The 72089-nt window shown below is 35.6% G+C and overlaps 3 protein-coding genes and 1 long non-coding RNA gene across 6 annotated transcripts in view; 1 reads left to right on the top strand and 3 right to left on the bottom strand.

The window, feature by feature from the left end:
- The window catches only part of LOC129270116 (nose resistant to fluoxetine protein 6-like), a 19637-nt gene extending 12045 nt beyond the window's left edge, over positions 1-7592 (bottom strand). Inside the window, exons 1-9 of the mRNA XM_054907522.2 lie at positions 7229-7592; positions 6505-6578; positions 5936-6011; positions 5509-5669; positions 4617-4689; positions 2863-2953; positions 2274-2466; positions 1196-1349; positions 360-533 (exon numbers count right to left, since the gene is read on the bottom strand). Of these exons, the coding sequence (XP_054763497.2) occupies positions 360-533; positions 1196-1349; positions 2274-2466; positions 2863-2953; positions 4617-4689; positions 5509-5669; positions 5936-6011; positions 6505-6578; positions 7229-7295 (1063 nt within the window). The 5' untranslated portion in view covers positions 7296-7592. The remainder of the gene's footprint in view (positions 1-359; positions 534-1195; positions 1350-2273; positions 2467-2862; positions 2954-4616; positions 4690-5508; positions 5670-5935; positions 6012-6504; positions 6579-7228) is intronic.
- An 18712-nt stretch (positions 7593-26304) lies between these two features.
- On the bottom strand, positions 26305-32920 carry LOC129270845 (uncharacterized). 2 transcript variants are annotated; one of them, XR_010294927.1, is made up of 3 exons: positions 32809-32920; positions 26940-32354; positions 26307-26485 (listed from the first exon to the last, which is right to left on the bottom strand). XR_010294927.1 is itself a non-coding variant. In XM_054908185.2 (2 exons), the coding sequence occupies exon 2, from the start codon at positions 31888-31890 to the stop codon at positions 28696-28698; it is 3195 nt and encodes a 1064-aa protein (XP_054764160.2). In that variant the 5' UTR covers positions 31891-32354; positions 32809-32920; the 3' UTR covers positions 26305-28695. The 2 variants fall into 2 exon arrangements, 1 of the variants encoding a protein (XP_054764160.2); XM_054908185.2 differs by having other exon boundaries at positions 26305-32354.
- A 6665-nt stretch (positions 32921-39585) lies between these two features.
- LOC129270518 (battenin-like) lies at positions 39586-64736 on the top strand. 2 transcript variants are annotated; one of them, XM_064105886.1, is made up of 13 exons: positions 39586-39749; positions 40127-40226; positions 43755-43847; positions 45386-45465; positions 46786-46871; positions 49212-49284; positions 51209-51352; positions 52097-52277; positions 53134-53202; positions 54770-54825; positions 55497-55590; positions 57443-57583; positions 58753-64736. In XM_064105886.1, exons 1-13 carry the CDS (start codon positions 39643-39645, stop codon positions 58879-58881), a joined length of 1353 nt encoding a protein of 450 aa, XP_063961956.1. In that variant the 5' UTR covers positions 39586-39642; the 3' UTR covers positions 58882-64736. The 2 variants fall into 2 exon arrangements, with proteins under 2 accessions (XP_063961956.1, XP_063961957.1); XM_064105887.1 differs by lacking the exons at positions 39586-39749; positions 40127-40226 and adding an exon at positions 41267-41353.
- Positions 64737-65394: 658 nt separating this feature from the next.
- Positions 65395-68550, bottom strand: LOC135155754 (uncharacterized). The gene is made up of 3 exons (XR_010294926.1): positions 68418-68550; positions 66602-66656; positions 65395-65478 (listed from the first exon to the last, which is right to left on the bottom strand). It is a non-coding gene; the product is annotated as an uncharacterized LOC135155754 (long non-coding RNA).
- Between the last annotated feature and the right edge of the window lie 3539 nt (positions 68551-72089).

Below are 72089 nucleotides of genomic sequence, written 5' to 3'. Positions count from 1 at the left end.
CATTTGTGGTATTGTGATCCCAGGGGCGGCGCAAGGGGGGAGGGGGTGGCAGGGGGTCAGTGCGACCACACTTATGACTTTTCAAATTGTGAAAACGGGATGGAAAACGAAAAGAAAAGAGAAGAATCGTGTAATTCTATATTCTATCACTGCTATTCAAGTATGGCATCTTGCACCCGCTATCAAGACATCATGGGTCCACCCTTCTATAAAAGTGATGGTGGTCATTTTTACCTGCCATGTAACCAAACAACCAGAGTACCAAAAAGCTTAAGGTCACGTTCCGAGTGACCTGGTTATGATGTTAAACCCATCAAGTATGAATACTTTCTGTAACCATGGGTGAATTAAAGATTTACCTAATTTCTTTGAGCCATAGAGGAAGAGGTTACAATGTAGGAGGATAATCCAGAACATGCTGATGACACGCAATCCATTAAGAACGCCAAGATTAGATCGAGATGGTTTGGCGCTCAGTATGAGTCGGAGATTGGTAGCAGCGGAATAAGACATTAATACTCCATCTAATTTGCCTGCAAAATCAGGATGTGAAATTTAAAAAGAAGTGAAGATATGTTATAAAGGGAGCTGCGAAAACTGTAGCAATGATTCAGATTCTGATGAACTCTGATCTGCCGATTTTGAGGGTGTTTTTTCATCATGAAGCTTTTCATAAGTTACGTTTGACATTGATCGACTTTAAGAACGCCTGGTAACGACGGGATGGTTTAAAATGCATACGAACCAGCAATCGCAATCATATATATCCCCACCTCTAGTCCTCAACTACATATCTGGCCAGGTTGAATACCCATAATGCAACACCCTGAGAGGTGTAGTCCTGTAATATAGACCTACTTGAATGAAAACACTCTGCTTCACAACTCAATACATTAGTATTGAGTATTCCAATGATTATCAACAAGTGGCGAAACATGTAATCTTCCTCTCAAAAACATTTTGCTTTCTCCACACAAATAAAATTACAGGTTATTTTCATTTTCTGTATTACTAATTGTTATATCTAAATATATTTAAAGACTATTTTACAAGACACAGACAATAAGAGATCACATGATCATTTCGCTCCCCGTTTTAAAGGAAATGAAATGTCAGCACTGACGAGTCAGGGGCCACGGAACAGAGTTTGTGGGCTCGCGGGCTTCTACATCAAGAAGAGTAGAATGGGACTTACCGGCTTTCTTTTCTGTCTCCTGCTCAGTCGATTCTCTACGTGGTTCATGTGATTGCTGAAGTGATGCCATCGACATACTTTGGATAGCAGTGCCTTCCGGAGCTGCAGGCATACTTGGATAAGCTTCTTTGGGAGGAATCTCACTTTCCAAGTCCTGAAAACATCGGTAATCATATTTTTTCTCCATACAATGTATATAAAACTCATTAGCACGGCGCGGTGCCAAGACATTAAGGAGTTTTCGCTTCAATGATGCACGGCGGATTCAAGAACATAGAAAATGTATTGTCAAATGCATGCCCTTCATGACATAGAACAGTCAAGAAGTTTTTATGGAAATTTTGTGAATCACAACAGCAGTTTTGTCCTGGACTCTGGAAAAACGACATTATTTGTAATTTTCGGCAGCTCCAAAACTTAGGACGAAACTGGTGCCCCGGTTCACCTCACAACATATATATCTGTTTCTTTCTTTTTTAATGCCATGCTTCTTTTGTTATTGATTGTAATTCATACAATGCTATTTATCTATTTTAAAGTTTAAGGATTGTGCAATCTAGTTTATTGCATTGTATCAATTTATTTGGCCAAAATGTATTATCGTGATTTGTATTTTGCTGAGAATGAAATAAATGGAAATGAAAAAAAAAAATGAAATGAGCTCAAACCGAACTCTGACCCTAACCATTGCCTCTCACACGGTAAGAACATCGATTATCTTCAGATTACAATATATTTTTTTAGTTGTTGTTATTGAAAGAGGAAATATCTTCATCTAACAGATTCCATAAAATAAAAAAAGGGAAGGCGAAACATCGATTCATCAGTGAATAAATTCAACATCAATAGTTTTCCGATATGCGGAAAGTACAAGAAGTGTCATTTATCTGTTTTTACAAGGCACTTATAGGACTCCATCACTTATCGGATTGAAAATCAGTCTAGCCTGTATAAATGCATATCTGTGTCCTACCAGATACATACAGCGACAGATCCCGAGGACTACTTCCCCGATCCATATTGTGAAGAAAAAGACGATAAAAAAAACTGTATAACTCCTCCGCTCACCAATACTCACATTCTTTGATGAGGAATTTTCTTCATCCGTGGGAGTGTATTTTTCATTCACAAAACCATTAACTACAGTTTTCGTGGTCATTGAGTTCGTTTGGTCTTTCGAAAGCCCCGAAGCCGAGATGCAATGTTTTCGTATGTAGAGGTCGTATATAGTTCCTATCAAAACCAGAGAAGCAACGACGCAAAAGAACGTGCTGTGACGGAATATATTGAGAAAAATGATGAATATCATATTTTCTGGATAAATAAGATAACAAACGTCCAATTCCGATGTTTTCAACAAATACGGCTCATATTTTCATCACCAAAATCCTGAATCATAATGTCCAGTGTCATTCATATGAATTTAGCGTATACTTGCACAACGTTACCCGGCCACCCTATAGGTATCAGAAATATGATTGAAATACTTTTATTACCTATAAAGTATGAAAGTTACCAATCTTTTGGATTTGATTCATTAGAATCTGAAATGTTATAAACAAAACAAAAAAATCTCTCATTTTATGGTATTTTTATGCTATTATTCAAACGTCCTCTTTATACTATGGCTGACTGAAAATGATGAAGAAAACTGGGCCTTAACTTACAGGACTGCGATAGCATCTTGGTCCCATGCTGGTCGAGCAAGGCATACGAAGTTTAGTCCAGGATCAGTACTGTTTAAAAGGAGCAATGACACTATACAGGGCAAACAAACAGAAAGATGCGAGGAGAGAGAGAGAGACAGACAGACATACAGAGAGGAAGAGAGAGAGAGAGGGGGGGTTGGAGCAAGAAAAGATTAGAATAAATATGAAATATTCAAATTGATTACTCTTCCACATTTTTTTTATTATTATCAACGTGATGGAGTGAGCCACCTATAAAACTATAAACGTCTGAATGACTAAAACTGTTTACAGTTTCATTTATTATCTAAATGTCAGCTTGTGTAGCTGGAAATGAAAATTGTAAAAAAAAAACTAAAAAAAACCAGAGATCCATATAATTTATTTTTTCTCAATTTTTTTCTTCATTCAAAATATTAATCTTTATCGAGATAAGGCATTATGATAAAATGCGCTTCCTGCACTAAGCACACCTCGTGATTCGGGTATTAAAATGATTTAAAAAAAAGTTATACTCAATCCGATGGACCGGATAAGATACCAGCCATCCGGATATCCGGTATGAAAATGATAATCCAGATATAAATTAGCGAGAAGGGTAACGATCATGATGATGGTCAGCAATGCATTTTCATTTCGATTATATTATTATCATATAGGTACACTCTTAAAAATGTTGGGCAACATACTGTCCACACAACAATTGGTTAAAACTTTATCCAATTCTGGGTAGTTTTAAACCAATAATGTGTGCTTTGGGTTAAAACTACACAGTATTGGTTGAAAACTACCCAGAGTTGGATAAGTTTTTTTAACCAGTTGTTGTGTGGACAGTATGTTGCCCAGCATGGTCCATGGTAGAAGCAATATAAAGTATCAGCAGTAACAGCGGCAACAAAGCAGTAGCTGTACAAATCATCTCGTGGTAAAGTCTTTAGTGTTTGTAGTAGTAGTAGCAGCAGCAGTATTATTATTATTATTAGTAGTAGTAGTAGTAGAATTATTACTATTACAATTATTATTATCATTATTATTATTATTGTTATTATTATTTTATTATTATTATTATTATTATTATCATTATTATTATTATTATTAGTAGTAGTAGAAGTAGCAGCAGCAGTAGCAGCAGCAGCAGCAGCAGCAGCAGTAGTAGTAGTATTAGTAGTATTAGTAGTAGTAGAAGTAGTAGTAGTAGTATACTACTACTACTTCTACTACTACTACTACTACTATAGTAGTAATAGTAGTGGTATCATTACTATCATTATTATTAGTAGTAGTATCAATATCATTATTATTATTATTATCATTAGTAGTAGTAGTAGTAGTAGTAGTAGTAGTAGTAGTAGTAGTAGTAGTAGTAGTAGTAGTAGTAGTAGTAGTAGTATAGTAGTAGTAGTAGTAGTAGTAGTAGTAGCAGTAGTAGTAGTAGTAGTAGTAGTATAGTAGTAGTAGTAGTATAGTAGTAGTAGTATAGTAGTAGAAGACAACTATCCATTCAGCAGTAGTTGTTACAGCCAAACTGCGATGTGTGTGTTGGTGTAAGGGTGAGGGTGGGTGTGTGTGGGTGTGTTTGGGTATCGGGTGTACGGGGTATACTGCGATCTAATTAAGTGAATACCCCCACCCAGAATAAGAAGTAGAAGAAGAAGTAGAAGAAGAATGAGGAGGAGGAGAGAAGGAGAAGGAGAAGGAGGAGGAGGAGAAGGAGATGAAGGAGAATAACTTACATTGCGTTGATATGACTTGTGCATCTTGATTTTCGCATGAAGAAGGCCAGCACGTCCCGATATGTACCTCCAACTATTAGAATCGATCAGTTTAACAGAAATCAAATGAAAGATGAAAAATATCACCATCATTGCCACAACTACCTTGCCCACACCAAAATGTTGGCAACAAGCACGTTGATTTTCATACTTTATTAAATCGGTAATTATTTGTGAATTCATAATAAAAAGTCGTTCTCAATTATTCTGGGGACATACGGGTATGCACTAAATGAAAATAACTTAAAATGACGACTACCGTAGTGATAGTCATACACTAAATTAGTAAATTAATGATTGTGTCAGTGATAAAATTACTATGGTCAATTACTAGTCATACAAGTCTTTGTCATTGTCATACACTATGAGCATTTTATTAATAAATCAATCGTACCGTGAATATAATCGTTCTTCTGACCACGTAACTGTCATGATGTCGAGTCATTCTTGACTATGCTCATATAGTCACTGTCATACAGAAATTAGTCGCTTAGAGAGTGGCAAGTCATTTCAACAATAGATGTCATTGTCATTGCCAGATAATCAGAAACAGGCATAATAGTATTAGTCATGTTAGTCTATGGAGAAAATAACTCTTGCGCTTTTTTACCATGGAAATTGTCGTCATTGCCAGAATGGCGAGTCATAATAATAATTGTTCTTAGTCTTCACCATGATTGATATCATTTTCTTATACTCGTGTACATCATGGACTCATACGTATCTTCTGGCGAGGCATTTATATTCTCACCGTTAATATTTATTGTTAAAGTCATGGCGAGTCATTTTATATTATGTTCACAGTCACTTATATACAAAGAATATTAGTCGTATAGTGGCGAGTCATTCTTACCGTAGATATCATAGTCATAGCCATACAGTAATGGGCATCGAAAGTCGAGTTATCTTCATCATCTTTGTTCACGTCCAAACATTGCTCCATGACTCCATAGTCATATGCAGTCCAGGTAAACTCAACACTCTCGTCTGGAAATTCACCAAACGAAGATGCCACTGAAAGGATGCATGAGACGTTAATGTGGATTTCAGTGACGATTGCTGTCTTCGAATTATTAAACATATGCATAATTTATGAAGCAATAAGGGAAAATAAGTATTAAAAAAACATTATTCGAAAGAGCGTGTTTTCTGTAGATAACATGTTGCTTCACTCTTTTACATAAATATGTCATCGAAACCAAATAAAAAAAATCTTTATTCTATTTTTTTTTACGATTTAATGATCATCCATATATTGAAAAAAAGTTTCCACAGCTTACATTTTCTCGCATATCTTGACCCGATGGACAGATCCGATAGATAAGTTTGTAGATCATTCAAACACTGACTAGACACCTGAAAAAACAAATTATATATTTAGATTATGGTATTGTATTTTACGTCTAATCATGATTATTAGCCTATGTGATAAAATATATCGTATATGTTAGTGAATAAGAAGGAAGCTAAGCTCATGACTGCTTCACCCCCTCCCCTGTTCTGAGCAGACGTAACATGAAAACCAAAGACCAAATGTTATGATTGTTATTATTATAGCAGGGACCGATATGCGTCGGGGCTGAAGGACTGAGACCCAACCTTTTCAGTAAACGACTACAAAAAAGTGAGAATGACCATCTGATTGCGATTTTTGCATGATCACATCCCCCCGCACACACTTTTGGCTCAGCAAATCATTATTTTCCCTTATGTCCCTACATAATTAGTCTCGATCTGGACGTTAGTAGTTATTTGTATTTCTATAGAAGGAGAAGGTGAAAAGGGAGAGGACTGAACAAATAACTACCAACGTCCAGATCTAGACTACTACATAATCAATGAAACCTACCTCATTGGGTGAATTCTCAATCAGATATTCAATAGCAGGTAATCCACTAGCCTTCGTCAATACTTCCAACACACCTAGAAGGGATTTAAACAATAACTCGAATTCGATTGTAAATAATCGTAAAAAAATACAATGTAAGACATTCAATGCAATATGCGATTCCAGGGAGGGGGCAGCCAGGGGTTCTGGGATGTCCGCCAATGAGTTTTAAACTTGATACACTAGCCAGTAGAAATAGGGTCACCCCATCGATCGACTTGGCATAATCCTCAATGATTTTATCATATATCCGAATTGTTGTGTTTCCTTATCAGGCCCAATCGTCACTATTATTTTTATTCTTGGTATTCTTAATTTTATTCGTATTAATAGTATTGGTACAATTTATGTTGTTAGTATTTATATAATAATTGTTATGTTAACCAATATGATGATGAACATCATCATTATCATTATAATAATCGTCCTAATAAAAAAATATATCATCAGGCAGGCGCATATTGGTGATTAAACTTGATAATGGTAATATGATTGATAGCTATCAAATATGTATAAATAACAATTACAGTTAATAACGACAATGACAACGACGACGTTTGTTGCTGCTGATGACGATGACGGTGATATATCGGTACATTTGAGGAATATAAATGCAGCGACATAATTTACCAATAATCAAACCAACAACGCAACACATGAACCTAATTGTAATGACAATACTTACTCGCAAATTCCAATTGTGCATTGCAACAGGTTAAAAAGAATCCCAATAAAATTGCTGTTTTAATCATTTTGAAATCATCTGTACGTACGACGTAGTCCACGGCGGCAATAATTTGAACTCAAAACATAACGTTCGAAGAGATATCGAGCTGTAACACCAGTGCAATGATGTTGTCCTGGAGTGATATGAGTTTATATCACAGTGACCTTTTGCGGAAAAAAGGACAGATAACCGCTAAGAAATAAAGTCCAAGACAAAACGGGCACCAAAATAAAAATGATTCCGCTGGGAGAAGATTTTACTGACTGATTGTTATTTCAACCTTAGGGTGGTGTTATACACAAAACTGTTCGTAAAGTTACGCTCGACTATACGAACGCGTTGCTATGTTCCTAAGGTGCGCCAGCAGCTAGGATAGCACAGTAGAGAGGGTAAATCAGACGGGCACAAAGACATGTCACTAGTAAATTATTAAACGGTTTTATGAAACAGACCCCCGCCTCCATTTACATTCTAAATTAGGATATAGCACGTGAGGTATTTCAAGAAACGTGCGTTTAGACACCGCAACCTACTGAACTAACCAAATGGTGTTTATCTAGCTGAATAAGAGGAAAAAAACAACAACAGTGGGTCGAAGGTCTTGAAAAAAATTACGTTTTTATAAATTTAGAAAAAAATGGGATCGGATGATATTTTTGGAATACCTAAATCAATAATGGAGACCGCTCTTCGGAATATTTATTCTGGAAGTACTTTGAACAATAGATCTGCACTCGTGACTCTTAATATATTTATGAAGCAAATAAAACCATATTTGAGAATAATAATAGTCAGCTCTTGTATAGCGCATTATAATGTGAATAACATCTCTATGCGCTTAACTTCCAAAGGACTTGGATATTATTACCCCGGCTGTACTGGCTCAAGCAGCCTTCAAGCGCTCTGTGCATTTCAAGGAATAAATTCCTGCCAGGTACCCATTCACCTCACCTGGGTTGAGTGCAGCACAACTTGCATAAATTTCTTGCTGAAGGAAATTACACCATGGCTGGGATTTGAACCCACGACCCTCTTTTTCAAAGTCTAGAAACTAATCCACTGGGCAACAACACTCCACATAGAATATAAGAATAAGACTAGAGACTGCGGAATAGGTGGATAAAAGGAAGCGTGCATTGTAGCATAGCAACTCAATATTGATTAGAATAATATTAATAATAATGAAAACATAATCGAGATTTATTAAGGTTTTAGCACTACTTAGCCACAATTGTTATCATGATTGAAATATGGCACATGTAGAGCTTATATCCTCTTCTTTTATTTGAGGGAATTCATATCTTTTATTCTTGTATTCATTTATGATTTCTTCTAGTATTGAGCATGTAATGTATTTTTATTTATTATTGAGCATTTTCTGCCAATTTCAGTTTATGTACACACTAAGAAATCCCGGTGCAAATAGGGTGTAGATACGTGTGTACACCTCGCAAAACCATCGAGGTGCAAGTTAGCTCTTATGCGAGAGTACGTGTCTGTTGTACACCTATGTACTCTTTTCGTGCACCCCACCAGTCTTGCTGATAGACGTATGGTATAGATAAAGTTAATTTGTGATCGAAGATTACCCGAAATAACAAGGCATTAACCCCACACTTTACCTACGCGAAATGATTTGTTAAATATATAATATTTATGTGATTATAATTGTTTCAAAAACACATTTGATTACGCATACATTTGGGGAAACAGTAAATAGAGCTAATTAAATCATAACCATCAGCACAAGTAAAAAAAGAATTGGATCATGTCGCTAGAGTCCTCATGTCTCAGTGCTTCTCGCTTACATAGCGGGAAGAATCTTGACTACAGATAAAACGAGGTGAGTTCGAGTCCAAACTAAGGTAAACTAAAAAATCGATACAGAAAGTGAATGGACCGGAAGTCTCGACAATCTTTTTGTCATTTTAGGTGGGGGTACCCTATGGGTTAAACGTGTACACCCTCTAAGGTGCAGAAGGACACCTCAAATAGGGGTGCACACTGTACACCCCTATTCGAGGTGTACGTGTGCACCGCTAGGGGTACTCGTATAGGGACAAGCCTGTACACCCCTAGTCCTTTGCCAGGACTGTTCTACTTTTCAGTTGATCAATAACACAATCCTCGACCTCTACGCCCGAAATGAAAACAGCCACACGATTTCCTACCCTCATCATGGTGAGGGGCGTGAAAGAGGGGATAGCGCGATCACTGGAGATGGCGCGCATGGGAGAATAAAGCAAGGGGAGAGAAATAACAAGTACACCGACGTCTAGAATCTAGACTAGTACACCCCTAGCATGCCTAGGGGTGTAAAATTGAACCCGAATTTCTTAGTGTGTATGTAGGCTTTCATTCGACAAGGCTCCCTTGCAAAGCTGGCCAATTGGCTTGAACAGAACGACCCCTGTCTTTTTTTAAGAAAACGAAACAGTCTTTTATCATAAATGATTTTGTATGGATTATATTGAAAATTGATATTTTGTGAAAATGGAAGAAAATAAATGTTTATTTCAATAGAAAAAAAAAAGGAATTGAAAACTCCATTTCATTGACGAATAAACGTGCGACTCCGTCGTTGTTCTCTCATTGATCTTTTTTTAAGTCTGGTGAAAAGGGCAGAAAAATCAAATGTAATTTTCTCATCAATATTCACAAACTTTTCGTCAAATGAGTTACTGCCCGGAGTTACTGGTATACTCTTTAGGTCTTGTTCGATATGTTTTTACCCATTGGGGCTGAAAGAGTTTAAGAAACTAGGTCACTGCTGATTAGTGTCTATTAGTGATTTTGATTGGATTCAATAATATTTGTCGGTTGAGAATTTATGATACCGATAAAAGTTGCAAAATATTATCCTGTCAGATATTGGCACTAAAGTTGTAGGCCTACATAATTACATAATGACGTGCAGCCTGGTAGGGAGCAAACATGCGTTAAAAAAGGTTGACCACCAAATGGGGGGGGGGGGGGGTGGAAGGAATGTTAAAAAGAAGAAAGTAAAAGAGATCAATATACAAGTTAAAGGGGAACTAGTGAGAAGAGAGCGTGTCGGAGAGAGAGGAGAAATTGAGAGGTATGAAGACTAGCTGGGAGAGAGGATTGAGGGGGAGAGAGAGGGAGGGAGAGAGAGAGAGGGGGTTGGGAGGAGAGGATGGTGGTCTTGCATTATTTTCAACAGTTAAAATGTGCGTAAGCCAACGAATTGCGATAAAAAGAATCCAAAATAGAAACTCTCTAATATAAAATAACTACCAAAAAAAACTATATATATATATATATAGAAATCATACAGGGGTGGCGCCAACGATGGGGTGTTAAAGGGATGGTCCGGGCTGAAAGTATTTATAGCTAAATAAATAGAGTAGAATTAACTAAGCAAAATGCCGAAAATTTCATAAAAATCGGATAACAAAATAATAACAAAGTTATTGAATTTTAAAATTTAGCAATATTTTGTGAAAACAGTCGTCATGAATATTCATTAGGTGGACTGATGATGTCACATCCCCATTTGTTCTTTTGTATTTTATTATATGAAATTAGGATTTTTCAAATTTTTTCATCCAAGATCTAGAAAAATTGCTTTGACAACTGATTTAGTGCATTAGATATTCATTGCTGCAACTTATTTCATTATAAGGGAGACATATTATTCACACAAGTATGAAATAATGAAAAAAATTTGATTTTATGTAATAACAGAAAACGGAAAGTGGAGATGTGACATCATCAGCCCACCTAATGAATATTCATGACGACTGTTTTCACAACATATTGTAGAACTTTAAACTTCAATAATTTTATTATTTGTTATCCGATTTGGATGAAATCTTTGGCATTTTGCTCAGTGAATTCTACTTTATGTATTAAGATATAAATATTTTCAGCCCGGACCATCCCTTTAACGATTTTTCAATGAAACGTGAAAAACAAATCCAATATTATCGTACCCCTATTTTTAGCTTGAGAAAAAATGTCTCCTCTTAAGTCGTCTTGCCCTATATCTATTACCATGGACCTATGCTATTACCCACAGTTTTCGCTATTCTGTCCATGAGAACATTTATATTGTCAATGAATTTATTGAGTCCCTTTTTATAGAAATTGAAATATCTGGTGCCAGGAATGTAATTGTAGGTGTCGTTTATCGACCTCCAAATTCCAATGCAAATGATTTTATCTGACTTGTTAAATTGTTCCACTTTTACCAATAAAGATTGTTTTATTATGGGGGACTTCAATATAAATATACTGAAATTTGCAAACAATAACATTGCACACGAGCTTGTTGAAACTTTTTTAGCGGCCTCTTTCCTACCACTTGTCTCCAAACCAACTCGTGTCGCAAACTTATCTGCTACGCTAATTGACAACATCTTCTCTAATATTATACCTCATCCTGATTCATGCATAACTTTATCCGATATTACCGATCATTATCCTAATATGACTTCTTACAAACTAGCACAACCGTCTTTTCGACAAGGTGCTTGTTCCTTGAGACGTAGCGTCAATTCAAGCAATTTAAACAGATTAAGTGCTAGTCTTGAAAATATGGATTGGTCTTGTATTTATGACATAGAAGAGGTTAACTCTTGTTACGATAAATTTTGCGATTTGCTTTTAGGTCAATTTGACATTCACCTTCCTAAACGGAGAAATGACAAGATGAATTATAAAAAGTCCCCGAGACTACATCGGATTTCCAAATCCATACTTCGTTCAATTAATCGAAAAAATAATCTTTATTATAAATATAAAGCAAAAGGAACGGTAAACACCAAATTGAAATACACATCTTATAAAAACACTTTGACTAAAATCATTCGTATCGAAAAGAAAAGATACTTCGAAAATAAATTACAACTACATAAACATGATATGCGAAACACTTGGAAAATTCTCAAGCAAGCTATGAATGTTTCAGAAAATAAAGATGTTATTTCAGAAGTTAAATCAAACAACGAGATTACTCAACAGCCTCTCAACATCGCTGATATATATAATGACCATTTTTCATCGATCGGAAATAACCTTGCTATGGATATAGCGCCCTCATACAAACAATTCACTGAATTTCTTGGCACACCCAATCCAAATTCAATATTTTTGACCCCGACATCCCCTTATGAAATTATGGATATTGTCTCTAATCTTGATAATAAAAGAAGCTGGTTATGATGATATCAATAACGTTATACTTAAAACTATTATTCCATATATTGTTGATCCTCTTGCTTACATTTTCAATTTGTCTTTACTTCATGGACAAGTTCCTGATTCCATGAAAATTGCAAAAGTCATTCCCATTTATAAGAAAGGAGATAGACTGAATATTAACAATTATCGACCTATCTCCCTACTACCATGTCTTTCTAAAACTCTGGAGAAACTCAAATATACCCGAACGATTAAATTTTTTAATGATAATAACATTTTTTCAAATTTCCAGTTTGGATTTAAAAAAAAGCACAGTACAATTCACGCCTCATTATCCTTTGTTGAAAAAGTTGCTCATGCTGTCGATAAATCTTCACACATGGTCGGTATTTTCCTGGACTTCTCCAAGGCCTTCGACACTATTAATCATGACATCCTACTTCATAAGTTATCGCATTATGGCATACGTAGGAAGGCCTTGGAGTGGTTCAGGAATTACCTCTAACAGAAAACAATTTGTTTTTCTTAATGACCATTCCTCTAATTTGTGTAATATTAATTGTGGTGTGCCACAAGGAAGTATTCTGGGACCCCTCTTGTTTATTTATATATAAATTATTTTTGCAGAGCATCTAACATTTTATCTTTCATTATTTTTGCTGATGACACAAATCTATTCTTCTCTCACAATGATCCGCTTACACTTGTTAACATAATAAACTCTGAATTAACTAATATTTTGAATTGGATTAGAGCTAACAAATTATCAATTAACCTTCAAAAAACTAAATACATGTTATACAGTAATACCATAGATTCCTTACCTTTTGACATTTTTATTGAAGATTTTCAATTGGAAAGTGTCTCCTCTATTAAATTTTTAGGTGTTCATGTAAATAACAAACTCTCCTGGAAATGCCATATTGATAATATTTGTAAAACAATATCCCGAAATATGGGCATCATAAAAAGGTTGAAAATGTTTATTCTTGTTACTTCTCTACTTACATTATATTATTCTCTTATGTTACCATATATCAACTATGGAATCCTTGTCTTAGGCAATACCCACCAAAGTTTACTTAACAAAATATTATTATTACAAAAAAGCCCTTCGTATTATTTCATTCTCACACCCCTGTTCTCACACTGATCCGCTTTTCCTTGATTATAAAATTTTAAAGATTCAAGACTTATACCAATTTCAGCTTGGACAGTTTATGTACATGTATAAAAACAATATGGTTCCTTTTGCATTTCATGATTTCTTTTCTCAAAATAACAATTTTCATGGGTATCCTACCAGACAAGCCGATAACTTTCATCTACCTATCTTAAGAACTCGTTTTGCGCAAAATACTTTCACCGCCCCCAAATTTTGGAATTCACTCCATAAAGATGTTCAACAGGCCCCCTCTATCCACTCCTTTAAGAGAAAACTAAAAATATTTATGTTACTGTCTTACCAATGTAATTAATTAGTTTTTATATTTTTAGTATTGTCTAAGCACGCTATTAAGTCACACTCTCTTTGATCTACGTTTGCACTCTCGTTCTTGCCCCCCCCCCCTCTCTCTCTTTCTGACCCTTTCTCTCCACATAATCTGCGTGTGTGTGTGCCTCCCTCTCTCTCTCTGTCTCTCTCCCCCCACTTATATTTGCCCTCTCGCTCCCCTTTCAGTACTTTATTCCTTCTCTCTCCCTTCTATTCTTCGTCATGTCTTTGTTTTCTTTTTAGTTTTTAGTATCGTCCCGTATCTCTGTCATCTTTTTATCATTTCTCGCTATTACTCACCATCTTATTATTATTTCCAATATTCTATTTTAACTTATTGTATTTACAGTTGCGAATGAGTCCCATTTTTCAAATGTTTAATATACTATCTTAGGGGATCCACGCTCTACAAGCAATGCTTTTTAGTGAATCCCCTCATTTCCATATCAGATTGTTAAACCTATTTTACAAATGTTTTGGAACTTGTAATTGATTTGCAATCATTGTTATCATATTTCATTTGTATCTGCTTATATTAATAATGTATGTTTCATCGTATTTGCTTATAATGTTGATAATGGAAATGGAAAATAAAACTTGAACTTGAGCTTGAACCCTGAACTACCCTGGTGTCGCTCCGAGAGAAAATATACGAATTTGAAATGCTTTACACTGTAATTTATATCTGAATGAGAATTATGAAGGAATGTAAATGTGTCTCTAAATTATATGTATATGGATCTGGATGTATATACTGCTGGACCCATTGGTATAAATGCAGCGGGTACGTGATTACCCGGTAAAGATACAGATTTATTCACATTTTAGTCGAAAATTTTATTGCTGGACTCAAATCATTGAAAAGATTCGGGGAAATCGATTGTCACTTCTTGGTCTACATCCACTTTTCTGGAATTTCCACTTCGTTATCTCACATGTCCCACCAGTTCGAAACCATTTGGTAATTGCCACTTACCAAATTAATTCAATCAGTGCTACCCATGATTCCCTAAAGGGGGGTACATGTTCTCAAGGAAAATTTGTCGACCCCCCAAAAAAAACAAAGGGTCCTAACTTGTGTATGAACGGCATATACTTGATCATTACTAATTATTTGATTGCTTTCACGATCGAATGTATTTGTTATATTTCAATCAAATTGCCTTTTTAATAAAGATGTTGAGGTAAAAAAAGTATTTACTTTGCAGTATTGAGGAAAGAAGTGGAAAAAATGAAATTCCAATGCTAATGCCCGCGTTAAATGACAATAAAAACCCTTTCGACATGTTCGAGGTCTGTGAATAAAATGGGCCGCATGAACAGCAGTTTTGTCTGCATAGGTTTCGGAGCTGGAAAAAAGTTGCAAAAGTGTCGTTTGTCCAGAGTCTAGAATGAAACTGCTGTTTTGACTCACCAATTTTTGACAAAGACTTCTTGGTAATAAATAATTACGAGTGACATTTAAAAAAATGTTCTTAATCTGTCAAGGGTACGCCATAGAACGAAAAGTATATGGCAGATTGAAACACGTACAGCAGGCCATAGGTCTATTAAATGAAGAAACTAAACTAATGCGTATTAAAAATGGAAATAAAAATACGCAAATTGATTTGAAGTTGTTGACGAATAACGGAAGAGTTTGAGAATTTAGCTCCTGAAATAGTAGTAGTGATATAAACGTTTTCTGTTATGTTCTGCTTATTCACTTATTAGCATATTTATGTTGTTTTTCTGGTGAAAAGAAAAAAAACAATATCTCCTTTCCCCGAACTGTCTGTGCGGATCAGCAGATTGCAACTAGCAAAATTTTGGCTAAAATTGGGGATTAGGCCGTTCTAAGAATATGGTTTTAAATATATGATCGGAAAATGTATTCTTCTTCTATACTTTCCTCTGTCTCTATTTACACTTGTTTAAATTGGTTTAATGTTGATAACATACATTTAAATATTTTTGGAGACAAGGTAATTGCGTTTATACTTCATGCTTGTATTAAATTTTGAAATGCTAAACTGCTTGTAATGAATGAATATTGATTACACACATCTAAGTTTAATTTTTTTATGGCAAAATAGTATAGCTTTTAGGATTTAATATGCTAATACTTCATTCTCTTATTTGGGAATGAAATTGTAATACAGTATAATGAAGTGCTGATAACACACATGTGCGTTAAACCTTTTTTGGAGGCAATACAGTGAATTTTTATACATTTTTATACATTTATTATTGGAGTGAAATTTGTTGAATTGTTTGAAAGATAATATTGATTACAAACATGTGACTTAAATCTTTTTAGACACAAAAAACTGAAATGAATTTTTGACATGCTAAAAAAACTGCTTGTAATATTGATTACACACATCTGATTTAATTCTTTTTGACAGCACTGATATTTAACATGCTAATACTTAATACTAATATATTATTATTGGAAGGAATTTTTAAAACTGTAATGAAATGCCGATAACACACAAATTTCAAACCTCTTTGGAGGCAGTACGTACAGTAACTTTTTGGAACAACTTCTGACTTTTAATATATGGCTTTTACTTTCACTGTATATAATTCTTGTAAATGTATTACTATTAATGGTTTTACATATGGGATTTTTGATGTATATTGACTTGAAGTTGTGAATAAAACAAAATTCCAATACGGTATGGATACATATAGACGAACTTGAACTTGAATTAGTAGACTTGTTAACTGCAAAAAAAGGGGTGAACGCTGCATTTTTTAGTACAAATGTCCCACTTGGCACAAATGTTCCTTGAGTCAAAAGAAAAAGATTCATCCAAAGAGACACGCTGTATCTATGCAAATAAGCAAGTAATTTGCATAAATTTGCATATTATGTCGATATAGTAAAAACAAGTATTTCAGAATATATATTTAACCAGAACTGCCCTAAAATTGGAAATAAAGACTTAGGGTAAGAAAGGGAAGAAAATTGTCATAAAATAATTGGGATATCCTTGTTTATTATTACCTAATTTACATAAATTATGCAAATTATGATTTAAAACAGAGTATTTTTTCATGAATCCTGAACTGCTTTTAAAAAACAGCAACTAATACACAATGTCAACATTCTACATGAAAGAGAATATATTAGCGAAAACATCGATATGCTTCATGACAGTATTAGTGTCTTAATTTGCTTAGAAAGAGGGCAAATATGCAAATATGTATGACGTGATATTGCGCTAAAACGAGACCAAAACAACCTCTATGTCACAGTCACACTCACGAATCGGACAATAAAGCGATCAATGGTATGTCATTCGAGATAACACAATCTCAACACAATAGCTTCCATCGGCTTCTCGTATCGCTTTTGTTGGTGTGTCTGCCACACCGTAATCTATGGTATATACGGGCAAAATGCATTTCGGTATCGGTAAAACACTATTAATTTTGTTTTATTTGTTTTTAATTTGTTTCTCTTGGAAAATTTACAGGAGACATTGCTTGGCAGGTTACTGCTTTAATGAAACTGTGGCACATGAATCATGACGAATGTACCCCACCTCAATCCATATTTTAACTTTGTTAAAATGTATATCTTTTGGAGACCCCAAAGTGGCAAAACTGCATTCCCCGCGGCATTCCCGCTACTTTACAAAACCAGTTTGACTTGTATTATCGACTTGGAAAAGACAGATGTATGAGACATCAGTTAACATGTTTCCAGAAGATAGTTTTTTTTTATTTAAGCCTACGTCCATGGGAGCCCTCCGAATTTACCCCATCCCCTCTCTGTATTTCGACACTAAATAAAAAAAAATATCGTGTTTTAAAGCCACCGGCAAGGCAACTTGCGTTTTTGGTATAATAAAGCAACTTTTATATCTATATTTCATATTTATCTATAATATTATTATTATCATTAATATTATTATTATTGTTATTATTGTTGTTGCTGTTTTGCAGTTTGTAATAATGCTCTAGCACAGTAAAGGCTATAACCCAACAGGAGCATGCCTAGGATACCCTTTCCCCTTTTGGTTTTATGTATTCAAAAATAGTTTATTGTCTTTAGAACTCATATCTTGGAATAGATTGAGGTGAAAATACTCTACAATTGACATGTAGAAGAGCTGTGGTACATTGAAGAAAAGCCACACGTAAGCTCTAAAATACCCCTTTATTGATTCCACTCTATGTTAAATTTAAATTATTTTTAGAGTCCATTCGGAAGAAGATACATTTCTACTACACACAGTAAAGCCTCTTTACTTTCTCCTCTTGAAAAAAACAACATAGAAGGCATTGTTTTATATCGCATAAAATAAGTTCGTGTACATGACGGTGGCCTGTCGAAGTTGCCCAACCCTTTATTTTGTTTTGACAATATATATTTAGAATATCGTCTAAATGAAGCCCTCATCTGGAAAAGGGCACTTATTAAAGGCAGCATATAGAGGATGCCATGGTACTTGGAAGCGGGGGCTGAAGCACCCGCAAGATTTTTCTAAAGGGGGGGGGGGCTGTGCTGTGTGTGTTATTCTCCATAGACAGCACCCCCTGGAATTCCGGCAGATGTGACAAAACGAAAAAAAAAAACGTTACCAAAAAAAAAACCTTCATTTTGTAGTGCAATCCATTTTGTTTATTTGCTTGTTAAATTTCTTGATGTTAATTTGAAAAGCAAAAAAGTTTCAATGTACAATTTTGGACCGAAGAAATTTAACAAGCTTCAGCCCCCTCTTCCCAGTGCCAGGGCCTCCTCTATATAATGTAGATGCTGCCTTTAATAAGTGCCCTTTTCCAGATGAGGGTTTCATTTAGACGATATTCTAAATATATATTGTCGAAACAAAATAAACGGTTGGGCAACTTCGACAGGCCACCGTCACGTACACGAACTTATTTTAAGAGATATAAAACAATGCCTTCTATGTTTTTTTTTTCAAGAGGAGAATGCAAAGAATATAAAAATATAGATATAAAAGTTGCTTTATTACACCAAAAAACGCAATTTGCCTTGCCGATGGTTTTAAAACACGATATTTTTTTAATTTAAAGTCGAAATACGGAGAGGGGATGGGGTAAATTCGGAGGGCTCCCGTGGGCGTAGGCTTAAATAAACAAAAAAAAACTTTCTTCAGGAAACATGTTGACTGATGTCTCATACATCTGTCTTTTCCAAGTCGATTATACAAGTCAAACTGGTTTTGTGGCGGGAATGCAGGGGGATGCAGTTTTGCCACCTCGGGGTCTCCAAAAGATATATATTTTAATAAAGTTAAAATATGGATTGAGGTAGGAAACATTCGTCATGATTCATGTGCCACAGTTTCATTAAAGCAGTAACCTGCAAAGCAATGTCTCCTGTAAATTTTCCAAGAGAAACAAATTAAAAACAAATAAAACAAAATTAATAGTGTTTTACCGATACCGAAATGCATTTTGCCCGTATATACCATAGATTACGGTGTGGCAGACACACCAACAAAAGCGATAAGAGAAGCCGATGGAAGCTATTGTGTTGAGATTGTGTTATCTCGAATGACATACCATTGATCGCTTTATTGTCCGATTCGTGAGTGTGACTGTGACATAGAGGTTGTTTTGGTCTCGTTTTAGCGCAATACACGTCATACATATTTGCATATTTGCCCTCTTTCTAAGCAAATTAAGACACTAATACTGTCATGAAGCATATCGATGTTTTCGCTAATATATTCTCTTTCATGTAGAATGTTGACATTGTGTATTAGTTGCTGTTTTTTAAAAGCAGTTCAGGATTCATGAAAAAATACTCTGTTTTAAATCATAATTTGCATAATTTATGTAAATTAGGTAATAATAAACAAGGATATCCCAATTATTTTATGACAATTTTCTTCCCTTTCTTACCCTAGGTCTTTATTTCCAATTTTAGGGCAGTTCTGGTTAAATATATATTCTGAAATACTTGTTTTTACTATATCGACATAATATGCAAATTTATGCAAATTACTTGCTTATTTGCATAGATACAGCGTGTCTCTTTGGATGAATCTTTTTCTTTTGACTCAAGGAACATTTGTGCCAAGTGGGACATTTGTACTCAAAAATGCAGCGTTCAACCTCTTAACAAGTCTACTAAATGGGCGACTGTGGGGATCGAGGGGCGTTGACCGCGCTTTGTCCCGCCCGCCCCACCAGCTGGCTCCACCCATGGACCGGTACTACGTTGACCATGCACGCACGCACAAAAATTAAAAACAAGCTCGAGATGAACTCCGGCTAATTTGCCACAGAAATCAGAATTATAAGTTTCAGATTAAACGACAGGAATATAGTGGTGGCTGAAGGATGATGTGTTAGTTTACAGGACGCTAAACGAGAATTTGCAGTCACTCATCCCAATTGCTGGTGCCAGTGCAGTGGTGGAACGAAGACTCGGAAGAGATATTAACGGTATACGAATACTATTTCTGTTTCAGGATAAAAAGTAAACACACAAGAGTATGACACAGGGCATTACTGGCGTGAACGATTTTTTATTCATGCAAGTGTAGTGTGGAAGTCACGTTTCCGTGTCGATGCACTGGTTTGAGTCGTGTGAATCAAGCGTGACCAATTTTGGGCATGGTCTTTTATCGCAAAAAAGTAATGAAAGGGGAAATTATAATTATAATATGTTCACGCATGATGAATTAGTCATAGTGACTTACTTTGATAGCCACTTGCCATGCCCATGTACAGCAAAGCCAAAGGCATACTTTACTTTTATTAGCACAGATGCAATACCAGGCAGTGGCAGTACAGTAATAGCAATTTATCCAAGCTAGGAAGACGATGCACAGTACAACTTGACTGCAGAAACATCTGTATTTTTCCAGTAGAGGCTAGATGCGGTATATAAGGTATGAAGGGAAGTCCACCCTGATATTGATTAAAGTTTTTTTGTAGTAAAAATTGAAAAATAAATTAGAATATTGGTCAAAGTTTGAAAAAATCCATCAAAGTCTACTAGATCTATTAATTAAAAAGTTATTCAGAATAGATGGAAGATCTAGATCTTTGTTTATTTAGGGTCTGTTAACTCTGTTATTTCATTTCTGGCAAAAGGATTACAAGCAATTACAAATACTACTTTACAAGAAAATCAAAATTTGCCCATCGACGGATAGTGGCCAAGGATAGCCAAAATAGCCAGGAGGCTCCTAGACAGGAATAACCGTCGTTTCTGGGGATTTATTCAACAATTTCTGACATTTTACTGTAATCCCCATAACCGTAGTTTCTGGGGATTTATTCAACAATTTCTGACATTTTACTGTAATCCCCATTTGTGAGCCAACGCAGTTCAGCGGAACAACCAAAATACAGAGACTGAAGCTTTTGGTCTAGGAGGCTCCTAGAAAGTAAACAATCATTCACTAACATGTGCTTAGGGGCCTACTCTCGACAGAGCTAGGGATTGTGCCTATAATCATGTGCGCACAGGACGGGCAAAATTCAAACTTATGCCACGTCAAATTCTACTTTGCCTGTAAAATTTCTAGCCCTAAATCATGTAATTAGACTAGAACTTAATTTTCAACGTTTGTAGAATATTGATTTCATTTTTAAACAAATATTTAAAAAAAAAAAAGGGAAATATATTCACTAGCGTATCCAGCATCAACCAACGTTCTCGCTACCACACGTCACGGTTGGCGGGCGCCGCCAACCCTGAAAATTTTCAGAGCAAATCCGCCAACCGTGAACTTCCCCGACAACCGTGGCCGACAACTGTCAAACAGGCCTAGATCTACACAAAAAAATGAATAATATATTTTTTAAAAAAAATATGCTTTTCAGATCCTAAAATAAACTTGTCGATTATTTCGTCCACGATTTCTTCCCAGGATTTCTTTGACTCGCTACTAATCTGTATATGATACGACCTCGACTCGAGGCCCGTAGGAAGCGCGAAGACGTTTACCTCGATTTGCGTATCGCATTGCTCACATTATTTACGGGACCGGTACGTCTTTAAAATGGTAGTAAATACCGGTACTCTCAAAAATAAAGTGAGGGGAGAGGGGTACCGTGGGTTACTGGGTTGGGCAATGTAATTTAGATGCTACGAATTTCAGTTGATATTGTCACTTATTTTGTCAAAAGTAAAGTGTCTCAAAAATAACATAAATTCGATCGAAACTTAGTTTCATCTCGTCTCAGGCCCCAGCCTTGTATAGCTACATCTACATGAATTCATTGAATGCATTTCTGATGACACTGCCGTAGAGCGAATTGAGAAAATTATTAAAAGATCACGTTAATAATGTCCAACTCATTTACTTACAGCAAAATGATTTATTCACATTTATATTCCGATTTTACTCCATAATTTCCAAAGTCTTGATCTCTACATCGATCTTTTGAAAGTGTTGATTAATTTCGCGACGGTGTGTCTACCAAGTTCTGTGTCACTGCACTCGCGCTCGCCACGGCCACATAAATACAAATCGCACATGGCATCAAAATCCTTGATCCGCGTCTTCCAAAATTAGATGGGATCCAAAACTGATTTAATTTGAATGTTTTTTTTTTATTTTCAGATATTCATTGAATCTGTTATAATTTTCATAAGTAATAATCCTTATTAATATTATTCACACTTTTTATCATATTACGACTCATTTTTGAATGTGAGTTATACGTAGTGTATTTTCATTTATATTGTTCTTTATTACTCTTTTCCTGCCAATTAAATAATGAACGGTCCTATCCTGAGAAATGTTTTTAGTCATCACAGTTAATCACTAGCGTACCTACGGGGGGCGGCAGACTGCCCCCCCCCCCCCCCCCCCGCCCCCTGACGAGTCATAACTGATCCCTGGCCGCTCCTTTGTTTTTTCTGGTACGAAATCCTTTATTTGTGGTTGAAAACCTTTTTTTTTTGCTTGTCAATTTTTTTGGCGGACGAATTTGCCCCCCCCCCCCTGTGGAAAATCCTAGGTACGCCACTGCAGTGAATGCTTCATGAATTTGTTGTACAATTGCTTAACAACTCCCGGTAACAACTACGATTTAAAATAAAATATTATTTGAAATTAATTTGTGTAAATGATAAAGAGAATAATGGGAGGTGGTCGTGGGCAATGTAAATGAAAACAATGGGATGTTTGTGACTTTGTGGGGGAGGGGATTGACGAAAAGAAGTCCATGTTCGGAGCGAATGAAATTAATATTCATTTGAGGATGTGTCTTCTGTGATTGTGGCTGCATAATCTTTATAAAGTGGAATTGACAATTCATTCACAGATATTCATTTCAGGGGCCGCGGAAACAGGGGGGGGGGGCTGGGTGGGTTTCAGCCCCTTCCCCCTCCCCCCACTTTTTTTCCCAAAACCGTGTACAAAAACATAAAGTGGACCACCTGATTGTGTTTTTTGCATGGTCAGCCCCCCCCCCTTTCAAGACCTTTCCACGGCCCCTGCATTTCAAGTACCAATTATTGAAGTTGATATGTGTGAACGTTTTTAATAGAGGATCATGTATTTCGTTTTTTCACGCCCACATGAGTTGCTAGTATAATTTGAATATCGTTGGATGATTTTTTCAATTTCACTTATGTCTTTATATGTTTTATATTGGAATTGTGTTTCATATTGAGTTATCTGGGTTATCTTTACAACGTCGTTAGCCTAATTAGGCCTACTGCGAGTGGATATTTATGAAAAGAATTGGAATGTGAACGAGACGCCCCAAAGCCGATGCCACGTGATCTAATTAGTATTCACTTTCTGGGTTGAGCCAATCATTGTGCTTGAAAACGGGTTTCCCCAAATTCCCGCCTTTGGAATGTACGTGTGCCATGTGCGTGACCTGTTTACCTGTTGTTTGAATGCGAATCAGCTGGTTTCGTGACCTCAAATATTCTTCATGTTGTTTACGCTGGATGGGGGCTTTAAAATTAAGAAGATCTTTCTGACTTTTTTTGTCATTTTTAATAATCTGTTCGTGAATTTCTGTAACTTAAAGACTGATGCAATTTATTGAATCACGTACCTCGATCTTCCCACTCATGGTGCAAGAAAATATTTTTGAAATTCAAAATCTCCAAAATATACATTTAAAGAAAGGTTATTCAGCCGTCATCATCAGTAGTAGTATAGACATGTCTATAAATATGCATTCGCTTCGAATATTGACTTCTTCATCATGCAATCCCGCACACGTACAATTAACATCCCCTTGTCATTGTCCACGCCACGACCCCTCCCCTTTCGCTCTCTCCCTTCGACCATCCTAGCTACAACCCCTCCCCCCCTTCCTCTCTTTCAAACACGCTGTATTTGTAGGCCTACATAGTACATTATTTTAGAAATCTGCTTTCCTGTCAATTAAACTTTACTTTCAAAACATTTTAAATCGCAATTAATTATAATAAGAACAAAATCGTAATATTATTAATGTATTATTAATGACTAAAAATATTTCTCCCACTAGTGATGGGCACATTCATTATTTTATAGGTGAGTATAGAACAATACAAATGAACATAGCAATAATTGACAGTGATAAACGAATCTTGATTGGATATTATTAGTATAAACATCATCAACAGAAGTCTTATGAGGGTTATAGTTTCATTGAGTATCTGAAAATAAAACAAACATGCAAATTATATAAGTTGGAGACCCCGTCTCATGAATAACGATGTCCATTATTTGGAAGACTCTGAAGTTTTCTTCCGAGGCTTCCAAATAAAGTCGGAACAATCTTTGGAAGTTTGGATTTAGCAAGGGCGTGGTGCGGCGCGGCGCAAGCTCAAAGGGCTACGCATGCGATCCGTAGATGAAGTCGGTCATTGACACACATTCACAAAATTAATCGCACTTTCTGAGGACGTAGCGATCTAGACATTGGAAAGTATGGAGTACATTTATCGATGTTATCGATGTGAATAAATCTTTAAACTGTAAGTATAAAATGAGATTGAATTTAATTCATTTCTTTGACCTTTTTCATCAGTACTTGCCTTTCTGCTTCAATCGCAATTCACGCAACCGTTACGGCTGTGAGGCCGCGCCGGAGCATTAAATAGACATAAAAGTGGTGCATTTAGCAGCAATCTAAGCTCGTCGATATTGATGTTTTCGATAGCTACCGTGCTCCGCGCGGGAGGGGGGACCCTCCCTCCCGAACCCTCCCCCCGTCTTCGCACGCACCGAGGCCGCTGCGCGGCTTGCGTCACTTCGCGCCGCCAAGCGTCAGAATGAACCTGGCGAGAACGTTGGCATCAACTATGACAAAAAAATGTTTGGGCCCATGCACATAATGTTATAAGTTAGAGCAATAACGGGATCGGAAGTTTTGCTCCTAAAATCAAAATCGGTTCGGATATCGGATCGGCAGATATTCAAAAACAAAAAAATACATTAAAATTTGTGGGTGGCCGGCACGTGGACAAATGCTGCAAGCTGCACTGATGACAGAATTTGTTTTGATCTCCGACAAAAGCGGAGGAAGAAGATGATGATTTGTTTTGATCTCCATCATCTCCGACATAATCGGAGGAAGGAAAAGAAGATAATGATGATGCAGCGCGCGACACTACCGCCGATCAACGATAGTCCTCTTCTCTACAACATCGTGAACTATTAGAGGTCGCATTACTTACCGAAAAAGACGCACTAATATCCGAAGTTGTTTACGATGATATTCACCTTCTCTACAACATCGTATTGATGGCGGAGGTAATCATAAACTCTTAGAGGTCGCATGACTTACCGAAATAGACGCACTATTATCCAACGTTGTTTACGATGATATTCACCTTCTCTACAACATTGTGGTGATGGCAGAGGTAATCCTCTTAGAGGATGCATAGTCGTAATCATTATGGCGCATGTCAGCGTGTTCAACTAAATTTTTATTTGCCTCAAAACATATCATCTTCTTGTTGTTTTTCTTCTTCCTCCGTTTTTGTCGGAGATCAAAACAAATTATCACCAATCATCATCATCTTTTTTCTTCTTCCTCCGATTATTTCGGAGATGAAAACAAATCATCATCATCTTCTAACTCCGCTTACGTCAGAGATGAAAACAAATCATCATCTTCTCCTCCTCCCTTCCACTAATATCGGAGATCAAAACAAATCATAATTTTCTTTTCCTTTATCTTCTTTTCCTTCCACCGCTTTTGTCCGAGATAAAAAAAAATCATAAGCGCATTTTGACGGCAAACATGTCACCACATGTTTTATGTCTTATGTTTTGTTTTTTCTTATCCAATTTTTTTCTCACTCGTCAAAAATTGGAGTTCGGAAAAATGTAGAAAAAAGGGGAAAATCGGATCGGATCGGGAATTGGAATAAAAATCGGTTACAATTGTGGCTGTAGTGAGGTCGACAAACAAAAGACAAGCGTAACAAAGGCCTCTACAGGATTTCGTTGTTTTAATATGTCAATCCGATATCAAATGCGTACAATCAATCCAATCGAATTGGTCTTAAATCTATTAGTGCTTTTAATCCGTTGATTGTTTTAATCCAATTCGTCCGTTCAATCCGTTGATTATTTAATCCTTTTGAACCAATTAGTTCCTTTAATCCGTGAAAACTGTGGAATCAATGATAAAGAAAAAGGAATCATAAATACCAGCAAAATGAATCATCTTAAGTTACCAATAGAGTAACATCAATTCTTTGGAAAACCTGAATAGCCTTGTCTCAACTAAATTCTAAATATGTTTACTCATTATAGGTTTGCTTGTTTCAAACTACAAACAGAATTCAGTTTTGTTCTCACTACAATTATAAGAATACAAGTATAAATCAACTATCATTCTTGATATATCATATAATAAATGTAGTACAAAATGTAGTTTCATGTATAACTAATAAGTCTTATTTGATTACAAAGGGGTGCAATCAGCCTGCTATAGCTTGTACATGCATTATACATACTACACACACATTATCATTTGTCATTATGAACCAAGAAAAAGATCTCTAAAATTTCACTTTATGCTTAAACCATAATAAAAAATACATAACATAAAACATTAACTAACCTCTTTGCTTGCTTTCTCGAGTAAATTGAATGTCTTCTGAGCCAGGATGTTTCTGATTTTGAAGGGCAAAATCCTGGTCCCTCACACAACCCAATGTCCAAAATTCAAATGCACTGTCATGGTGCTATGTAAGTGTACTCATTGACTAAGGGAGTGCTAGATACAAATGTGTTAATCAGGTAGTGCAATAGTGAAAGTATATATACAAAAAGTGCTAAATCACTTCTGCGCTAATTTTGGTGTGCTAATTTATAAATTTAGATGTACTTTCATCACATGGCTCCTTTAAATTAAATATTAATTTACCTCAAGAAAACATCCGCAATGAATAAATCTAAATTTAAGTACTTTATAGACTACATACATGTATACTTCTTAAAGATAATTTTACGCTACTAGACTAAGTACACATGAACGTTTCCTCGAAAATTTTCACTAATCACATTTCCTGGCTGTGTAATCATACCGTTAACCATAAGATGATACTATATACAAATGATGAGAAACTCAAACTACATCTTTCAAAACATGATAAAGAAACATCGATATCACAAAATGTCATATTTGAATTCTAACAGTAATTTACGAGCGTAAATCCAATTCAAAGGTATCGTAGTACTTGAAAGGCTTTCAATGTAAAACAACAAAAATTACTTTTTTCCAGCATTTCACCTTTCCTTTTTTTGGGGGGTATATAGATAAAAACATTAAGTTCACACAATCTCAACCTTCAGAAATTTGACCATTTCAGGAAGTCAATAAGTATTCATAATCAAGAAACAAGTCATTTTAGGTAAAATATGAACTTAACCTCTAATCTAGTCCCTTTCCTCTATTTTCATGGAATATTTATCTAAACCAAGAAAAAAGGCTTTTGCCAAAAAGGAAGATAAGCGTCGTTTTAAATTTTATAGTCTTAACTTCAGACATCATATATATATGTAAAGATTCAGACCTCGATGCATGTGAGATACTGTACGTGTATATACGATAATTTGTATCAATAACAAATATAATAAAAAGAATTATATAGTATACCATACCTTAAATGAATTCAACTTGAATTCAGTCAAAACTTATGTTTTAGATAATTTAACACTATTCCTTGGAAGATTTCAACATTCTATGATATATACTTTTTTATGCGTTCTTCCTGCTCATTATATATATGAAATATTGAAATATTCTAAAATACACACAAAGTCATCTTTGATAAGTTTAAATACAACTGAAAACAAACATGTTCTCTTGTTCTCCACTTTGCATTTTTATAAAACTTTGAAAGTATGCAATATAAAAAATTGTTAATTTTCTTCTGAATGAAAATGACGAGAAGAATTAGTCTAATTTCCAGACCAATGTATGTTTGATCAAATTGAATTTTGGTAAATGTTTTTATGAATGTGTATGAAAAAACAACATGATTAAGCAATTATTCTGCAATAATCAGACTCATTGTCTGAAATTCATGAAGCAGTATAGTCTTAAATCAGACCCAGAATGTTTAAAATGACAGTAAAATCTAAGTTTTACTTCAAATTTTTAACACAGTCAATTTCTGTTTCTATAACCCACAAAATTGATGTATTCATATCTTATGATTAGTCTAGAGTTCAGACTGTGCTCGAGAGCTCTCAAAGAGAATTTTGATGAATTATAGTCCAGATCAAATCATCGAATAAACTTCAAAATTATCAGATCCTGTGTGAGCATTTTAGTCTTTCTTAATGAGTCACGTTGGCTCCTTGGCTGGGAATTATTCCTGGTCTTCACTCGGAAGAAGAAGAACTAGCTTGTGGATAGGACGATCAAGGTAAGTCACTGGGTTACTTCGTTTTCCCACATTGTCTAATTTTCTGTCTCCTACCATGACCCTAACCTTATGAATGTAGTCATCCTTTGATTGATATAGTTCAACGATTCTTCCAAGAGGCCAAACATTGCGAGGAGTGTTATCATCTTTAATAATTACCACATCTCCTATTCTCATGTTGCGATGTGGCTTGGTCCACTTCTGTCGCGACTGAAGCTGACAAAGAAACTCCTTCTTCCATTGACACCAGAATTCATTATGACACTGAAATACAATTGAGATGGTCAGGTGAGTTTGAGGGAGGATGACAGGATGCTTGCTTTCAAATGAGAGGTCAGATCTCCTCAAACGTCCTCCAACTCTAAGGATGCCATCATCATCATCTATAAATGGGTCCAGAGGATACAAGCGACTGGTCTCCTTGTAATGACGCCTTCTTTCTCTTTGGTTGTGAGACTTGCTGACTCCTGATGATTTCACTTCATCAAATGTCCTCCTCTGAATCAGTCTTATGATTTCCATCTCTGCATGAAGAAGTACAGTAGTCAGAGGTTCCATCACAACTTTCTTGACATCTTTCCCATCTCGTCTTGCATGGCAGCATCTCTGTAAGTATGATTTGAGACGGAGGCAGTACGCCACAGCTCTCTTCGCTCGATACCAACTAGAGAGATGATCAAATCGTCCTAACTCGAGCTCATCTACCTCTTTTACTGAGGCATGGGTGTTGCTTTTCACTTCATGATCTTTAGGAATGACTGTAGCTTCTTCCTCAGTCTCTTCCGGAATCTCCCTTTCCATAAGCCCAACAAGCTTCAAGTCGTTCTGTAAATACGGTTCCTGATTCTTATCAGGAATTAAATCAGCCTCAAGAAGTTGCGAAGCTTGAAGAGGGGTAATCTCTTCCTTCATAGTAGCTTGATGCATGAGGATCACTTCCGAGCGATGACCCTTCAACTGTACTTCCTCGGGTACAATTTGTACAGTCGTGCGATGACTCACACAAATGGGATCATTGTGACTATCAACATGTCCTGCATTCACTGTCCCAACAATGCTCCAGCCTAGGTCTGTCTGGACTGCATAGGGTCCTCTTTCGTCAGGAGAGTGGATGACAGCACGCGGAGCTAAAGCCTTGGCACAGTCGTAGCCGATCAAGAGTCCAATTTCAACATCCTGAAGAGGAGCAATCATATCAGCAATCCTGGACAAGTGTTTGAAGGATCTCGCTGTGTCAGGAGTAGGAATATGATGTCGATCCGCTGGGATGAAGTCTCTTGTATAGCTTGGAGGGAGACTAATTACCTTCTCGGAGTTGTAGTAAGCCTTCGCTTTCAATCCAGTCACCTTCTCACAAGCTATTCTCTCATTTGCCTTTGTCATTGTAGAAAGCAATAGGTGCATGTCTATGCCTCTGATGCCCATTGCTTCTTTGGTTTGTGTGAGAATGAAGGATGTATCGGATTGCGTGTCCAGTAGTGCATATACTAGTCTCTCCTTATGACTGGACTCGTGCGATAGCCATACAGGAACAATCATCGATGACTTCATAGAATTACTGGAATCTGACTGGGAAGCATGAGAATTTGATTCCAGAGTTTCATTACTGCTTCTCTCTCTGTTTGTAGCATCCAATCGCCTTTCCTTCCATTCATCATCATGTAGAGCAGTGGGATGCTTTCCTTTACATACAGAGCATGTATCTCTTTTCTTGCAACTCTTTGACATGTGTCCCTTTCTCAAGCAACCAAAGCAGAGACCATTGTCCTTAATAGTCTGTCTTTTCTTCTGCATCGTTTCTGAATTGAACGAGGAACATTCAGCAATATGGTGATGACCCTTGCAGAAGACACATGACAGATATTTCTTCTCAGCAGAGCCGTCTTGGTGATTGTGTGTTCCAGTCTGTAAAGATCGAGAAGGAGTTGACCACTTCCTTTCCTTTGAGGTCTGCAGAGACTGAAGAGAGGTGACGGGATCACAAGCAACAGTTGCCTCTTCGTCAATGAACTCTGTGAAGATGGCAAACGGTGGAAAGGTTTTCCAATCTTGTCTCCACTTAACAACCTTCCTTCCCCATTTCACGACTAGCCATTCAGGGAGTTTCCTCAGTAGGTTTCGATTTTCTTGTTCGTCATCAAGATGATTCAGGTGGGGAACATACTTGGATGCGGCGTCACATTGTTTCAAGAAGTCTCCAAATCTCCTAAGTCCAAAGGAATCTCTTGATCCAACCTTGGGCCAAGCATCCAACTTGTCTCTGTAAGCATTTGAAACTACAAATGGATCCCCATATCTCTGTTCCAACGCTTCCTTCGCATTAAGGTAACATCTGCCATCGCCGATCATAGAGTAGCCTTCTACCAAGGATTTCGGCTCACCTGTCAGGTATTTCAAGAGAAAGTAGAACCTCTCTGCCATAGGAATTCCACGATATTCGATCAATGCATCGTAGCTTCGCCTCCATGCCGTGTAGTCAAGGGGGTTACCTGAGAAAATCCCAGGCTCTGGAAGAGGAAGTCTATTTAAGGATAGCAACTCTTTCAAACTGTTGGCGAGAACATCATCATTGCTGGACTTTGGTTCTTGTCGATGACCAATCTTAGTCGCAGGGCTTTCCGAAGGTGGAGCAGGGTTGTTCGTCTCAATGATGGGTTCCATTGAAGGGGCACTGTTACCTCCATTAACTATACTCTGAACTCGAGGAGGAACTGACATTTGACGATCAACCCAGTCTTGAATTCTCCCTCTGGATGATCGGGAACCTGACTTAGACGAAAGCGTCCCACCTTGCAATCGAAGAATAACTTTCATTGTTTCTCTCATTAAAGATGAATGTTCATCTTCCATGGTTTCAAGTAGATCTTCACCATCATCAAGATCTGCTGAAGGAGCTATAGCTGCAAGTACTTCTTGAGAAGAAATGGCCTTGTCCATGGCTTCCTGTACTTGATTACGGGATTCTTTAATCATCACAGTGTTGACATCGTCTTCAACTATAAGCTGGCGATGCTTATTTGCCCTTCTCCTCCAAAGTCGAATGGCATCTCTCCATGTCTTGACTGTGACGTCTGCTTTATACTGCAAACCCTTCTCAGTGGGCATTCTATCCCGTCCATTCTCAACTCCTTCTGCCATGATTATTCCCAAATAGAAGATTTATGATGAAAGAAGGTTGAGATCAATTAATCACAAGAGATTTAATAATTTGGGCTGAACATTGAATATCGAAGTTCCTGATGTGCATTCGAAATTGTTCCGTAGCTGATAGAATTCACAAAGTCCATTGAACTGCGAGGATGTTTGACCGTGTCGAAAGAGGAAATTCACGTCGAAGAATTCTCGCTGCCCAAAGAGTTTTCACTGTGGCTGTAGTGAGGTCGACAAACAAAAGACAAGCGTAACAAAGGCCTCTACAGGATTTCGTTGTTTTAATATGTCAATCCGATATCAAATGCGTACAATCAATCCAATCTTTTTGTCTCCTACCATGTCTCCTATCCAATGCTTTTAATCCGTTGATTGTTTTAATCCAATTCGTCCGTTCAATCCGTTGATTATTTAATCCTTTTGAACCAATTAGTTCCTTTAATCCGTGAAAACTGTGGAATCAATGATAAAGAAAAAGGAATCATAAATACCAGCAAAATGAATCATCTTAAGTTACCAATAGAGTAACATCAATTCTTTGGAAAACCTGAATAGCCTTGTCTCAACTAAATTCTAAATATGTGTACTCATTATAGGTTTGCTTGTTTCAAACTACAAACAGAATTCAGTTTTGTTCTCACTACAATTATAAGAATACAAGTATAAATCAACTATCATTCTTGATATATCATATAATAAATGTAGTACAAAATGTAGTTTCATGTATAACTAATAAGTCTTATTTGATTACAAAGGGGTGCAATCAGCCTGCTATAGCTTGTACATGCATTATACATACTACACACACATTATCATTTGTCATTATGAACCAAGAAAAAGATCTCTAAAATTTCACTTTATGCTTAAACCATAATAAAAAATACATAACATAAAACATTAACTAACCTCTTTGCTTGCTTTCTCGAGTAAATTGAATGTCTTCTGAGCCAGGATGTTTCTGATTTTGAAGGGCAAAATCCTGGTCCCTCACACAACCCAATGTCCAAAATTCAAATGCACTGTCATGGTGCTATGTAAGTGTACTCATTGACTAAGGGAGTGCTAGATACAAATGTGTTAATCAGGTAGTGCAATAGTGAAAGTATATATACAAAAAGTGCTAAATCACTTCTGCGCTAATTTTGGTGTGCTAATTTATAAATTTAGATGTACTTTCATCACAACAATAGTCACTATTGTCCCCAGACAATTGGGCCCATGAAATGCTTTGTAGGATCTGATGCTGGATACGCGCCTGATATGAAAAGACGGGAAGTAACTTCCTGATGTTTACGTTACCATCTTAATAGCTTAGAGCTATGAGATACATATAGAGGGCGGCAACATCTTGCGTGTCGTAGCTTAGCTGTTATACATTTCTGTTCCGTCTAGACATGAGTTCATTTGCATTTCTTCTCAGCAATGCCCTTGCAGTCTGACTTTGGTTATATGAGTTTAATATTCGGTGTCCATTCCTCCTCTACATTGAATTCCTTTCTTCTCATTCTCTTTTGTCGTCTGTATTTCTTCAGGGGCCCGTCTTACAAAGAGTTGCGATTGATCCAATCAATTGTAACTCTATGGAAATCTACATGTACAGGAAATTTGCACAATGTCCTTTGTAGACGAAGAGAAGCACAGTGAATTTTTAAGAAAACAATGCATGAATATACATCATAGCTAGAAAATATTTTGAACAAACATGCGTAATACTTGTTGATGTTGCTGGCCGTCCATAGTTGCGATTGATCAGATTAATCGCAACTCTTTGTAAGACGGGGCTTAGGTGTTCCTTCCTTCACCTGACTCCTTAGTTTCTATTCTCATTAATACATAATCACCTTCATCGTATTCCTCATTGGTTTATATTACAAATTGGATTACTACATTTCAGTTATGTTCTTCTATTTTCTTTCATTATTTAGCTATTATTAATCTAAAAAATGTTATGTTCCTGTAACAACAACTTTGATATGGACCGGGAAGGCCAAGGGTATATGTAGAGAAAGTTATTTTAATATAGACTTAGCCACAGATACAGACACAGGTAGAGATAGACGAGCTCCAGACATTCTCTTCGTTTACTTTATTCACCGTCTTCATGTCCGTTGAGTTCTTGAGTTATGCTGCTGATTTAAACTTATTATAATTTTCTTCTCAGCAAGTAGGTGTATATTTACAAACCCTACAACTGATAAACTTTCTTCTTGAAAATTGTCCTCAATTAAATTGTCATAAGTCACTAAAAGAGTAAAATTCAACAAATGAAGTACTTTCATTTGTATACATATACATGTATAAATTACAATTCAATCGCTTGTAAGTTCATATACAATTGAAAGTACTCCATTTGTTGAGTATCACACTTTTAGCGACTAATGACAATTTATTTTTATCTCGTTGCTTTACATTATTACAATTATTACAAAACGATGGTACATTTTTAATAGTTTTGTTCTTTAAAACATCAAAACTATTACAAACATACCATCATTTGTAATAATTGTAAAATGACAATCAAGCAACGAGATTATCTACATGTAAGGTAAGTATTTAAAATGATGAGGACATTTTATTTGTGAGGGAAAGACTTGTTTGTAGGGACTGACTTTAACTGTTGATAGACATGTACAACTGTCCATTCTTATCCAGGAATCATCCCTTTTTTGTAAATAGAACATCCCTCATTTATATTCACCCTTTTCTTACCAACTTCCAATGCTTCATGTACAGCTCTCTTACATATAACCCGGTACCGTAACTGTTGTACTCTCCTCACACAAGGTTCTTTTGTATCAAATCACTCCACCATCCATCATTCAACTTTCTTCACTTCTCTCTGTTTCTGTCTCTCTCCCATTTCTTTCACCTCTCCCTTTCTGATTGGTTACGATGTTTTGTGCACTCAAGCTTAGATAATATTTTGCATATAATTTGAATAGTCAATATGTATATTTTGTTTGTATGTTTGAATATTCAGTTAAACTTTGTGATATATTTGAATTGTTGTTATTTGATTGTATTCATACATCATTGTCAATATTAAAACATTTGTCATTAGCATTTCAAGGATAATATACAACACGAAAGGATCATCATAAGCTCTAAGAGCTTGAGAACGGTGTCCAAAATTTGTCATTAGCATTTCAAGGATAATATACATACACGAAAGGATCATCATAAGCTCTAAGAGCTTGAGAATGGTGTCCAAAATTGTATACCGGTATTTATACATAAATTAAACAAAAGCTAAAAGAATGCAAGATTTCAGTGATGCAAGCATCAAATTAAAGAACAGAATAAGAGTTACCAGTAGAGAGTAAGGGTGAGGGTGGTTTAAAAAACAGGGGGGGGGGGGGGGAGAGAACTGAATAGAGAGGGAAACATGAAGAGATGAGTAACACTGCATAGAATATAGAAGACTTTTTATCCTGCCTGAAAACCTAAGACTCGTTTGTTTGCATAATAATACTCACAAACAAAAAATACATCCATTGTGGTGGTACATTATGTAACCATGCAATGAAAAAAATTGAACATATATGATACATTTTTTTTTTACTTGCCTCTTCAAGGAATTTTTCATTGGGCATGATCAAATATAAAGAGAAAGAGAGTTCCAAATGTCGGGGCCTGTACATGTATGTCTAATAGATCTTTGGGCAAGAGCTTTTCTTGGATTATCTAAGTGGATATTTGAAGAGATTCGGGTTGGGTAATTATGAATGTAGATGTATTGAAATGGAAAATGTGTTATTAAAGGTTGTTTGGAAGTTTGCTGATTTGGAATTCTAGCAATTTGAATGTAATGAATGTATTGTATTGTTAGGATACTCAGCTTATGGAACAGTGGGTTTGAATGAGCTCGTTAGTCTGAGTTTGTACAAATACGGACAGCTTTTTCAGAAGAAGAAATAAAGAGTTGATTTTTGACAAACCCAGGCATACAATATTACAGTATGAAATATAAGGCAGTATGATGGAATTATATAAATGTATGGCGAGGAATAAATTATCTGACTTTAAATAATACACTGACTCCACGTCATACAGAAGTAATAGCTATATCTGCATTCCAGTTAAATCTGTCACACTAATACCTAAAAACTTTGTGGTTTCTTTCTGATTGATTTTCATATTATCAATAAAAATATAGAGAGACTGAATATCAATATTAGAGCATTGACTTTAAATTTTTTTTTTTTTTTTTACATTTAATGATAACTTGTTACTTTTGAATCATGTGGAGACTATGGGTAATAATAAGATAAAGGTCATGGTGAGAAAAACATACATTTGTATCATCTGCAAATAAAATAAATTGAAGTAGTGAAGATGAATTTAAAAATATCATTTATATACAAAAGAAACAAAGGACCAAGAATTGAACCTTGGGGAATTTCACACTTGATAGAGTTGATATTATTAGAAAATATGTATTGCTCTCGGTCAGAAAGATATTTAGAGAACCACGAGAGGGGGGTTCCACGTATCCCATAATATTTCAATTTTTCCAGTAATATAGAATGATTAAGTGTGTCAAAAGCTTTTATATCCATAAATACACCAAGTACATGTTCTTTCCTAGACAGAGATGCCGACATTTTATCACAAAGGTCAATCTGATGAATTGTTTTTTTCTTTGTTCTGATATTACATTCTGCCAAGTCTCTAAGCTAAGATCTAAGTTAAGGTTGGAAATTTTGTCAGGAGTATATTTACAAATTAATCTGGAGTCATCTTTTACGCTGAATAGTTTCAGAAAAACAGGTTAATGATCAGAGATATCTGAGTATAGAATGGCTGAAGAAATCAGATTACAATCAATGTTCGTAAAAATATTATCAATGAGGGTAGCTGTTTGATTGTTATTCTGGTTGCCTTATCAGAGTGGTTCAAGTGAATTTGAATAAAGAGTATTGAAAAGCTGGAAAGGTATTTGCTCGTTTGATAATAAATCTATATCAAAATCCCCTAAATATATAAACAGTTTTACCCTCTCTAGAGATACAGTATATGAAAGTAATGATTCAAATTCTTCCAAAAAGATATCGTTATTTGTGTTGGGGGGTTTATATAATATTCCTAAAATAAGGTTTTTGCCATTTACATTAATATCAATCTCTGCACTTTCCTGTTGAAAGTAAATATCTGTTCTAGTTTCGAAAGACAAAGAATTATTAATATACAATGCGACACCACCTCCTTTCCCATATGCCCTATTATTGGCAAGAAATTTGTAACTATCAACATTAAATATTGGAGGAGAGAATTTATGAAGCCATGTTTCTATAATCCTAATCACTGAGAAAGAATTATTAAGAGTAGATAGAAATCTATCAAATAATTCAAATTTCTTAGTCAGACTGCTGATGTTCAAGTTTAAAATGCTAAAATGATTAGTTATGGACTTTGTTTGAAAATTTGTTAGGTAAGTAGTAATCACATGTATTTGCATGGTCTATACCTATATTAATATTATCCAAGTTCATAGGAAGATATACATAATCTGATACATATAACCAACAAGTCTTCAGGGTTCAAAGTGAACATGGTAAGTATTAAACATTTTGTCTTGAATGGATTATATATCAGAGTCAAATATTTAATACAGAATAAATTACAAACAAGGTAATGCTGGATAGATGCCATTGGGTGGGGGACTAATTAATAGTTGTCTCACCAAAGAGTGAGTAAGACAAATCTAATAAGACAGTAAGCATCGAACATCAACTCTCCATATATCACATCAATAAAAACATAATAATTGACCCTTAGTTGGTCATAAAAAAATATATGTGACTACGATATCATCACGATATACAACTATTCTTGCCCATTAATGCTCAAGGGAAAAAAAGAAGAGAAGCAAATGAGGTAGAAAAAGAAAGAAGAATTTATATCAGTGAAAGTTTTCTCTTTTTAACAATTACACAAAAAGACTGACCTTTGGTCATCAAGACAATATTATGTCAAGCATGAGATGTTTAAGGATACCATATCATTTTGTTTTTGAAGAAAAAAAGGAATGAATGGTATCCATGTCACGAATCAATAATTCATTAAGGAGTAAAATACAATATCATTCATAGTACTAGAAAAAAAAAGTTTTTCTATACTGCAATGAACATTAGGAAAAAAGTTCAAAACAACAAAGGATGGTTTATGTCAATATATGGTGACATTGTAGATTTCGATATAAATGTATTTACATCTCAGTCACTATGCACATATCATCAGTATGATGATGGCAATCACTGCAAGGATTCAAGGTATAGGTATTCATTAATACATGTTAAAGATTGTAAAAAAAAGTTTATAGTCAAAGGAGAGACAAAAAATGGCAAGATTAAGAAGATAAAGTGACAAATAATCCATGATATATCATGAAAAAATAAATCAAACATGAATGTATTATGACTTGAAGACTGTATTATGACTTGAAGACAATATAACAGTATAACTGCTAGAATAACTTAACAGTAGAGATTAGAATATTAGTAATAGTTGGGTACTGATTGAAAGTTGCAGATAATAACAATCATGACTTGAATACAATTTGAAAGTATAACTGTTGTAGAGTAAACAAAATATGTAACTATCTTCATATCAATTTACATAATATGAATATTGATTTGATTGGAATGTTGCCTAGAATGCAGTAAGGATTTGATACATTAAAAACTGGGAGTTGGCCAGTAAGTTCTCAACGTGGTAACTTGTCTGTTGGGCTGCCTCTGTATTAAGAGTACTAGGATTGAGTTAATTGTCAGAACCCTGTACTGCAATATCGTTTATAACGGTAAAATTACAGAAATCTGTTACTATTTCCACAGAGGGACTTAAAGGGATGGTCCGGGCTGAAAATATTTATATCTTGATACATAGAGTAGAATCCACTGAGCAAAATGCCGAAAATTTCATCAAAATCGGATAACAAATAATAAAGTTATTGAAGTTTTAAGTTTAGCAATATTTTGTGAAAACAGTCGTCATGAATATTCATTAGGTGGGCTGATGATGTCACATCCCCACTTTCCGTTTTCTTCCGTTTTCTTATGTTATGTTATGTTCCACTTTATATATTTGTCATTTTGCCTCCGACAAAGATTCTGCTAGGATCGAAAGCTTAGGCCCCTTTTGACTTTCTTATGTTATTACATAAAATCATAATTTTTTCATTATTTCATACTTGTGTGAATAATATGTCTCCCTTATAATGAAATAAGTTGCAGCAATAAATATCTAATGCACTAAATCAGTTGTCAATCCAATTTTTCTAGTTCTTGGAGGAAAAAATGTATATAAACCTAATTTCATATAATAAAATACAAAAGAACAAGTGGAGATGTGACATCATCAGCCCACCTAATGAATATTCATGATGACTGTTTTCACAAAATATTGCCAAACTTTAAAGTTCCATAACTTTGTTATTTGTTATCCGATTTTGATGAAATTTTCGGCATTTTGCTCGGTGAATACTATTCTATTTATTAAGCTATAGATATATTCGGCCCGGACCATCCCTTTAAGAATCATTCATATTCAAGGCTTTGAAATTGATTAAACCATTTAACAATTATTTTTTAATACATATTCTCTGATTAAAAATGTAATTTCAGAACTCAGTTTTCATTGCTTTTGTTTGCAAACTGATTTTGAATATACATTCTCTATTCTTATTACAGGTTTTGTCTCCAATAGAGTTACCCTTCTCCTCTTAACATCATTGAATTAATGAAAATGCCTGAGAGTGAATCTGCAGAAAATGACGACACGATTACAAATGATAGAGACCTTCGAAACAAGAAATGGATTATAAGAAGAAATTTGTCTTCATTTTGGTGAGTTGACTGATGACCCTTAATGATATTAAGGGTGTGTGTGTGTGTGTGTGAGTGATTTAAATGTCATATAAAATTGCAATTATTGATGGTGTAGACTAGGGTTTCAAAATCGAAAATAAGAGTTAGTTTATATAAAAATTTCATGATCAAATCAATTATATTACAAACAGTACACTTGTGAAGGTAGTATTAAAATTCTGATGAAATTGATAAATGAAATTAGCACAACTGCATGAACTACTTCTACATCACTCCTTCCTATTCCTGCTATTACTACACATACTAATACTCACTAGTAAGTTATTTAGCACACATATCTTTTAAATATGACACACACATATTACCACGACATACATTTGTTTTTATTTTTTTAGGTTGCTGGGGTTATGTAACAACTATGCATACGTCATCATGCTCAGTGCAGCTTTTGATATTTTGGGAGAAGAAAGAGCCCCAATGACAACACCCAGTCCAGTAAGTATAATTCTCCTGGATTTTGAAAGAGAAACCAATCAACAGGCTTAATAGGGCCACCTCAAATCCTTGAAGGGAAGTTCATCCTGAACAAAAGTTGTAAAAATAATGAAAAATATTGGTGAAGTTTTGATAAAAATCTGTTAAAGATTAAGAAAGTTATTAGAATTTTAAGCTTTGGATTTGTTACGTCATAAAACGGGCAGCTGCAGAGCTGCCCCTTATGTTATATAACATAAAATTAATGAATTTCATATTTCGATGGTTTCTGATGACTTATTTTTGTTTTCTATTCATAATTAAGTGTGAAATGATTTGTCTATTGATATAAAAAAGGTACAGTAAAAACCGTTTTCAATTTTCTGAGAAAATGACATTCATTGATTTTTGTCTCACCTGCGAAGCAGAGTGAGACTTAGACAGCTGGCAGCCGTCTGTTTCGAGGAGTTTTTCAACATTTTTTTATTTTTTAAATTTCTCCTCATACACAGACGGCTCGCTAGCGTGTCGCCGCCATTAGGGGAGGTACAATGCAAATTCCCCCGACGGGGCTCATCAATTTTTTTCTTTATTTCATAAATATATATGAAAATAAATGGACAAAAATTCGAATTAATATTCCCTCTTGGCATTAATTGCCAAAAACGAGGGAAAAAATAAAGTTAAAAGGAAAAAAAACAGCGAATTACCTCGGCTGTCATGTAGCTCCTAGTTCACTCGTTCATCCGAAGTCGATATAACACACAAACATATGCCGTTGGAAGAACTTCCGGGTCAACTGCGTATCAAAACCAACGGCCAATCAGATCATCTCTTTTACATCGGGTTTGTGAATTCTAAAATTCTGGAAGTTTTTTTTCCCTTTTCCTTTATTTCCTTTTCTCTCTTTTTTGTTTTACTTTTCTTTTTCTTTTTTATTTCCCCTTTTTTCTTTTGTTTCTTTAACTGCTCCTTTCTTTTCCCCTTCTGTAATGTGTGACGTAAAGGTCATGGGGCGGAGTCTGACTTTCGTCGGCCACTTTTTCATGAATTATTCATTACCAAGATGGCTGCCCACTAGTCCGAGTCGCAAGTGTCAACTTTCAGAGTTAATCCCCTGATTGCCAGTTTTAAAGCGGGAATTTAGGGTAAGAAACTGTCGTTACTTATACATTTTCAGCTATAGGTGCATATGTATGAACTTTTGGTGGAAAATATCGCGGTATCGAGGAGAAAAACAAGAAATCAGCGGTGGCCATTGAGCCCCTGTACAGACGACGGTTTAACTTCGGTCTATGTATTTGGTGAGTGGAGCCAACGTAGTTCAGCGGAACAACCAACATAACAGAGACCGAAGCTTTTGGTCTAAGCGAGACTATGCGCCGCTTTTCCGAAGGCGACGGCGTCAACACCAAATCTTAACCGAAGGTTAAGTTTTTGAAATGACAGTATAACTTAGAAAGTATATGGACTTAGTTCATGAAACTTGGCCATAAGGTTAATCAAGTATTACTGAACATCCTGCCTTAGTTTCAGGTCACATGACCAAGGTCAAAGGTCATTTAGGGTCGATGAACTTCGACCATGTTGGGGTAATCAACATCAAAATCTTAACCTAAGGTTAAGTCTTTGAAATGTCATCATAACTTAGAAAATATATGAACCTAGTTCATGAAACTTGGATATAAGGGTAATCAAGTATTACTGAATATCCTGCTTGAGTTTCACGTTGCATGACCAAGGTCAAAGGTCATTTAGGGTCAATGAACTTTGGCCAAATTGGGGGTATCTGTTGAATTACCATCACAACTTCAAAAGTTTATGGATCTGATTCATGAAAATTGGACATAAGAGTAATCAAGTATCACTAAACATCCTGTGCAAGTTTCAGGTCACATGATCAAGGTCAAAGGTCATGTAAGGTCAATGAACTTTGGCCAAGTTGGGGGTATTTGTTGAATTACCATCATATCCCTGTAAGTGTATTGGTCTAGTTCATAAAACGTGGACATAAGAGTAACCAAGTATCACTGAACATCTTGTGCGAGTTTCAGGTCACATGACCAAGGTCAAAGGTCTATGGACTTTGGCCATGTTGGGGGTATTTGTGGAATTACCATCATAACTCTGTATGTATATTGGTCTAGTTCATAAAACTTGGACATAAGAGTCATCAAGTATCACTGAACATCTCATCCGAGTTTCAAGTTACATGACGAAAGTCAGAGGTCATTTAAGGTAATTGAACTTAGTCCATTTTAGAGGCAATTATTAGATTGCTGTCATAACTTTCAAAGTTTATAGATATAGTGTATAAAATGTGGATATAGGGGTAATCAAGTATCAATGACAAGTTTTAGGTCACATGATCAATGTCAAATATCAATGAATGTAGTATTGTATCATATGATTGGTGTTTTTTGTGAATAATTATTTTATAGTAGTTTTCAAAGTCAGCACTGCTGCTATAGTGAATCGCGTGATGCAGGTGAGACCGCCAGAGGCATTCCACTTGTTTACCATTTGCTCTGTAGGAATGCTGCTCGCATATGACATCACAAATCAAATAATTAAAGTTTTTATAACTTGTTAATTCTTTGATGGATTTTTCTCAAACCTTCAACAATATTTTTTATTATTTTCTCTGCTATTTTTACAATAAACCTTTTGTCTGGGTGAACTTCCTCTTTTAACAGCTTGCACCTGGCCAGCATAATACAACATTGTGAGTGGTGTAGTCTTGTAATATAGGCCCACTTCAATGATCAAGTACTTATTCACCACTCACTACATTCATACCACACATTACCAAGTAGCAAAACAAGTACTTTCCTCTTAAAAACATTTTAGTTTTTCTGTATAAAATAAAAGTATAGGCTAATTTATTCTCTGTATTTTTTATGGTTATCTCAAAATATATTAGGACTAGTTGGTTATAGCACACGGTCAATGAGAGACCACACAAGACGTATTGTTCAGGTCGCTCCCCCTTTAACTGTAGTATTAGGGTCAAATGCAAACTGAAAATGTTTGAACCAATAAGATAAGGACAATTGCTTCCCTTAAAGGTCAATTCCACACTGAAAATTGTTTTGTGTTAAGGTATTAGAAATAGTTCCAACAAGGATAATGCTGAAAATGTCATCGAAATTGGTTACAAAATATGAAAGTTACATTAATGACATAAACTTTCTTTAAATTTCACCATTAAAGTTTATGGTCCATCTCCGTTGCTTTGTACAAGAAGGAACTGATAACATAAACCACCCAGTATTTCTTTTGCATTTTGTTATGATATTTCTTTTTAATGTGGAATAGGGTTTTTATATTTTTCATACTATTTACTCATTAGATGATATGATGACGACATGAATTTTCTGACTTTCTCATGAAAGATATTAATAAATTAATCAACAGAGAGGGAAAGAGAAAAAGAATGATTGTGCTTGGACAATTTTAATGTGCACATATGACTCATGTTACATGCCATAACAGTTTTAAATGATAGATATTGATCACCCATAATGGTTTTGTTTCACTTTCGATCAGATTACCATGCATACTGTTATAAACTGGAGTGACATCAATGGTACCACATCACCTACCATCAATCCATACGACTGTAATCCTTCAAGTACTGCTGTAAGTGCACTGGAATTGGGATGAGTTAGTCTGCAACCACAGACCTTTGGTTTTTGCATAGTGTTTACTGCAGAGTCTGAAGGAGTGAGACTAGATTTTCTCATGTGCTGTGGCTGTTTCTACACAGTGTGGTGGTGTGACCTTAATTCGTGCCTTACCTTTTTTGCGCAAGGTGGAATATCTGAATATCTAATCAATATCTTGAAAAACTGATATCACCAACCCAAAAAGTATGGCAATTTTCTTGAAGGTAAGGTCTCAATTTGTGAAAATTTTGGCAAACATCGGCAAATTTTATTACCTTTTGCGTCTGCTCAGAGAAACTCAAACTTCTTGACAAGCATCAAGAAATAGCCTGATTGTAAGAAGATTTCTCCAAATATTAATCAAAATGTAATACCAAACGAATTTAACTTCCATCTGATACAATGATCTTACATTTGTCTGCACAGTCTGCTTGATTTCTGTTCTAAAGTGTTGCAAAACAATCGCGCGCAAATTAAGGTAATACTTCTTTATGACACTTTTTCAGCCGAGCGCACACTAGTCAATCTCCATGGACTCTTTAGATCGTGATACTAGTGGAACCCTTGACCTTTTTCACAATTCCGTGGAGCGAATTCGACTCTAGGATCTTGCCTTCTGTTTGATATTTATGATTTTATTTGATTTTGTATGAAGTGTAAGAAATTTTTGATTGAATATCAGTTTTGTGACAATTTTTAAAATGTGTGCAAATTTTGGCCACCCCATCACACTATGGCTGCTTCTACAAAGACAGAGAGTTCGGATTCTAATCACTCTATAAATCAGGGTGCTACTTAAGCACTTGCCCGATTGCTTGGGGCAAGTAAAAGAGTAGGGCAAGTGTTTTGAAGTAAAGACCAAAACTACTTGCCCAAATTGGGCAAGCAAAATTCACACAGTAGAGAGCAAAATTCTCACACTAGAATGACCAAAATTAGGGTCGATATGATATGATATTGACCCTAATTTTGGTCATGGCAGGCAAGATAAAATCACTTTGGAAAAAGACATTATGCAATAACAAGGTAGATCAGTTCATGTAAAAAGAGAGAATAGGTCAACGGTTTATAAAACCGCAAAACTTTCTTTTGAAGAGGTAAAACCTTTTTTTTCAAGGATTTTTTCGGGCAAGTGAAATAGATTTTTGGGCAAGTATATTCCAACTATTTTCAAATTTACTTGCCCAACCCAGCAAGCGCTTCTAAAAAGTTATGTACATGTAGCACCCTGCTATAAATGTTATCATTTGTTAGTGTCAAACTTAAGTCTGTGTTTGCAGACTAGGGATGAGTCAAGGCTGGCCTTGAGGTAATTTTTTGTCAACTCCCCCCCCCCCCCACTGCTTAAAAACTTTTTCAGACTTTTTTCAAGGAGACATTAATGTATTTATGTTTTTTTGTTATCGAATAAAGAAGTCAAGAAAATTCACTGTTGCTAACATCAGGCAGAGAAAATGAGTAATTTGGACCTGGAAGAAATAATTATTTTTTAATTTTTGTTTAATAATTTAGGTCATTTTGTTAGCTGATATCCTTCCATGTCTTCTTGTAAAGCTAGCATCACCTTGGTTTGCAGATCTCATTCCTTATGAGTAAGTTTGTTTGTGTTTGTTTTATATTTTTTAATTATTTAGTATTGTCGATCCGAGGATGAATACTCTTTGAAAAAAGATATGCAAATTGTCATTTTATGAAATACATGTATTGTCACTGTTGTTACGATGTTGGGTGGGTTACCTGTGCCCCGTCTTTAATACAAAGAGTTACAATTGATACAAACAATCGTAACTCTATGGAAATCCATCAGTGTCATAATTTTTTCTACAGGATATGTGCAAAATGTCCTTTGTAAACAAAGGAGAACACACCAAACTGTCAAGAAATCAATGAATTTATGGATATACATTCATAACTAGAAATTTTTTTGAGCAAACATGCATTTTATATGTTGACTTTGCTGGCTTTCCATAGTTGATCGGATCAATTGTAAGTCTTTGTAAGACGGGCCCCTGATATGATTAAAATAATATACCATGACGTGACTTTCAGTGAATTGTGGAAACTAAAAAAGAGCCACCCAAATGTGATTATCTTTAGAAGTCAACATCTTAATAGAGTCTAAGGCCCGAATTCACAAAGGTGGTTTTGAAAACGCACGGTTGAATCCATGGTTTATGCAGATTTCCTGTATAAATTACGCATAATTTAGTGCGTATCGGGCACGTGTATAAAAAATGTCCAATGCTGATGCGCGCTTTTGTCACAGTGTGCCAAATTGACGCCTGTTGCCGTGGTTATCCACGCTATTTTATTCATGAGTCCATTGTTTAAAGATTGGACTCATGAATAAAATAGCGTGGATAACCACGGCAACAGGTGTGAATTTGGCGCACTGTGACAAAAGTGCGCATCAGCATTGGACATTTTTTATACACGCGCCCGATACATGCTAAATAAAACGTAATTTATACAGGAAATCTGCATAAACCATGGACTCGACCGTAGGATTTCAAAACCACCTTTGTGAAATCGGGCCTAAGATTCTGGATCTCTTCATAATGACATCCTTTTTTTATACTGAAATTATGGAAATCGATTATGATCAACTGATCTCTAAATTGTCATAGTTTATCAAAAGTTTTATGAAATGGAGCCCTAGCAGTTGTTATTGATCAAAACATTGTGATTCTGCTCTAGATTTGAATCCAGGGCTATAAAGCTTATCAGTTGATTGTGGGGTCGATGTTAACAGGTGATCAATCCAATCAAAAATAGATATAAGCCTCACGATTGATTGCTGAGCTTCATGATAAGGGGTCCTGCTCTCTGTTAATCTCTATTTGGTCAGATTCAGGTCTACAAATTGATGTCCATGAAATGTGTGATCTTTGTTTTATTATCTCCTGTTGCAGTGTTCGAATAGGTTTTTGTGTCGTCCTCATCGCTGCGGGCCTTATCATGGTTTCCTTTGCCAAGACACTTGCTTTGAGTATTATCGGTAGGAAAGTGCATCTTATTTTTGAGAATAGATTAAACAGTGTCAGGGATGTAGTCGTTGCCGGCCTTGAGGCCACGTTTTGTTGGCCTTGGCCTTGGCATTAGGCCGAGTCATGTATACAAAGCCTATGGGAGAATGTTTTCTCCAGCGGCCTCGTGACTTGGAACAAGCGACCTAGAGTACGTCCTTGCATCTCGAGACCTAAACTACCTCATGACAACCCTGCATCCTTATTTTTATATACTCACATAACTAACTACCACAATGATTTCCTTCTAACCACTGCAACATTCTGACCATAATATTTACCAAGAAATATGAAATATTATGGTTCAAGGTATTGTGTTTTTTTTATAGTGATCAAGCAACCATCAATATTTTTCAACCAGAATTCACAATACATTCACCATGTTGCAGTTTTACAATAGATTGATTACTTTTAGCTATCGTATATCAATACCTTGTAGCAAGTAGCATTTAAAAAAGACCCTGTGTCTGTTTTTATATTTATATCAAATGCCTACCGACTGGAAAATACTATTCGCAAAAGCCGGATTAATGGGAGGATTGCGACCCCAATCACAGGGCCTTTAGGAACCTGACTAGGATTTCTTATGTTTACCATTGTTTTGAGACTCCCGATCGCTACCTCTTGGGTAGCAGCAAGCATATTGTTCGCATCATTGAACCATGTACATGTATGACCCCGTACCACAGAAGCAAACCTTCCCGGTCCCATGACCTCATCAACATCGACGGTGCGGGTAGGGTCGTATTGGAATGCTCATGAATAATTCATACATTCACGTCTCCTCCGGGTTCCAAAAGCCAATGTGACTAAAGACGCTTGATCTCGCGCTCACTCGGGTCACGCCAATCTTTTCGTCGGCCACTAGTCTCGTCTCAGCCACTACTTGACGAGAAATATAGCCAAGTCACGAGGCCTTGTTAAAGGTCAAGTCCCCCCCAGAAAAATGTTGAATTGAATAAATAGAGAAAAATCAAACTAGAATAATGCTGAAAATTTCATCAAAATCGGATGTAATGTAAAATAAGAAAGTTATGCGATTTAAAGATTCGCTTACTTTTCACAAAACATTGATATGCACGACTCAGTGACATGCATGAGACAATCGATGATGTCCTTCACTCACTATTTCTTTTGGTTTTTATTGTTTGAATTATACGATATTTCATTTTTTACAGATATGACAATAAGGAACAACTTGACTGAATCATATATTATTAAACAATGCTAATTACACATGTGCAGTTAAGAATTAATCATTGTTTCACTTGACAATGATGAGAAAATCGCAATATTTCATATTTCATATAATGAAACACAAAAGAAATAGTGAGTAGATGACGTCATCAGTCCCCTCATTTATATACCGACCAGGATGTGCATATAACTGTTTTGTAAAGTTAAGCGAAACTTTAAAATGTCATAACTTCCTTATTTTACATCAGATTTTGATGATATTTTCACTGTTATGCTTGTTGGATTTTTCTCTTTCTATGCAAATAAATTTTTTGTTGGGGTGGACTTGTCCTTTAAAAGGTTATGTTGCAAGAATCAGAGTAGCAATCAAGTGCAGATTTGCAATGAATTGCAAGACCTGATTGATTTTGGGACAAAAAATAGACTTGCAATTTATTGCAAATTTCTTGCAATGCCCCATTAGTTGCATCTTTTTACAGGAATCTCACTGAGCATCTGTCAGCACTTTTTCCTGCATTCCCTCATTTGTCTGTCTACAGTGAAATGGGAAGGTTGGTGAGAGAAAGACGCTGAGTGGGATATTTTTTTGTTGTAAAAGGTGCAGCTTGTAACTGTTTACATGGACCCTTGAAAATAAATAAATGGACTGGCAGTAGACATTGATAATATGAGAAGTCTTTGAAATCAAGATTAATCATCTCTATTTCACTGTAGATCGATATCTGGTACAGTTACAGAAACTGAACTTTGTGAAGTCATGAAGATTTTTCAGCTGACAACGATCAGACTGAAGATCCCCAACACAGATAGGCACATGTGGTACAGTGTATTATCATTATTGCTAGGTATAAGACTAAACATCTGAATGTTAGGCCATGCTTATTTTGCAGCAACTACACAGTATCTTCCAGAATCCTTTGGCACATATTTTCATCTTTATGTACCTCACTTGGTGGTCATTTTATCATTTATGCAATTCTGTATGAATTCATCTTGAAGCCATGACTACAAGTGCCATTTATATTTAAATAGCATCTCTGGCTGTTGTATACATTTCATTCAAACATTCTACCTACATGTATGTTCTCAAGTTTCTCAACCTTTTGTTTTTTTAGGTGTAGTCGTCGCATCAATTGCCTCTGGACTTGGAGAATTTAGTTTTATGAGTATGGCAACCTTCTTTGATGAGTAAGTCACCAATTTTTTATTATCAAATTAGACATGCTAATACTGCAAAACAATTGCAAAATTGGTATTGCATGGTGTATCAATGCTACATCCAATTTTTTGTCCCACCTGCATAGCAGAGTGAGACTATAGGCGCCGCTTTTCCAACGGCGGCGGTGGCGTCAACACCAAATCTTAACCGAAGGTTAAGTTTTTGAAATGACAGCATAACGAACATCCTGCCTGAGTTTCATGTCACATGACCAAGGTCAAAGGTTATTTATGGTCAATGAACTTAGACCATGTTGGGGGAATCAACATCAAAATCTTAACTTAAGTGTTTGAAATGTCATAGAAAATATATGGACCTAGTTCATGAAACTTGGACATAATAGTAATCAAGTATCACTGAACATGCAAGTTTCAGGTCACATTATTAAGGTCAAAGGTCATTTAGGGTCAATGAACTTTGGCCAAATTGGGGGCATTTGTTGAATTACCATCATAACTTTGAAAGTTTATGGATCTGATTCATGAAACTTGGCCATAAGAGTAATCAAGTATCTTTGAACATCCTGTCCGAGTTTCAGGTCACATGACCAAGGTCAAAGGTCATTTAAGGTCAATGAACTTTGGCCATGTTGGAGGTATTTGTTGAATTACCATCATATCTCTGTAAGTGTATTGGTCTAGTTCATAAAACATGGACATATGAGTAACCAAGTATCACCGAACATCTTGTACGAGTTTCAGGTCACATGACCAAAGTCAAAGGTCATTGAACTTTGGCCATTTTAGAGGTAATTATTAGATTGCTGTCATAACTTTCAAAGTTTATAGATATAGTGTATAAAATGTGGATATAGGGGTAATTGTATCATCATATGAATAGTGTTTTTTGTGAAAAATTATTTTATAGTAGTTTTCAATGTCAGCACTGCTGCTATATTGAATCGCGTGATGCAGGTGAGACAGCCAGAGGCATTCCACTTGTTGTAACTTAACAATAATTCAATTATTCTTTCTATTGTCATTGTTCCCTTACGGGGGGGGGGGGGGGGGGGGCCTTTTCAGCTCCCCTCGAAACATTTTGCGATATATCGCTGTGCGAAATTTTTTGACTGCGTCGCTCGCTGACTTGACTTTCAAGTCTCACGCAACTTTTTAGACCAAATTTATGATGCCCGGGCAGGTGGTTACAAAATTACATGTCAGACATGGCAAAATTGCTCAAAAACGTATATATCATGTAAAATGTCTATACAAATTTGTCTCATCTAAAATTCATAAATGAGTGATTATTATCACTTTGATTGACAATAGCCATTTAATTTGATGCTATTATGACTGAAATAATTTCCATGATGAATTTTGTAAAAAAATAAAAATAAAAATAATGAAATACATAAGAAATTTAGAAAACAATAAAATAAATGAATTGATTTTGGTGCCGGAATTTTTTTCTTTACAGTTGTTAGGAATGTCATAAAGAATATTTTCATCACAAATTCGCTTTCTAAGAGCTTTATTCAGTGAACTAGAACAATCAACAGGATTTAATGAATAAATTAGCATGATTAATTTATATTCAAAAAAATTTATATGAATTTTAAGCAATTTACCTGTGCAACAGCATGGATTATGTCATTCTTTACCTTCGTGCAAATTTTTGTCACAATCGCGCGATCCGCTGAGAGATCTTTAAGCTCGCAAAATAGCCCAGCTAAGTTCAGGTTGAGTTCATTTAGATGAAGTAATTACAGGGCAATTCCATAAAACATGTACATTTGACCCCCTATGAGTGGGACCTTCATGAAATTTTCTGTCTCTGATTTCTGGTTCTTATGACAGTCTCTAATGTTCCCAAAGGACTATGACTTAGTCAGTTTATGAAGTATATAATCTTGGAGAATAATTGAGAGATATTTGACTCTTTTTGTTTCAGAAATGTTGTATCAACATGGTCATCAGGCACTGGGGGTGCAGGGTTGTTTGGTGCACTAAGCTATGCGGGGCTTACATCTGCTGGTTTATCACCACGCAACACAATACTCGTAATGCTGATTATACCAGTTCTCATGGCATCAAGGTTAGTTTTATTAACCCATTGCCTTTTGGAGCCGGGTGATTCCTTTACAAAGTTTTATTGGAAATAAAGAATTCAGTAGCCAGCGGGTGAACATTCTAATATGAAAACTGTCTTAGAGTATTAGTGAATTTTATGATTGGTAAAAGAATGTGTGTGGAAAAAGAATGTTTGTAGAGGTACGTGCATGAAATGAAGATAAAAAATGTAGCACTGCATGAAGTACTCTAGCCAGAGGTCTCTACTTCATCCGGAGAAGGAGAATTAGGAAGATGAGGAGAAAGAGGAGGAGGAAGAAGATGATGAGAAAGAGGAGAATGAGGAAGGCAAAAAATTTGATCTTCAATTTTTTTCAAAATCAGCACTGCTGTTATGATGAATCACATGATGCAGGTGAGACTGTCAGAGGCATTCCACCTGTTGCTGGTTTTCGATCAGTCAAGAATTTTAAATTGCAGATTGTGGTTGAATGGAATGGTTTTTCAGCGTAATGTTGCAAACACATGTGAAGCTTGAACTATGTGCTGACCAAAGCGATGTTAAACCAAGTGAATATTCATTGACAAATTGGCAACAGTCCATTTTGGGAATTAGACTAAATGGAATAATAGATCAAATGACAATTAGACAAAATGGTTGTAGACAAAATAGGATTTGACTATTTGGAATAAGATCAAATGGAAAGTAGATAAAGCGAGTACACCAAGCTATTCAATCTTTAAAATTGTATTCTGTCCTTCTCAACAGTTACTGGTTGGTTTTAGTTAGAGTTCCAGCAATACAGAGCTGTTCCTGGGGAAGAAGACAGTCGAATATACAGTATCCCCCATTGTTGGAAGAAACAGAAAAAGAGGAAGAAGATATTACTTCTATTCAAGATACGGAGGCTTCACATCTGCCATGGCGAGAGAAGGTAGCTGTCTTAAAGGTAAATTTATTCTCATGTCTCCACCCACCGTTTGTGGTTGCCAGGGGGCATTATGTTTGTACTGATTTCATCCTCATGAGAACTGTGTGATGATCAATTTCAAATTTGGTTGAAGTGTATGGGAATGACAATAATCTGACCAGGTTTTGGGGGGTCATAAGATCAGAGGTCAAAGGTCGCATATGTCATTATGAACATTGAATACATTGTTCTCATATTTAAAGAACTGTTTTAGGTATCATCTTCAATCATCAGTGTTCTCACAGTCATGGAAAATCCTGGAAAATTTTTGGTCATGGAAAGTGAAAAGTCGTGGAAAAGTCATGGAATTACATTTACCTCTTGGCTATGGCAGCTTTCCAGTTTATCGTATCTCGCGACTCTCATACTCTGTGATCATACATTGCTATTATAATTGGTGTTCATGATTTCCATTTTCCCCAGTTTTGTGACATTCCAAATTCTACACAACTCCCGGGACGTCACAGGAAGTCATGGAAAAAGCAGCAGTTTAGTTATGGAAAAGTCATGCAATTCTGTTTCCAAATATCTGTGGGAACCCTGATTATGGTTCCTGTATGCATAGTGGATAGACAATGATCTTATTAATGTTGCATGTAAAGCAGTCAAGAATCCATCTAGTTTTAATAAGTGTGCGGTATATTTCAGATCTGGCTATAATGGAGGCATGAATTTTTATTTTTATTTTGCAGTCGAGAATCTATCTGGTCTTGCATGATATACATTTTATATCTAAAATCTGCTAATATGTTCAATAAGACCATCAATATCTTGAGTGCATCTATCTATACAAAAGACTTCAATTCTATGTTATCTCTTTGAATTCTTTTTGTAGTCGGTGCTCTATCTGATGATACCTTTGATGGTTGTCTATGTAGCAGAGTACTTCATCAATCAAGGACTTGTAAGTTGTGAAAAGCAAAATGTATTTTACCAGGGGCAGGGTCAGGGGTAGAGTTTCATAGAAGATCTTGGAAAGTAGTTCATGGTACTCTATGTGGTGAGTCTTAGAAGGACTGAAGAAAAGAGGATAGACGTAGAGGTGAAATGGAGAAGCGTGGAAGGTTGGAAAGTAGAGAATTCTTTTCTGAAATGAGTGTCGTCCTTAAAAGGACTGCAAACCAGATAAGTTGAGAGGCTTGTCGAGTAGTTGTGCTGGAGAGAAGACTCAACGTCTCAGTCAGGTTGACTACCCATCTTTTGAAGACGCGATCTACTAAGCGGGTCTTTGCTATCCTTCAAATTGTTTTTACTTACTCATGCTTGAATGAAGAACAGTTCCAGTTATGTCAGATGAAAGAGGAGCCTAAGCTTTAAAATAGGGCTGGGACTTAAACCCGGGTCCCGCCCGGAAGCCTCGGGTACCCGGGTAGAAAAATCAACACCCGATACCCGAAAATTGCTTACCAATAACGTATTTGCGTAGTGCATAGTGGAAGACATGATTGTAACTCATCACAAAATTACACAAGTCTCATTTTGAATCTCACCAATTAACCTCAAAATATCCATGAATATACAAGTTTTTCAAGTGATGATGTGACTGAGATCATTTGATCGTTGCCATGTTTCTTAATTGCAGCTTGAGCATACGAAGCGCCAGCCAACCACGTTCGTGTTACCATATTCAGCTCATCATAAACCGAAAATAAGGTTTATCGCTAATCAGAATCGCAATTATGCATCATGGGATCGAAAAGGGGGCCGTTAGCTAAGAGCTAGCTAACGGCCCCCCTTTCGATCCCGTGATGCATTGCGGTTCTGATTAGCGATATACCTTATGGTAACCCGATCGTGATTGGCTGGCGCATTCGGCGCTCTGAAACTACCCGGAAATCAATTGACTTTGTGCATGTAGTGATAGATTCTACGAACTCACGAACACGATGTAATATCGACGCTACTTCGTAAGATTTTGACAGAAAAGCAAGAAGTAATCAAAATTTGCTTACCTGTGTGATATCGGTAAGAAAACAGATCCTCCGAGAATACCTTTCATAATTAATATGAAATTTAGGAAAGTGGAATTATAGGTCGATTTTGGTACGAGGTGACAGAGTATTGCAGACTTGTTTTGATGGAATACTACGTGGGGCACGGGAGGCTTGCACTGTGCATGCTTATTGTATTTTCATTCATAAGTTTGCTTGCGGCGCAGTGGCTGGATGATGTCACCAATGGGATTTTTCCACCAGTCATATTTCATGCGACATGAATTTCGGGTACCCGCCCGCAAATTGCCATGGGTACCCGAAAACAAAAATACCCGAAAGTCCCAGGCCTACTTTAAAATGATAAATCATTTGTCTATTGTATTGATGATGATGATGTGATAAATCATTGATAATTCTTGGTTTCATTTTTTTTTCTGGGACGAACCTTATAAATAAAAAGAAGAAAATACTATAGCTGCAAAAAGTGTTGTCAAGAATGGAATTTTTAAAACGAATTGTATTAATCTTTTTGTACAGTACGAGCTGTTGTTTTTCCCTCATGCTTGGTTGCCACACCAGGAACAGTACAGATGGTAAGATTTAAAGTATATTTCTTGAATAAGTGTAGTAAAAAAAATCATTTAGTGTTGAGATTAATCTGGGAAAAATTGCTTTGTTCAAAATATGTAGCCAAATGTACTGAGACACGTAACATGGCTTTGAATTTTTCTTTTGTAAAGTTTGATTATATGAGATGGTAATACCAAATAAAAATGATTAAAAAAGTGGAATTCACCTGTAGTTGTATGAGTAGTAGCAGCAGTAGTAGTAGTAGTAGTAGTAGTAGTAGTACTACTACTACTACTACTACTTCTACTTCTACTACTACTACTATTACTAGTAGTAGTAGTAGTAGTAGAAGTAGTAGTACTACTACTACTACTACTACTACTACTACTACTTCTACTACTTGTACTACTACAAGTAGGAGTAGTAGTAGGAGGCGGAGAAGTAGTAGTACTAGGAGTGGGCATAGTAGGAGTAGTAGTTGTAGTAGAAGTAGAAGTAGTAGTAGTAGTAGTAGCTGTTTGTGTTGTAGTCGTACTAGTACCAGTATAGTATTCAGTCATTGGGTAAGAGGAAATCATGGCTCAATTCGCATTCCAGACGAAGAGCAGTTTTCTCCTGAAATCAATGACTTGTTTTAATATGACATGAATCATATACAAAGACTGATTTTTTTTTTTTTACTTTTACGATGTAGGTATCAAGTTTTATACCAAACTGGAGTGTTTATCTCAAGGTCTTCAGTTAATATTGTTCACATACGGAGAACATGGATCTTTGCCGTTATGCAGGTGAGCGATTTTTACTGTCAGCCAATAAGATTCAAGGATTTCAGTAGCTTATAACAGTTGCTAGTGGAAATTGATGAAAGTCACTTAATGAAATGGTGAAGAATGGATGAAAGAGATTAAATGTCTTCTGTATACACTCAAGGGCTTTGGGGAAAGTACCATGTTTGGCCCCAGGAGTTCTCAGCAGTGACCTGACCGGCCCCATGACATTGTGCAATTCTGAAGTGGAGGAAATAAGATCCGCCAATATACAAATAGCGAATAGGCATGAGTGCGATGGTGCAAGATTTCGCATGAGGTGAAAGAAAGATGCTCTATTCAACGAGGCGTTAGCCGAGTTGAATAGAGTGTTTCTTTCTTTCACCGAATGCGAAATCTCGCACCATTGCACGAATAAGAATATTCGCTATTTGTGTTGTACAACGCCTCGGAGTTTAGTGAATTAATGAAAAAACAAAAAGTTTTTCCTGCAGTAATCTATGAAAAGGGAGCAAAAATATGGAAAGCGAAACGCAAAATCCCACAAGCGAACACCTCGGGCAGCATTGCGCATTTAGCCAGCAGGCTATACGCGTATTGCACCTGCATTTTTACTGAGCGCAATGAATTGAATCGTATTGTGACGTCACCTCCTAAAGCCGTGCAACGGTACATTTTGGACGGTACATTTTGGATGGTACGTCTTTTGTGCAACGGTACAAATGTTTGACATTCAGCCTCCCATTTGCTCGCGTACAACAAGCTAAGTAGGCGTTGTACAAGAGACGAAACAAGGTGGCCCAAGCACGCAATATGATTATAATGTTATGCGTTGATAAAGTCCTGCAAGTAAATTGAGATATCCTGCTTGGTATTCTTCTTTCCAGAGCTATGTACTTGGAGGATTTGAGGCTTGAAAGGTTTATTTTTTATTGTTATACTGCCAATTCGTCCAGTTACCAACTTGTTTACTATCATTTGGTCTACCATCAGTTTGTCCACTATCCACATGGTCTAAATGCCAATTTGTCCTCTCGCCCTTTTGTCTAATAACCACCTGGTCCATATGAATAGCCATTTAGTCCGTATACCAATTGGTCTAATTGGACTAAGTGTTAATTGGGCGAAATTAATGAAAATAAAATGGATATTAGGCCAACTGGTTATGAGACGAAATAGTCATAGACAAACTAGTGATTAAAGGAAGTGATGATTGGACCAAATGGTTATTGGACTAAATGGTTGTTAGATAAAGTGTTGGTGGACGGAATGGCATTAGACTAACTGAAGATAGACCATGTGGTGAATGGACGAGTTGGCAGTAGACGACTTGGCAATTTACCATTTGAAAGAAAATTTCATAAACAATTTTGTAGTCTTTGGTGACCCTGTACTTATGTATTTTTTTTTTTGTGGTCGACCGGTCTTTGCCGAAATATGGCTGATGGTCAATGGTATATGACTTAATCCTAGATAAGCTTGTCCAGAAATGGAGGTCCAGTGGTAGTGTGGCTGAACGGGAGGCCATGGGTTCAATCCATGGCGGAGTCATACCACTAACAAAGACTTTGAAAATCAGACCTGTCTTTTTGTCCGGTGCTCTATGTATCAAAATAGAAAAGGGTAACAATATCATATGTATTGCAGGCCCTGTTTTGGGAACAGTTCATAAGAACTTAGATGGTTAATAAGATGTAATATTATTAACATTGAAATGTGGGTAATAGCTGAGGAACTGGGCATTGGCTATTCATATGTCTTCTTAGAATAAAATATGGTACCTTTATTTTACATTGAATACAGTAGACTAATGATTTACTTAGTACCTCAAGTTTCAACAGCATTGACAGACATCTTTGTTTTTCTCCCTCAGATTGCAAACATGATCATCTTCCTGACGCAACTGTTCTACTTCTACATTCCATCTATCTTCATTGTGTTTGTTCTTGTCTTGTTCGAGGGGTTGCTTGGTGGGGCTGCCTATGTCAATACCTTCTACGTCATTAGGAGAGAGGTGAGTCAACAAATCATATCCATAGAACCTCTTTATGCTCTCTGAAGGCAGTAATCTTTAAAGCATTTTATATAATGCATTGTGGGGCAAATTTGGAGAAAAGTATCAGCTGTAGTGCCCTTTGGCATTTTTAGGCTGGACCTTTTATAGCAAAGATAATTTTCTAGTGAATATGTCAAAACTATGTATTGCAGTTTCATGAATGTAGCTCTTCCAGATGGAACCAAAAAAATGTAGAGGAATGTATAATGGTGTAGTTTGGTAATTGGTGTTGGTAATGGATATTTGGTAATTATTAGTTTATTTTATATGACATGGGGTTTTGGATTTTGGTAATTGGATTGTGTATTTGATAATTATTAGTTATGGATAATTTGCTGTAGGATAATTAGTTTTTGTTATTGTTAATTTCATTAGGTATTATTTGATAATTGTTGGTTATGGATATTTGGCATAGGATAATTGGTTTTAGATATTGGTGAATGCATTGGATATTTGATGATTTTTAGTCTGGATATTTAGCATAAGATAAATTGTTTTGGATATTAATAATTGGGTTGCGTATTTGATAGTTATTAGTTATGGATAATTTGGTACCTGATGATTGGTTTTGGTTATTGTTAGTATCATGGGGTATTACTAAATAGGTTCATTATTGCGGACTGAAATAATCGCTAGAGGGTATTCATTTGTCTCGCAATCTACTATGGTCAACAAGGAAATTCATGATCACTCTCGCAAAAAGTGTTCACTAGCTTTCTAGGAAATTGGTGATCACTTGCAAAAAGTGTTCACTAGCTTACAAGTTCACGAGCTTTCGAGTGCCGCTCTTTATCAAGTGACGAAAATTATCTGATAACGTAGTCTATTTATACCAGTCCCCAGGACCTTACACACGAACGCAGGAACAATAGGTGGGCACTGATCCATGGGGTATTATTTGATCATTATTAGTTATGGATATTTGGCATAGGATAATTGGTTTGGGATTTTTTGTATGGGGTAATTGATTTGGGTAATTTAGTTTATTAGAATTGGATATCAGATTCAAGATAAAAATAATTAGGCATGGGGTATTACCATGGGTATTTGGTATAGTTGTTATATGATGTTGGGCTTCAGATAATAGGTATTTAATACCTTTTTTTTCATTGTTCCTGCTTATACAGGTATCTGTGGATAAAAGGGAATTTGCCTTAGGGGCACCTACAGTATCTGACTCAATTGGCATATCCATAGCAGCACTTATTGCAGTTCCAACCCATACAGCATTTTGTAACAGAGTGGTGGTGAAATAACTATGTCATACTTTTTTGTTCCTCATATTTGTTAGACCTCAAAATAGTGCAGTAATTCTTATGTGGGGGCTCAATACATCTCAACAACTTCTTTGTAATGTTGTCACTATGCATGAAGCTAAATCCAAATCATGTTTTGGACAGTTTATAAGTGTGTTGAAGAAGTGATGAGTTCAGAATATTGTAATGCCTGAAACATTTGTCATATATCCACAATTTGCCACTCTCCACCCAGGTGTTAAATGGGTACCCGGTAGGATGCGAAAGCCTATGTAGTATGCCTAGCAATTGAGTCTTGGAACTCTTGTTGGAATGCTCCCCAGGGAGTGGAGAAGGTGCATACATTGTATGCGGGCATGCAAGGATCCGATGACCGGGGTAATAATATATCTGTAAAGCGCTTAGAGACGTCGTTCCGATGTGTTAAGCGCTATATAAATGCGGAATATTATTATTATTATATACAGTTGGATATTTTACAAATATGAAAATCATTGAGAGTATAAGGTATAAGTAAGAATTGTGGGGTCCTTGGGGTCTAGTGGTTACGACTCTCGTCTTTCAATCAGAGGGACGTTGGTTCAAATCTCAGCCATGGCGTGTTTTCCTTAAGCAAGAAATTTACCCACATTTTGCTGCACTCAACCCAGGTGAGGTGAATGGGTACGCAGCAGAATTTTTTCCTTGAAATGCTGGAAGGTTGCTCGAGCTAAAGCTAGGGTAATAATGATAATAACAATGCGCCTCAGAATAGACTATTTCTAGATAGATGGTGCAATATGAATGTCTTTTACTAGTATTGTTATTATTTATTACATGCACAAGTCACTTTAGGGACAGTTCTGATGCTGTTAGCTATTACTAATGACTATGCATGTGACATATTTCAGTATTTCATTGTTTATTTCACTGTTATCTTGTATACCACCCAAACTCTGGTAGTAAATCATGAATACTGCTTTTATTCTTTAAATCTCATAGGATTTGTAAAATAATACAGGGACCACCCAATTCCAGTAGGTGATTTTTAGAAAGTCATCCAATGCCTTTTTAAGTCTCACTCTTTAAACTTGTCATCAGACGATAGTTTGACATAATATTACATGGTTATGGAAACAGATCTTTACACACATCATGTCTTCCAGCAATTGTAAGGAACTAAAAGTTCTAAATTTTATATATTCTGTCAGTTTTGTAGATCGGTAATGAAGAGTATTTTTTACATAAGTCTTTCAGTATATTTCTATTTATATATCTTTTAAATTTTAAATAATTTTGATCGTTTGGAATTTGCTATTTATTTATGCATCATACATTTAGTCATTTGTGACTTGCTATGTAGAGTAGTACTTCTTTGGGAACTTGGCTTATTAAACAAGTTAATTATAGAAATAAAAGTGATATTGATATGAATGAAAATAATTATAAATTTACCCAGGGTAGGCACTTTAGCTATGATATTATATTATAACAGCCCTAAAAAATATATTTTTACTCCTCCATTCTATTATTCTGATTGATTGGAATGGAAGAAAAAGGTTGAATTTTAAAAACTTTTTGCTAAGACTTGGGCAGGAATCTAAGTTACAATTCATTTATTCCTTAAGAAACTTCCTTGGTACATTGTTGGTATTTTTTCTGGCATTGTAGAAAGAATATCGGGGGGGGGGGCACTTTCATTGACGAGTGGATACCAGGCGCAACCAAAGAAATGCGTAAAAAGGATCTCTTATGTAAGATTGGGCATGTTATGTACATAACGTTTTAAGGGTGTCAAAAACACTAAAATACTGAAAAAAGGGTATACATTTTGCTAGGAAATCCACATGATTATGGTCAAATTTGCGAGGGTATAAAAAAGACTAAATTGCTTTAGAAAGGATGTTCTTCTTGCCCCAACACTATGTGTTTGAGTCCGATTTGAGTGAGGTGTGGGAGGTGGGGAGGTACTAAACCCAATATGTAAAAGTAAAGCCCGACGTCCATGATCACGTCCATGACATAATTGAAATATTGCTGTACTGGTACTTGTTTAGGGGGTCAATTCAGGGAATACTTGTCAAGGGTACCATTTTGTTTCCAATATTTATCGAAGGGTAGGGTTTCACATGCCAATACTTGTTAAAGGGGTGCATTTTCAGAATATGGAAAATACTTTTTTAGGGTGCTGGTCGCGCCTGGTATCCTCTCACCAATGGAAGTGCTTTCCCCCCCCCTCCCGGAAGAATATTTACGCCATCTACGTTCACATTTCGTTTGGTGCTTAAGTTTTTGCAGAGAATTATAAATTCTTTGGTACAAAGATTCTACTTGTCTTTTGTATTGTATGGAGATCAAAGATTGGTAAAGACCATCTTTTATGAATGGGATAAGAGTTTCTCAAGGGAAAAATTAATTAACCTTGGTAACAGAAATGATTGTGTAAGTAGAGGAAAACCAGGATAGAATAAGACTCTGTAAATCTCTGTATGGACAAATCTTCCCCTCCCATTTGATCATTTGCTTAATTATTTGTATTTTGTGTTTTTCTCAGGGCTATATTGACTTTTCTAAAAAAGTTATGATACGTTGCAGTGCAATTTTATCACGTTACAGATTTATCACAAAGAATGTCGGGGGGGGGGGGGGGCTAGATAGGGTTAATGCCTGAAACATTTGTCATATATACAGTTCGACAGTATACAAATATTATTTATCTTTGAGGGCATTGGTAAGAATTACACACACAAGGCACTTTGGCAACAGATCTAAAACTTTTAGCTAAACAAATAACTGACTAGGAACAAGATATATTTCAGCAAATCATTTGATTATGTTACCCTACACAGTTAACTTGTATACCAACCATGCTCAGACATTAAAGGAGAATGAAACTCTTGGAGCAAGTTAGCTTTTGTGAAAGCAGAAAAATCAAAGAATAAGATCAACAAAAGTTTGAGTAAAATAGGACAAGCAATAGAAGAGTTATGAGCATTTGAATGTCGAGATCACTAAAGCTATGGAGATCCTCCCATTGGCAATGCGACCAAGATCTATGATGTCACAGATGAACAACTCTCCCCTTTTGGACACTGAAAATATACCCCAAAACATCTCTTTTTGCTCATTCTAATCATATGACAAACGATTCATCAATGATATAATGTTGTGAAACCTCTGTACTTGTCCTCTCATAAAGAGAACACCTCACCTTGTGACAGACTCTATAAAAGTGAGAATATAAGTGAAATAAGTACTAAAGTAATGAGGGAGTTGTACGTGTGTGACATCACAGATCTTGGTCGCATTGCCAATGGGAGGAACTACATGGCATTAGTGATCTCAATATTCAAATGCTCATAACTTTCTTATTATTCATTCAATCTTCCTCAAACTTTCAACAATATGTTTCTTCAATTTTTCTCTTTGATATGGATTCAGCTGGTTTCAAGGGTTTCATTCTCCTTTAATAATGAATACCATTTTTTTGCATTAATTTTTCATCTCATGGGCCTTGTACAATAATACAGGAACCACCTAGTTCCAGAAGGCAATGTAAAGTTATTGATGCATTTGAAGTCTCATTCTTTCATCTCATGGGCCTTGTACAATAATACAGGAACCACCTAGTTCTAGAAGTCAATATAAAGTTATTGATGCATTTGAAGTCTCATTCTTTCATCTCATTTGCATAACAGAATGAATTAAAAAAAAACTTGCCATCAAACTATTATAGATGTTTTATTATGGAAACAAATTTTTGAGTATATCATGTCTTCCAGCAATGGTAAGAATCTATAAGTTTCGAATTTTTATTCATATATTCTGTCAGTTATGTAGATTGGCAGTGAGGAGTATTTTTGTTACACAAGTCAGTATATTTATATTTATGTCTTTTTAATGTTCTATCATTTTGATCATTTAAAATTCTGTATATTTGCATTGTACATGTAGTCTTTGTGACTTACTATGTACTGTGGTAGTTATTGGGGAACTTGGTTTATCAAACGGTTTATGAAATAAATAAAAATAGTACTGATATGAATGAAAATAATTTAAGTAACTCTCAAATCCAGTTTCAGGACTTGGTTAAATGTTGCAAAATGTATTGAAATACAGTGCGTATAAAAAAAACTGGACAGTTTTGAAAAGTCTATAAAAAATTGGTTCAAATTATTGTATCTATATTTTGATGTTAATAGATGCTCTGAGATGTTATCTTTGAAATGCCATTTAAAAAAATAAATTTTGTTCATGCTTGAGCGAACATGGGACGTTTTTGTCGGGGGTTCAAAAAGAGGCTTGCGCCAAAATGGCAGAAATGAGAAATTTGATGATTAGACTTTTGGCTAATCAGCAGACTTCCTCTTAATCTTTTCATTGTCTTTGCCATAATTTTCAAATTATGCTGTCAAATTTCGTTTACAAATTTATTTATTTACCTGAATTATTTTGTTTTTCATTTAAACTTCTTTTACCTTTGAATTTTCCTTCATAAGTAAGAAAAGAAGACTTTTTGTCAACCCAAGTAAGAAGATTTGCATTATTAATTGGAAGAATTTGTAATTATTCAAATCCTGTTATTATGTGAAACAAATTTTATTCTGGTACCTATAAAAGACATGAATCCTATTTTCAAGGGGTTATTGAATTCTTCACCAAGTTTATGTGCCTGACAGGACAAACAGGAAAGGATTCATGTCTTTCAACGGCAATGATGTATTGAGTCAATTTTGAAGGAGCAAGATATGGCAGATCAGATAAAATGTATTAAAAAGTTGTGAAGCCATCAAGCAAAAATATCCACTTTTTTATTAAAATTTTGTGATTTTGACATAATATTCAGAAAATGATATTATATTTCACTTTCTTTGTTTTCTGTTATTTTCCTTTACACTTTTTTTTCTTGGTCATTATTTTTTTTTGGGGGGGTAGCACCCCAAGCCCCCACCCATCAGTATGCCACTATTCAAAGGAACCATAACCTTTGTACATTGTAGCACACAAAGGATTTGAAGAAAAAAACATGCTTTCCCATACTTTGGTTTAAAAAAAATTGTTCATGCCTAAAAAAGGAATATTAAAAGCTAAAAGAGAACATATTAAAAAGGAACTACAAAACAATTAAAGCAAAGAAGTAGATTTGGAAATGAATTTTTACCGCATAATTCGAAAATTATGGCAAAGATAATGAAAAGGTTAAGAGGAAGTCTGCTGATTAGCAAGAAGTCCAACCATCATATTTATTATTTTATGCTATTTTGGCGCAAGCCTCCTTTTAACCCCAGACAAAAACATTCCATGTTCGCTCAAGCATGAACAAAACTAAATTATTTTAATGGCATTTGAAGGATAATACTTCAGAGCACCTATTGACACCAAAATATAGAGATCATAATTTGAAACAACAATTTTATAGACTTTTTAAATCTGTCCCTTTTTTTTATAGGCACTGTATAGATCAACCATTTTCATCCTTTCTAACATTGATAGTTTATATACCATGTTTATCCCTTTATTTTGAGATGAAATATTGTAATATCCATCCAAATGAATGTTCATTAAGTCCCAAATTGTTTTCCATAATGCAAAAGAAAGAGAATGTAAAGTAAAATGTTTATTCTTAGTGGATAACTCAATAACAATGCACTTTGCAGCATTCCAATTACACTTTCATTTTCAACTGGGGGATATTGTTTTATTTTACATGAGTGAACTTCACAACATGAAAAATTATTGTTTCAGTAGATTTTTGTTGAGAGTATTTTCTGACAATGGGCTGTATATTTTTTCAAACATTCAATTTGTATCATTTATTGATAATCGTCAATGCATTAATGAGATGAAATACATGGAGACTATGCAAGATTTACAAAGCAAGACTAAATGTTACTTCAAGTAGGCAATGCTGATAATTTAATGTCTATGTTAGAATGTTTCTATCATTACCGGCTTTGGAAATTGGGCTTTTGCTGAAATGATTGTTGGATTGAGTTTATTCGAATTTCACAAAGTTCACCCTATTTTTCAACATCCAAGGCTTGTGTTAAAATGTGATAGATAGGATTAGATAAAAAGGCTTTTCTGATTCAAACTGGATCTCTTGACCGATTGTGAGCATTGCTATCCTGCGCAATATGGCCGCACAACCAAGTGTGAAAGTCCCTCCAGTGTGGGATCGTATCTTCTTTGCTAATGTACAAAGATTAACCACAGAGAAGGGGGGGGGGGGGTGGGTATATGTGAGAGGAGAGGGCTAGTAGAAATTATATTTTTCTAAATATCTGTTTTTTAGATATGTCCACACATACTGCACCCAATAATTAGGTTTAAAGAGCTTTTTTCGAATGTATATACATGTAATAATTTGTCACTCTTGTGTTGATATTTTCATCTCGGTGGGATGTTTCTGTCAGTGAAGCATGCACTAGACAGCTGAAGGAAGGTCTTGCCTGTACTTTCTTGTGGCGCTTGTGATGAATAACAAAGTAAGGGTGAACACGTTGATGTAGCAGAATTTTCAAAGCATTTCCCCTGCATGTTGATCCAGAAGAATGGGCAGCTTTCTATCCCATTTATCTCGCGTTTCATTGCTCTTCAGTCCATTGCTCAAAGGGTCTGTAGTGATGAATGTCAAAGTTTAATATCATAAGATCAGATTCGTTATAGATCTACAATATTAAAAACATAAAAAAGCCTGTGGGAGGACACAAACAAATACATTATGTATAGGTATTTAATTTATGTATACCTCATACTAATTAAGATTCATCACTGAATGGTCAAAACTATATCATGTGACGCGGTGCGATCCTGTCTATCATCGTCTCAGGGGTTTGACTTGCTTTCAATTTCTTCTGTCAAACCTTGTGATAGAACGCCTAACAAGGGCTGCAGAACGGTTTTGAATTGGGGGGGGGGGTGTCAATGCAAAAGATCAGTCTGGGTTGTCATTTTTGTCTCACCTGCATAGCACAGCGACACTATAAGCGCTGATTTTTCGGAGGAGACGAAAGTTTGTGGATCTAGTTCATAAAAGCAATCAAGTATCAATGAACGTCCTGTGCGAGTTTCAGGTCACATGACAAAGGTCATATAAGGTCAATGAACTCTGGCTATGTTGGGAGTATTTGTTGAATCATAATTGCCATTATAGCATTGAAAGTTTGTGTAAATCTAGTTCATGAAATGTGAACATAAGGATAATCAAGTATCACTGATTGTTTTTCAAGTCTCGAGTCACATGATCAAGATCAAAGCCCCCCCCCCCCGGTCTTGCGACCCCTACCTAACCCCTGTGTGTGGGGCCGCAAGTTATGTAGTAATTTACATAAAATGACATATTTTTGCATGAATTAGATCTGATTTTAAATTGAATGCTCTGTGACGAAATTTGAAGGCATTGTTCTGTACAAACGTTTTTATCCCTTTATCTGCAGTTTTATGTATTCTTAATACCATAATAGGAATACTGATTTATGCATAAATTAGCATATTTTCAGTATTATGTCCTGTGGAAAATTAAGTCAGTTTGGAGAGATTTTGATATGTATTTCACTTGGACCCGTTTTATAAAACAAACAATGCACAGATTTAAATTCATGATGTTTCATGGCAATGTGAATACTAATACGCAAAAACATCTGGGGCAAGAGCCTTTGAGCATACAATACACATCCATATACATTAGCCACTACGCATTGTTTGTATAGCTGTATATATTTAGGTAAATGGTACTTACTTAAGTTGTCTGCAAAATGATTCATCCCCCATATCAAACATGCACTTCTGGTACGCTGTATAAGAAAACATGAAAAAAAGGATTGGCCTACCAAGAGCATTATTTGTATGTGCATGTGGGGTGTTGGGGATATACCGTGATCTAATAAGGTGAATGCCCCCCCCCCCTCCTTTGTCTTTCTTTCGCATGCCACCTAATTAATAAGAATGGATAAACGTATAATTCTTTTACAAAAATCTGTCAATATTTATACTATAGAATCATTCCCTTTTCTAAAACGTTTAGAGGGAGCGAAGCAAACAATCCTATAAATCATTCAACAGTTAAAGTTAGCTATGTACCATGGTAAAAAATTACATCATGATGTTGGTAAAATGTTAAATCACTTTTGGTAATCTCTGTTTTTTTTTTTTACAGTTGGGGTTTTGAAGAAGCAAAGTATCATTAGAACTGTGCAGGTTGTGTGTATGTGGACCTTAATTGCATGGTAAAGGCTCAGAATTATAGCTGGAATCTAATTTTTTTAATACTGTATATAATTATCAAAATCTTGAATGATATATATATCTATATACTGTTTAAGTAAAAAAAATGAACTTTACACCTCACAAATCCCCATTAAAGGAAAAAATATGTCATGAGCACTTATTTATTATATACAGTTGAGGCCACTAGAAGTTTACATACACCCAGGAAATTCAAAGAAAATTTGACACTTGCCAAATATCATAAAATTTACTGTATCTTATAAAATAATTTGCTTATGACAAATTTGATATCAAATAAATGAGTATATCATGCCCCTTCATCACATTGCTTTGTCATCAGGAGCAAAAAAATATTAAGTTGTAATTTTTACCCCAAAAAATCTTCATATTTTAGACAAATTAAAAATAAGAACTTGACAAAAACATTTCTTATATTTGTGCTAGTTACTACTCGACACAAACATTTCAGATTACATTTTTTTTTGTTCAGTGGTTACATATCTTGATAGAAAATGTAATATAAATCATAGATTTGACATTTATATATTTCTATGGAACAATGTTTGAAAATATAATAAACAATAGAATACATTTGGCACGAATATTCCTTTGTTTCTTCAAAGAAAATTCCACCTGAAATATACTTTAATCCCAACGGCATCCCAATCATGTGAAAGAGCTTAATACGCTCTTTTATTTTGATACCAAATTCGTCATCGTAGTATTTATATTTCTTAATTTACAGTAGATTTTACGATGTTTGGCAAGCGAACAGATTCCACTGAATTCCACTGGTAAATGAAACTTGGCTTTAACTGTATACGAAGATTTTTGGGGAAAAATTACACCTAAATATTTTATCAGCTCCTGATGACAAAGCAATGCGATGAAAGGCATAACATACTCATTTGTTTGATATCAAATTCGTCATGATAACACAAATATTTTATAAGATACAGTAAATTTATGATGTTTGGCAAGTGTCAACTTCTGGCCTCAGCTGTATTATCTTAAACAGAAAATCTTAACAGAATTGGGGTTTTATAAAGACTCGGGATACAATATTCCCTATCCTACTATAAATTATCATTCTCATAAATTAGTAATATATAATTGGTGTTCTCTTTTCACTTTTAACCTTATGAAAACATGAACATAAAAATACTTATATAAAATACGCACAAGAAGAATATGATGAAGAAAAAGGAGGAGGAGAAGAACGATATGAAGAAGAAGAAATTTTGCACAATTTTTCTTTGCAATAACTGCATCAAAAACCCTTATTAAGAGAAATGATAACAATAAATAAATACATGCTGAATACCTACCACTAGGTTCTGGAAATCCCCCAAAGTCCTCTTCGCTCAGAGATATATCTTCGCTGGAAACATTAGTTGCAATCAAAAGAGCAACCAGAAGAACACCGACAATTGCGACTTTTAATGCCATATTGTTTTCTGCGAAACTAAGATAGATGCAAAAATATTTATTAGAAAACATCATATATGTACAATAAGGATAGTTATGATCAGAGTTCTAAAGGTTAACTGGAAAAAAATGTCAAGAAAGTGGTATTATTTGACAAATACAAATGAATCTTGCACGTGAATGCTATTTTAAAATAAAAAATAATGACTTTGTTTTGTTCAATGAACTTTCCTTAATATTTCAATGTAATGTTTATGATCATGTCTGCGAATGTATTGAAAGGATATACCTTGGCTTGTCAATCAATAGGAAAGTCACTCACCTCGTCAGGTGCTGTCAGCTATGTCGAAGAAAATGATCTGTAGTTATCTTCTCATCCCCTGATATCAATACTGGAAGGCTGTCGAAATTACAGACTTTATCCAGTTTTAGGACCACCCGTATACTTTCACTCATTATTCCTTTAACCACACTCATTTGATTGTCGTAAGAAAATGCATACCTTCATGATTGTATTTTGCCAATTACATAGAAAACTCGTTACCACAACAAGCTTTTACTGGTGAAACATATGTCCTTTTAGTTTCAACACAAGTAAAAACAGCTTTAAGAATATCTTTATCTGTTGCTCAGAAAGTCTCACTCTTAGAAAACTCCATTGATTTGCTGCAAGATTTTTTATCATTTGTTATTTGGTATAAGTGCAATTATATACCTCGTTCATGCATTCTCTCGGCTACAATGACTATTCAGGTTTATTCAGCCCCCATTCACTGTGACGCCGACCCAGTTTGTATGCATTTCACATACATCTGCTTTTAAAATGTATATATCTGCTACATCTGGTTTAAAAGTATATAATACTCCACTATATGCGTAGCATATGTCACGACAGGGGGGGGGGGCAGGGGCGGATCCAGCCTCCGCCAATAGGAGGGGGGGGCGAAATTTTTTCCACCCATATTTTCCCCGATCGACCGCTCAAGTTGATTTTTGTTTGTTTCTTTAAAGGGGATGTCCAGGTGGCGTAATGAGTCAAAAATTTTGAGGGGGCTCGAAATGGCGTATCGCGTAAAATTGATTTGAAGGTACTAGCGAGCGAAGCGAGCGAGCAAAAATTTTGACATTTTTATTACAAAAATCCAAGTTCGTGATAGATTTTAACATAATATTTGGAAAATTATATTATATTTCACCCTTTTCTCTTTTTTTTTGTGATTTATTTTTAGGGGGGGGGGGGCAAAACGCCCATGTCCTATTAGTAATATCTTAGCTTTATTTTTATAACATAAATGTATAATAATTTCATAAGCCCTATTAAATTAAATAGTGTGAGTGCGAAGTGCGAGCTAAACAATTTTGAAATTTCATGTATTTTGTCCTGAAAATTCAGTTAAACATTCTGGGCAATGTTTGTAAACCTGAAGAAGATGCGTATGTAACTAGATAATTAATGCGAGCGCGAAGCGCGAGCAGAAATTTTTATAATGCGTTCTGGCCTTGTCAAAAATGGACCTGTTAAGAACGATTTGCAGTTAGCCATTAAGACGATACATATTTCTATGATTAAATAATGCGAGCGCGAGCTGAAATTTTTTTGACGTTCCGGTCTAAAAAAATTAACGTTCTATGCACTTTTTTTATATCATGAACGGTATAAGTATATAACCAAACAATTGATGCGAGCGCAAAGCGCGAGCGGAAAAAGATGAAAAGAAACGGGACACTTCATGTTTTGTAAATCGTGAAAAAAATTGGGTATAACTTGGTATCTTCCTACATTAATAATGCGAGCGCAAAGGGTGAGCAGAAAAAAAATTGATATTTTGATCTGAAACTGGCTATATAGGCTCATAATGATTGAAATAGAGAAAAAGCTGCGTATCTGAATAAACATACGTGCGCGTGTTTCAGATTTCGATCTAGTATCTGGGCATTCTAAATCTTTTTTTTTTCATCATAAAAATCAATAAAGCAAGCGCAAAGCTCGAGCTTAAAATATCTAATATTCCAATCTGAAAAAAGGGTCAATTTAAGCTCTGTATTTTAAGCACTTTGTAGGAAAATTATGAGGTGGATATAAATCACAGTTAAAAAAAGATCTGATATGTTTCATTATTCTTACTTTGAGTTTTGACATAGGACAGGGACATTCTAAGAACATTATGTCATATGAAAATGATGACTATCTTCATATTTCTCTTCCTAAGCGGGAGATGAAACTTGTCGAGATTCCATTCTGAAAAAGGGGCAATTTTCTTTATTAAATTAATATCTTATTTATTAATTTAATGAGCCTAATGAGAGCGCGAAATCTGTTAATTTATTATGGCCTGAAAGCACTTTTGTAATTATAAAATAAGATGCATGAGTTAATACATTTTCAACAATCAATGCGAGCGCAAATCGCGAGCCGAAATTTTTGATAAACTGTCATGAAATGGGGATTTTCAGTCGTTTGTTATAGAATCAATATTGAGATATACATATCAAATCACCAATCAAAATGCGAGCTTGCAGCGCTAGCTATTACGTTTTGACAATTTGACCCGAATAGGGATATTTGAAAACTTTATGGAATACAGGAAAATAATGGGTACCTGACAAACCAAATGTTAATATTCAGAAGATAAAACATAAATTCTTACAGAGCTTTTTTAAAAATCAATCTGTAAATGAAACAAAATAATGAAAGTTCGAATATCCGAGCTTAAATGTTTTGTATATTGACAACAAAATTTGATATTTAAGCTCCATATTGAGCAAGATATATAAATCACCTAAAAGGCAATGCGAGCGCGAAGCGCGAGCGAAAATTTTATACTGTATACAGTTGCATGAAAGATTTTTAATTTTTTTTTTCCAAGTCCTCCCCTCATCTTATTTCATTAACTCGCCTTCCTCCTCTTATGTTTCCCCCTTCTTTTTTTCTCCTCTCTTTTCCCTTCTTTTTCTTTTTTTCTTTCTTTCCCCCTTTTTTCTTTTTTTCTTTTTTTTCTTTCTTTCCCCCTTTTTTCTTTTTTTGCTCCGCCAATAGGGGGGGGGGCGGGCCCATCGCCCCCCCTGGATCCGCCTTTGGAGAGGAAATGCATACTAAATATGGCTTTATCTATTTCGTCGAATTTTCGAGCAGGATCGGGTGCATGTAATTTAGTCAGTTAGTGTAAGTCTGGACTAGTCGAACTATTCGGCAAAATCGCTAAAACCGCCCCCTTCTGGTATCAGCTCTTCTCGCTAGCAAAGCGGGAAGAGGTCTTGGCTGCAATTACAACGAGGTTAATTCGGGTCCCAAGCAACGTAAGCAACGGTTCTTTTGTTATTTTTGGTAGGGGTACGTCCTCTTTCCCCAATTTGCACCTTTCAGAGAGGTACAAAGTTGCACCTTTCCAAATGGTACAAAGTTGCAACTTAGAGGTGCACCCAGTGTGACATCTGGGGCCCGTTGGAGAAAGAGTTGCAATCATGCGCAACTTGATTTTCAACCAATCAACAGCGCGCATTTGGGACTTTCGATTGATTTTTTTGACTTGCGTTTAACAGTTTAAACGCAACTCTTTCTTCAACGGACCCCT

This window comes from Lytechinus pictus, chromosome 10 (genome assembly GCF_037042905.1).
Source record: "Lytechinus pictus isolate F3 Inbred chromosome 10, Lp3.0, whole genome shotgun sequence".
NCBI lineage: Eukaryota > Metazoa > Echinodermata > Echinoidea > Temnopleuroida > Toxopneustidae > Lytechinus > Lytechinus pictus.
Note: the sequence above shows the minus strand (reverse complement) of the source record. Positions and strands in the feature narration are given on the sequence as shown.

Excerpts from the sequence above, each read along its gene's own strand:
- LOC129270845 (XM_054908185.2), bottom strand. The coding sequence starts at position 31,890 with ATGGCAGAAGGAGTTGAGAATGGACGGGATAGAATGCCCACTGAGAAG.
- LOC129270518 (XM_064105886.1), top strand. The coding sequence starts at position 39,643 with ATGAAAATGCCTGAGAGTGAATCTGCAGAAAATGACGACACGATTACA. Across the intron at positions 45,466-46,785 it reads GCAGATCTCATTCCTTATGA|TGTTCGAATAGGTTTTTGTG; the intron begins GTAAGTTTGTTT and ends CTCCTGTTGCAG. Across the intron at positions 51,353-52,096 it reads CCAGTTCTCATGGCATCAAG|TTACTGGTTGGTTTTAGTTA; the intron begins GTTAGTTTTATT and ends CCTTCTCAACAG.